Here is a 72,089-nt window from a genome sequence, read left to right as displayed (position 1 = left end):
TAGAAATTCAGGTCATCCAGTGCCTAAGTACAGTGAGTTGCTTGCAAGTCACCGTGACAGTCTCAGGTCTAAGGGGTACTTATGCCCATACGCTTTGCGAGCTAACTCCCGACAGTAGAGTGCTACGCAGGTGAGTCACTGTTCAGTGATGATGTACTCCTACATCTCACCTGTATGCCATACAGTGTCTCCACACTTCTTGGTTTAAGAGGACAACCAACTAAATGACACACAACGACCTATACTTGACATAGCTATTGTCCAATTGACAGCTCATCATTTGGTCGCGAACTGGTTTAAGGACTAAATGATAAAACCTCTTTTATCCACTAAATTAGTCCTAAGGACTTCATCACAATACACAGGAGTTCAATTTGAAGATGTAACACTTGTGATGAATAGAAAATTGCCAGAATAAATTTTTATTCATTTTAATAAAATATATACATAATCCAATTTCTTACAATTAAAAATTGGCTTTGGGACACAATTCCCAACAATGAATGGGTTCGATAGGATCCGTGACTCGTTGCTTTTTAGAGACTTTCTCTTCAAGCTCAATTTTCCTCCCACTGCCCCTATCAAGGATAAACTGGTTTTCCAAGAAGATGGCATGACGGCTCACAAACACATTGTGATCCTCTGAGACGTAAAAATTGTATCCTAATGACTCTTTAGGATATCCTATAAAATGAGCACTTATGGTCCTAGCCTCTAGCTTGTCCGCCTGTAGTCTTTTGACGTGGGCCGGACATCCCCAAATCTTGAGATGACCAAGACTTGGTTTCTTACCATGCCATATCTCATACGGTGTGGTAGGAACGGATTTAGAGGGAACTCTATTCAGTAAATATACTGCGGTAAGTAAGGCATCCCCCAAAGAAACATAGGTAAATCAGTGAAGCTCATCATGGACCGGACCATATCCAATAGAGTCCGATTTCTTCTCTCTGACACCCCGTTGAGTTGAGGTGTACCCGAAGGAGTCCATTGTGAGACTATGCCATTGTCCTTGAGATAGTCCCGGAATTCTCCACTAAGGTATTCTCCTCCTCGATCTGATCGAAGAGCCTTAAGAGGTTTTCCAGTTTGTTTTTCTACTTCATTTCTGAACTCTTTAAACTTTTCAAAAGATTCAGACTTGTGTCTCATAAGATACACATACCCATATCGTGAATAATCATCGGTAAAGGTAATGAAGTATGAATAACATCCCCTGGCTAGCACATCGAATGGGCTACATACATCTGTATGTACTAGGGTAAGTATTTCAGTGGTCCTCTCCCCATGTCCTACAAAGGGCAATCTAGCTATTTTTTCTTGAAGACAGGACTCGCAAACTGGATATGACTCGGAAGTCAATGAGCCGAGAAGCCCATCTTTATCCATTTTGTTCATTCTGTCCTCTCCAATATGGCCAAGCCTGAGGTGCCACAAATATTTTTGGTTTATCTCATCCCTGGATCTTTTGGATCCTTTGGCACTCACTTCTTGCTCAGACACATTTACAGATACATCCATATGTAAATGATAGAGACTGTCAATCATAAAACCACGTGCGACTATTTTATTTCTGAAATAAATAGAACAGCAGTCTTTGTCAAAAGTAAAAATATGACCTTTCTATGCTAGACATGAAACAGAAATCAAATTTCTGCTAGCAGCAGGTACATAATAGCAGTCTCTAAGTAATAAACTAAAACCAGATGGTAGTCGCAGATAGTAGGTGCCCACAGCCACAGCAGCAACTTTTGCCCCGTTGCCAACCCGAAGGATTACCGCACCTTCCGCCAGCCTTCTACTTTCCTTTAGACCCTGCATGGTAGTGCACAAATGAGCACTAGAACCAGAATCTATAACCCAACTAGAAGTAAAAGAAACCGTTAGATTAGTTTCAATTATGAGCAAGTCTATACCTTCTGAAGGTGTGTCACCTTTCTTGTTCTTCAGGCTCTCGAGGTATGAAGGACAGTTTCTCTTACAGTGGCCGTCGACATTGCAGTGGAAACATTTTTCTTTGTCATTAGCCTTTTTCTTTTGAACTTTCTTCTTTGGCTTCTTGTCTTTCTTCTGCTTCTTAGCAGGCTTCTTTTTCTTCCAAGTAGACTTTCTCTTGTAACCAGAAGTCAACTCAGCAGCAAGGACATTGTCCCTTGAACCTTTCAAGGCTCCCTCAGCAGTTACCAACATATTTATCGGTTCAGTCTTAGTGCATTCAATCTTATTCATGTGGTAGTTTACTATAAACTGACCAAATGAATCAGAAAGGGATTGAAGGATCAGATCTACTTGCAATTCCTTGTGCATGTTCATACCGAGCTTCTCAAGCTCCTCTAGGTCCTTGATCATAGTCAGACCGTGATCATGGATAACTGCCCCTCGCGCATCTTTGCTTTTGAAGAGCCTCTTGGATACTTCAAAACGAGCTGTGCGACTCTGCTCACCATACAACTCTTGCAGGTGTGCCAGTATGTCCCTAGCAGTCTTTATATTCTCATGCTGGCATTGGGGTTCATAGAACATGGATGCCATCATATAGCACTTGACTCTAATGTCATCATCCATCCACTTTTGATGCATCTCACGCTGAACATCAGTAGCACGTGTTGGTAGTGTGGGAATATCTGAATCGAGTATGTAGCCTATTTTCTCACAGTTCAAAACAATTTTGAGGTTTCTAAGCCAGTCCTTGTAATTGGTTCCGGTCAGTCGGTTGGTCTCAAGAATACGGGTCAAAGGGTTTGAGGCTGACATTATGATCTGCAGAGAGTAAAGATTCTAGTTAGACTTTTGTACTTGATCCTTAATCTGTTTTAAGGTCTTTTAGAACAAATGTACCTCCCACTATTTTCTCGAATCCCTTACACTCCTCTGGTAAGAAAACGGAAATCCTACGCGACTAGAATTTCTAGTAGGTACTGCGGTCTCACCAATCTACATGGCACCTCACCTAACAGTTATTGGTGACACATAGATGGATGAGTGTGCAACTCTTGTACAATGCTTCTCAAGCATGTTGCAGTGCAACTTGGTCTCTAAGCCATGAAGACCTCACCTAACAGTTATTGGTCCCATTTCTTAGTTAAGTCAGACCCACCATATAACCGTAGAAATAAAGTCGTCATTGGGTCCTCACCTAACAATTATTGGTGCCCAACCCCACCTTTACCCTACAACATCTCATGTCTATAGAGAGGTCCAGCCCCCCGATGCAACTTGCCCACTGTATCCAGCCGAGACAAATCAACATCAGAAAGACCTTAGCAGCTCTACTACAGTGGAAGACCTATTGACTTAATATTGGTTAATCAGGTCTTAGTGTTTGCAACTTGAGCTCTTCATAAGAGGTAATCGAACAATTGGCCAGGTAAGTAGGTGGGAGGCTTTCCTTACTCAGAGAGTAAGGTCCTAATTAAGTAACCACCTTTCATGCTTTCCTAGACACCAATTAGATCAATTAATCTAATATGACTTGCTCATGTTGGTTTACTCTCGACTTGATTGAGGAGGTTTTAATTTAGGTCTCAATTGGGTTTGTTACATCACATGTAAACCTATCTACCCTCCTCTCATTCACATCACATTCAAACGGCACATCACAGGCAGTTATAATCGCAGCATCAAGTAAAACCAAATTTTAAATAGGTGATGATTATGGATTCTAATTAGATCGTATTACAAGCACATGCACGTCAATCGATCAATTGGTCTTCAACTCTTGAATTGGTTCCAAGCCTCCTTGATTCGATCCTTGATCAACTCTTGATCCCATCACCATCAACCGCTTAGATCGCCGTTCATCTCATGCCTTGTCTTCAACTTGATCGTTGACGTACATCACATCACAGAAATACAACCAGATGTAAAATAAAAATAATAATAAATTACATCCCCTTTTAGGAGGCATGCAGGCCTCTCAAAACATCAAATAAGATGCATGCAAGCATCTGAAAAATTACATGACATTACAGATCACATCGCAGGTCATTACATTTGATACCAAAAGGATTTGAATCCTATGATCATCACCACATGCAGCAATTATAATTTTCAGATCTGAAATCTAATTGATTATCTCATGACATAGGTTGCTGATCATGCTAATCATAATTCTAAACTTTGTAATCCCATTAACAATGCGATTAGAATCATCTTTTTATTACATAAAAATCAGCATGCAAAAATCAGCACCCTAGAAAAAATCTGCATGCAGAAAATTTTCAGCATGCATAACCATTTAAATTTCAGATCTAATAAGCCTATTAATAATTAATCTTTACCTTAATCTACGATGCCCAGGCTCTGATACCACTATTAGAAACCCGTCCATGCCGCAGAAAAATTTCAAAAATTTCAGATGCAGCGGAAGAGGCATGCGCGGGATCGACCGTTCATCGCATGAACGTTGTTTAAAACCGTTCGTAGATTGATAAGAATTAAAAACTTTTAAATTATTAGGAAGATCAGATCTTCACCTTGTGCGGGTAGATGATCACCGCAAACTGATGATCGTGGTTTAGGATGAAGGTTCGCTTGAAGCCGTTCAGTGTCCAGCCTCTATGGGTATCCACACGAAGCAAAAACCGATCCAAGCTTCTTTGTCTCCCCGGGGTGCTAGCTCCCTTGCAGAGACTTTTTTTAATGGCTGATGTCCTCCCTTTGAATCAACCTTTGATTGTGCTTGGGAGGATGAAGAAGAAGGATGAAGAGAGGAAGAGGAACAAAGCCCCTGCAGCCTTCTTTCTTTTCCCTGCGTTGGAAGAAGGAAGGGAAGAGGATGAGGCCGCCAACACCTTGGACTCTTTTTCCCTTACTTGCAGCTGAAGACCAAGAGGAGGAAGGGGCCACGGCACAAGGAGGAGGAAAGGAGGAATTAGCTCTAGGGTTTGGCCTTTTGGTCCTTATAAGGTCATATGAAGTTCCTACCTTTTACGAGCTTCATTATATTCCTTTTAAGAACTAAGAGGAGGGGCGCACACCCCTCTTCTTTTCTCTTGGATTTCGGCCAAGCCCTCTTCCTAACCCCTCATCACGCACGCCCCCACTTGATCTAATCAAGTGGGGCATGGGTCCTAACTCTAGGTGATTCAATCCTCTTCCAAAGAGGATTGGGTGCATTTGTTTCCCTTCAAATCCTAATCCAATTAGGATTCGTTTGAATCATGACTTAATTGAACCATTCAATCCCAATCAAATAAGGAGTCATCATAATTCATTAGATTAATAATTAATTAGGACTTAAGAAATCCTAATCCAATTAGGACTTATTTAATTTTAGTCCTAATCCAATTAGGACTCTAATTTGAATTCGAAGTCCTAATCCGATTAGGACTCTAGGAATCCTATTCCAAGTAGAAATCCAAATTTAATTCAAAACTCCTAATCCAATTAGGATTGTAGGAATCCTACTCCAAGTAGGAATCCTAGTCCTACTCCAAATAGGATTCCCAGTCCAAGTAGGAATCCCAGTTCAAGTAGGATTCTTAGTCCTAATCTAATTAGGACTCTAGAAATCCTACTCCAAGTAGGACTCTTATGTTAAGTCCAATTAATTAATTCCCTTTGTTCCTTCTTCAACTTATTATCAATCGAATTGATTACTTATGATTCCTAATCACGATTCAACCATCGGATTGGTCAATGCCTCTAGTGTGTGTGACCCCATAGGTTCTATTCTGACTGGTAGATAGATATATTGTGATCTCTATCACAATATCATTGAAAACTCCTTTCAATGGTTCGGAACGATTTCAACTCTACTCATTAGGATTTATCGATCATCGAGATAATCCCTGTGAGTCCCACCATCCACCATTGACACCTAGCAGTATGTAGTAACTACCTAGCAGAATAGAATGATGAACCTTTAGGTGCAGTTATCATGTGATACAGTCCTTCTATCGTGGATCCCTATAAGACGGAGGTCATGGATAACTCGTCAAACCCCTTCGTCTGTCATATGTCAAGATTTATTCAACTTAAGTTCGAGAGCGGAGAACTCTTTCTCCACTATGCAATCTGCCCCGGCCGAGGTCTTACAAACTCAGTCTTATAAATCACATAGGATCTCTCCTTATCTATCAAGGTCGATAGATTCCTTATAGGTGCATACCCTACTCCTACAGTGAATCTACTGCAGCCAATCTACACTGCATGGACCCATATGGCTAGAGACCATGTATATGTGCAGTCAAACTACAATAACCTCACTGTGAGTAGCCGAAGCATCGCAGGTCGAAGGACCAGTCACACTACTGCAATATCAAGCAAGTCACTGACGAGTGGATAGACATCCAAGTGACTTCTTGTCTTGGTCACGCTCAGTACCCTTGTTCTTAACAAGCACCTGCACTATTACTTTAGTGTCGCCACACTGTGGACTCGAGTCTCGTCCATCCATTTGGAAAGCAATGTGTGCACTGATCGGATCGATCACCGTCCTTGTGATGATCCATTGATCAGAAGCATTCAGAAATTAATCACCAATGATGCATGGCTCAAATTGTTAACTCTTAAGAATACGCATCATCATCTTATTAATTCTTGGACGATTCATAGACACATAAACAATATGAATAAAAAGATGTCTTTTATTTATTCAATAATAAATATTCAAGTACAAAATTATGTCCCTAGAATTAAAAATGTGTCAGCCAGATTGGCTTCTAGGGCATACATCTAACACCTCAGTGTAAAGGAGTTTGACCATCATTACTTGAAGATGGGTATACGATACTGTACTGATTGGCTTTAGGTCAAGTGGAAGTTGTTGGGAATTATGTCCTAAATCCAATCAATTGTTGATTGTAATTGTATTTGAATCAAAAAATATGGTATTTATTCATCACCAGAACATCTTTACAAACTCCGATGTGATGAAGTCCTTAGGACTACTTTGTGTAATGAAATATGATTTTGTCACATAGGTCCTTAAATGTTCATAACCGTATGATATATTATTAATAGAACGATAGTATTATCGGGCGTAGGTCATTGTGTATCATATTTGTTGGTTGTCTTCCAAACCAAAGAGTATAGAAATACTAGTATGGTATACAGGTGAATGGTGTACATTCACTGAACGTGACCAATTGACGGACTCTCTCATGTCAAGAGTTGTTCCGAGTAGATATGGGTATATGTATCCTTTAAACTTGAGATTGCAACCGGTGGCTTACAAGCAACTCACTGTACTTTGGTGCCGGACTACCTGGATTTCTAATCCAGCGACGAAAGGTTTCTGAGTCCAGTCAAGTACTTGTGGTAGTCAGTTGCAGATCAATATGGGATTGACCTCCCTTAGAAATAAGGATGAATGCCTTGTGTTTTCAATTAAGTAATACCCTGGCCAGAGAAAGTCAAATCTCTATCACTTGACTTATTGAATTGAAACATATTTTCGGATGGATCGTTTTAGGGTAGACAGACTCTGAACCCACCCTGGGCATTTTGTGGTCAAGAGGATGAATTATGCGGTAACCATAGTCCATAGGTTCTAGAATGTTGCTTTGCATCTATTCGGCCTATCCGGTCGTCGGGTCCCATTGTTAGATGGTTACTTCGATTAATGTAGAAAGTGTTCTTGTACTACCGGCTTAGGTTCGAACCTGTGAGGTCACACGCTTAGAAGTTTCTGAATTGATCAAATGGCTGATTGACGATTGAGAATCGTCTAGAGGTAAAATAGTCGATGTGATTGACTGATTGTCCTAAGCAATTGTTGCTTGAAGAAGTTAATTGGTGATTGGATCATTGATTAAACTCAATATGATTGAGTAATAGAGATTGGGCTTGACCAAATTCAAATATGATTTGAAATAGGTAAAACCGTAATTGACACCAAAATTGGTTTGATCAAAATATCTAATTTGCCCCCAACTAAATCAGATTTTGTTTGAGTCAAATTGGATTAAAATTAATTATGATCCTAATATGACTAGGACTTCCTTCCCTATGTGGGACCCACATACTGTATGTGGGACCCACGTCCTGCCTAGGTGGGACCCACATACTGTATGTGGGACCCACGTCCTGCTTAGGTGGGACCCACATCCCGATTGCCCTCCAGGCCACCTCACCCCTTTGCATGCGTGACACGTGGCGGAGCAGGACACCTCTTTTGCTTGCATGCGTGACACGTGGTGGAGCAGGATACCTCTTTTGCTTGCATGCGTGACATGTGGCGGGCCTGGACACCTCACACTCCTCCTGATATCATCCATGACCTCATCTGCCTCATGAGATCATCCATGACATCATCCTCCAGGCTACCTCACCCCTTTGCATGCGTGACACGTGGCGGAGCAGATCACCTTTTTTTCTTGCATGTGTGACATGTGTCCTGGCAGGACACCTCATAGGGACACCTCACCTTCTTCTTGGCCTATAAATAGGCTACCCCTCTTTCTTCTTCTTGACATCAAGAGCACCAGAGAAAGAGAGTGAGAGGAGAGAGTAGCTCTGAAGGTGAAAGCCCAAGAAGAAGTTCTTGAGCTGTGAAGGTCCATCTTCTTCCTTCTTCTCCCTTTCAGCCAACCTTCTGCCTCCCTGCAAGCTAGCACTCCCCGGAAAGCTGATCATTCCGAAACTTAGCGTGGACGAGTCATCGACGCCGGATGCTTGTGCGGCTGCAAAGCATCCTTGAAGGAACCTCCTTCTAAAGGTAAGAGATCTGATCTCTTTTATGGTTGAGATATGACCTCAATCTTCAACTTCTTGTGATTTATGCATATTTATTTGAATCACACAATCCTCGGGATCTGAGGGCTTTGTGATATTTGGTGTCAAAGCAAAGGATTAGTGGAGACTATTCGATTTCCAGGAACTCTCACGCGTGATCGTGTGACGAAGCGTGGCTCTCCACCCGGGGGCTCATATGATGAGTGCTTTGATAGGCACGCGCGGGTGTCACCCTATGTATTGGGACTGAGCCTGCTCCTCATGTGATGTGCAGTTGAAGACTGTCTTCGACTGGTACCAGAGTCAAAATATCTAAAAATATCGAGCATGTTTTGGGTTAAAATGTTTAACCCGTTCTTTCCGCATAAATTTTTTGAAATTCATGCTTAGCCCTCTACACGCACACCATCAGTAATCACATATCTAAGTGGATTATTCCATATAGTCGGCCACGTAATCACCGGTTAATGCCAACAGAGATTTTTGATGAGAAAGTAGCTGAAATCAACGAGGAAGGATGATATTAAAATAGTGGTGAAATAATATGGATCAAATTTGAGATTGTTTATTAGAAACCTGATCTAAACTTGGAGTACTAAAAGCATAATTTATCCAAAAAATAATTGACATGCTTGAATCGAAAATATTCTAGGCATTTCCACAAAAGCAAGATTGCCCTCTTGTGAAGTTGATTGGCCAAGATGCTCCCAGGATACAATAGATCCTAGCATTGTTGAAATAGCCTTCGAGTACAACATGAGCACATGAAGGTAGAAGCTTGATGAAGGGCTTGACCATCTTCATATAAAAAAAGATACAATAAAGGGCTATCTATGGTGGAGAAGGGAGTCGAAGAAATGATTTTAATTCTACACAGAGAAGTGAAAGAGAGGGTCGAAAGAGATTAAAAAATTTCTTAAAGGAGGTAGAGATATTAGTTCTCAGTGAGACCTATTAACCTGTTACCCGCTTTAGGAATAAAAAAATACTTTCATAATTTTAATTAATTTTTAATTTAAATAAATATAATTTTGGATAATTATGTTAGCTAGATCGCTATATCAAAAATATTCATACAAAAATAGTGTTTTGTGAGGGCATGCATGTAAATATCAATTTGGAGGGCATTCGTACAAATTTCAATATTTAGAAGGATATTTATGCAAAAATCTGAAGATTTTTTTACGTGTATACTCTCCTAAATATATGAAATTACATGAATATCTTTCAAAATTGCTATTTACATATATACCCTTATAAATATTTTTTTTTGCATGTTTACCCATTAATGGTATTTTCGTCATTTCAATTTACCGCTAACTTTTTAACGGCGTTAGATGGCATGGGTACATACACAAAAAAAAACAGAAGAATATACATATAAAATAAGTATTTGATGAGGCTATACATGCAAATATTAATTTTTGGAGGATATTCACGCAAATTCCAATATTTAGGTGGGTATGTGTTCAAAAAAGCCTACTCAAATATTAATGATGGGAGATTTACATATAGGGTCGGTTTATGGAGAGTTTTCTACATGATGGAAGTTTTTCTCAGCAATTATTAAAAATTATTGCTTAATATATAATAAAAATTTGGCTGTTATTGATTATAATTTATTATATTAATTTATTATTTGCTGCAAAAAGAAGAAAAATAATTGCACCCATTGCAAATACACCGGCAATGTGCTAGTACTATTTAAAATATGAGTAAACTATTAAAACATGTATAAGTTGTTCAACATAATATTTATATAATATATAATGTTCAAGTTGGAATGGTCAAGGATACTTACCTCCTAGTATTAAGACCAAAAATAACTAAGCGATATTGATTTGCGAATTGGAAGTGCAAGTGTATTGTATGTGCTGAATTTTTCTTTTTTCTCAAGCATATTATTGTATCGAAAAATATTAAGGGTTTATTATATTCAAAAATGAGGTAAGGGAGCGGGTAGCATCGATGGCAGACTGGTCCGACGCAGGGCCGGCCCGAGCCCTAGGCGACCGAGGAGGTCATCTAAGATTTTGGGCTAATGGAAGGCCTCCAGGAGGCTGACCAAAAGAAAGCAAAGGCCCCATATAAAATGGGAGCTGGCTACGAGTCTTCCCCCTTGATGGAAGGGAGGTGAAGAGTTTCCTAGCCTGCAGAGGGGCAATTTGGGAAGTTGGGGACAGTAGTTTTGTCTCCGGTGGAGAGAAAGAGAGAGGAGGGATTTGGTTGGCTTGATACACGCGCCTGAAGCCACTCTTATCCTTCATCCCTTCTCTTGGTTTTGGTCTTGGTTTTCCTTCCCTCACATTACTCCTGATCCAGCTGGGCCATCAGGAAGAAAGATAGGGGGATTGGAGATGGACTTTTTGGAGGATAGAGAAAGAGGGGAGGGGGGGGGGGGGGGGGGGGGGGGGTTGAATGGCTGCCGTGCTGTGATGCTGCAGTGGGCTTGGGTACTCACTTGAAGGGGAGATGGTGGGATGGGACTTTTATTAATTAAATGAAGTGAATTTTCCATAATGCCCCTATTTTAGGGGTGGCAATCGAGTCGGATTGGGCCATAAAAGGGTCGGATCACATGCAGGTCGGACCAGAAAATCATAAACCTGAACCTGTTTATTAAACAGGTCAGAAATTACAATCTGAACCTAACCTGTTTATTAAACAGGTAACCCGACCCGACTCGTTTAACCTATTTAATAAACAGGTAACCTGTTTACCCAACCCGACCCGACCTGTTTAACCTATTTGCCCAACCTGACCCGTTTAACCTGTTTAAACCTATTTAACCTGCCCAACCCAACCTGTTTAACCTGCCCAACCCGACCTGTTTAGACCTGTTTAGATCCGTTTAACCTGTATAGATCTGTTTAACCCGTATAGATCTGTTTAACCTGTTTAACCCATTTAACCTGTTTAGACCTGTTTAACCTGCCTAATAGTTAAACGGGTTAAACGGTTTAAAAGAATCAGACATTTAAAACCCGTATCCGACCCAATTAATAAACATGTTAAACAGGTCGACCTGTTTACGACCCGAACCTGTTTAGGCCAAACCCAAACCTCTTTATGGCGGATCGAACACGGGTCGGGTTGGCGGGTCGGGTCATATTTGCCACCCCTACCCTACTTTCTCTCACAGAGAGGTTCCTCCTTGGACAAATTCTTTTCTTTACCTTGACCATGAAGTGCCATGGGATAACCTTTTCCTACTTTGCTTTTGCTTGACATGGTAAACAGTAGTGCGAAGTATTATCTCAGTTATTTAATCAGTTTTGTAGGCTATTTTCTAAGCATAATTACTTTTCTGTACTTTCATTCAAAAATTATATTAAATTGAAAAAAAATTTACCTGCTTTTGTTGCATACATATATTTTTGTTAAAATAATGTACTTGATAACTATCTGTTTTCATTTTTTTTTAAATATTTTATATTTATTAAAAAAATTTATTATTAAAAAAGGGTCTTATTTATTGAATTTATCTTAGCTTCTAAATGTATTGGGCCGCCTTGATCCGACGGCTACCCGCGTGATGCGGGATTAATTATTTCCTATATTATATGTACTATATAATTATGTACGTTATCAATGACAATCAATCGTTTTTTGCATGAGACGCATCGATATGCATGTTTGATAAATAGAATTCATAGAAATTATTGTCTGTACCATGTTTTCCTATATTCTTTGCATCAGCGGAGATCATGCGTGATCAACGGGCCCACAGGAACCAGCGGGACAGCGTGCACACGTGGTGGTCGCACTGTAGGCAATAATTTCTCATCCCCGTCCGTCCTCGAAAATGTTTATATTTTATTCTCCTCATTCCATACGTTGAACTCGGAAGAGCTCTTCTCTATAAATCAGATAAATTATCGTGTCCTCTTGAACTTATCTTCTTCCAATACCTTTTTCGTCCCTAAAACCCTTTTCCTATCTCCCTCGACGCCTTCATCCATTGCTCCGGATCCACCCAAAGCTGCCTCGTTATGATACATTTTTATCCAATTCCTTTGACTAATTGAAAAATTATCATTGTTGGTGGCACTCAGTTGGAGATTTCTCTGGAATTTTGGTTGGTTTTCGCGGAGGTCTTGTAGGAGTCTCGGAATCAATTTTTTGAGCTGCAAATTTCTGTTGTTTTCCATTACAGTTGCTCTCCAATCGTTCAAAGGTGACGCCATTTTCTGTGATTCCCTTTTTTAATATATGAATTTAGTTTCGGTTTTACCTTTGAGGGATTTTTTTTCTCTTTATTTATATTGTGTTTCTGGAATTAGATCGTACAGTTGTCCAAATAGGCTTTCTCGGAGAATGGCCTCCTTCCAGTCATGGAAGTGCTCGTGGTCTTCGGTAGCGGCCGTGGCTTCTCTGGTGCTATTGGTGTCACTGGTGCACATGTTCTTGACGCCTCTGTTTCCTTCTTCGCTCGATTACTTTGGTGCTCCACGGAATTCCTGTTTGCCAGTCAACAGGTCGGTCGGTGGGAGCAGTGAGCGTCTGGCCGATAATTCACAGTTGAATCCTGTCTTTGATCCTCAGCTTCTCCCTGACTCTCATGGAGCAGTTACATACCGGGCCGCACCATGGAAGCCTGAGATTGGAAGGTGGCTTTCTAGTTGTGATTCAATTACTACAGCAATTGATGTCGTTGAGGTATGTGTAATTGGTAGAATATTCTACAGTTAATATGCCAATACCTATGTCCTTAGCTTTCAGTTATATTACAGATTCTATATTCTCTACAATCCGAATGTTGTCAAAGTTTCTTTTTCTTATTTAAAGGTTTGAAATTTAGGCAAGAGCTAGGACTCTTCTTTATTGCTCGTCTTATTGTAACAGCTTAATGTGCTTAAGGCTTTATTGGTTTGGACAGAGCATAGGAGGCAAGAGTTGCGAATATGACTGTAATGGTCAAGGAATATGTAATCGAGAACTGGGGCAATGCAGGTGCTTTCATGGATTTGATGGTCAGTAAAGTTTCTGCAATTTTAATTTTATGTCTCATTTATATCTATGGAATATAAGGTCTCTGATGATGTTGTCATTAGATTGAATTGAAACAATAGCTACCACTTGGACGAGTTTAGCAGGTGTTCCCCATCTGCTACACTGTTTACTTTCTTCTGATTTGGCAGGATGTACTCAAAATTGAGATATTTGAAATAAAATGCCGTTTTGACCAAAAAAAAAAAAAGAAAAGAAAAAAGCTACCACTTTGCAGAAATTATTATTACTCTTGCTTGCTTCATGAATGCCTTTACCTGAATGAATCTTCTCCCCATGGCCCCTTTCTGCAGAATCTCATGTTCAGTTACCATTAGTTATAACCTTTATGTAGACATATGATTTATTGTGATAGTCTTAAAAGTGGGTTTAATTGAACTGGAAGAAGAAGGGATACCAGGATACTAGTTTAGTGTGGATTAGTCCACTTAACTTTTCCAGGATATACTGTCATTGATGAAAATATGCAGAAGAAAGCTAGTGTCATATCAGTAGTGGTAGCTATATGGACGGAACCTGAACAGATGCATGAAACCACCACACCCGAGTCTGTGTGCTGTATAAATTCTTCTTTCCATAGGAAATGTTCTTGATACAAAAAAATAAATGTAGTGAAGCTTGCTTTTATGGATCTTGATGAAGTTCAAAATTAAGGTGAAAGGCCATGGCTATTCTATAATATTCTTCATGTACAACATCTTGCAAAACCAAGGAAACAATTTAACATCTGGCATTGGAGTTATGTCTTAGGTCTCTAGGTCATCAACTAATAATAACAGTTTAAGCTTGGCACGTGTTCTACCGCAAGTGTTGTCCTGCAGATATTGGCTATAATGAAACTTTTCAAGGGAAAATTATATGGTGAATTATCAAAAAAAAAAAGTTGTGCATTAGAGGGATAACAAGAGCAGAAGCTGAAAAATTGGTTCAGTAAAAGAACAGTAAGAGGATAAAGAATAATTAAGGGGGTGCATCGACCTAGATATGTCATCATGTACTCTTGTTTTCAGGTCAGGAACCATTTATTTCCAACAACAAGACAAGTATCACTATTAAGTTCTAGATGGCCAATTAGTTACATGCTATATATGAGTCCTATTTGCGTGTCTTAAAATTCAATATCAGCTTTCAAAACCTAAGGAGCAGCTAATATCAATCCGTGCATTGAATTCATTACTAAATCTATTTTTTACTCATTCTCCAGCTTGAGCATGGATAATGAAGCACTAAAACTTGGACAAACACTTGTTAAGATGTTTCCTCAAAGGCTTTAGTGAAGATATTAGCCAACTGACTTTTGACAGAAATTTTCATATTATAACATGACTGCCTTCACATATGGGTTCAAGTGGCTATGGATGTTGCCTCTATTGAGAACACAACTTTTGCTTTCTTTTTTGTAGGGCCAAACCTTTGCTCTTTCAGGCAGATGAGGACTTTTTGTGCTTCTCTCAGAAGTAAACCCTAAAATCCAAGTCTTTGCTTCTCTCAAAACATTAACCATGTCTATTTTCTGGTTATTTTAGGCGATCTTTTTTTCATTTTCTTCTTTGTTTAGTAGTGTTGTTTTCTATCAAATACAGGTCAGCTTGTATTTATCAATTCAGGGTTTTAGTTAGTTGTTTATGATTATTTTATTTTCTTTCATAAGAATGATAATAGAGTCAGGAAAGGTGGCTAGGGCTATTAAAAGGCTATGTAGGCTGCTGGAGGGGGAAAAAAAAGAGTACATAGAATCTCTTTGAGTTAAATTACAGTGGCTGTAGGCCTTTTTTCCTCCCTTCATCTTCTTCTGTTCTACTATTTCCTCGTCTATTTTATTTCCTTCTACCCTATGATCACACTCTCTGTGCTACAGATCTGTTAAACCAGCAGTTCATCAATGATAATCAGATATGAGTTTAGATCTGTTACAGTTTATAACAGCTGTCACAAGTAGCTTCAAAAGTCACAGAATTTATGTAAAAATCCAGTTATGAGTCAATTTTATTTATTATTATCTTTATGTCACCCCAAATTTTGAATGGAATTACAGCACTTCTTCAGTATCATAACACAAAAGCAGTGATGTGTTGTTGCGTGGCAATGCATGGCCAATGATGTCAGAGGAAATATAGGAGACTAGGCATATTGTTCATCTCCTTATGCCCATGGACTTTTCTCTGACTTAAGTACTGGAAGTGTTAGTGGTTACAAAGTTGAGGAACTCTCAAAATAGAAAAGTAGAGTAAGTAATGCACAAGAAGTTGGTGAAAGGGCGAGCTTCAAAAGAGGGCGTGACACCGCGACTAAAAGATTCTTGCTATTAAGGTCTAAAATGTGTAAGAGATCTAGGAGATGAAGTGACTTGCTCCTCTTTGCAAACTCGTGTTGCCAAATTCCCTAGGTGAAGCCAAGCAGTGGACCCTTTGTATGGCCTAGGCGGGTGTCCTGGCACCTAGGTGGCCAAGTAGGGGGAAAAGCCTGCTAAGCTTTTGTCATGCATGCTTTTAATCATATATATAGATAAGCATGTACATATATCATACATGCACTCTTCTTTCACCATTTATGACATTACAAAACCTATTTTTTATGCCAAAAAGTTTCAAAGATCAATATCCCCAGGCAGCACGCAACAACATTACTGCCACTAAAGTAGCTAGCAAGCTAGAGGCCATGGATAGGCAGCCAGTACCTAGTAAGAAATGGAAGGAAGAGGAGGGCAAGGAAGTAGCATTCTACAAGCAAGGCCAACACCTATCAAGTAGAAGGAAGAAAAGGAGGAGATAAGTATAACAAAAGCTAACACGTACAACAAAAGGGAAAACATGGAAGACCAGGGATGAATAGTCAGATGAATAAATAGTTCTAGAGGAAAAGAGGGGTGGGGGGTGGGGGGTGGGGGAAGAAGTCGAAGATTGGTCTAAAGAAGAAAAGAGAGAGAGAGAGAGAGAGAGAGAGAGAGGCATATATGGCACTAGAGGAGAGGGGGCTCATGTGGCCGGAGTAGAGGGCACTAAAGGAGAGTACACGTATTCCACCCTTGTTATCGTGTAGCTGAAGGAGAGGGGGCTCGAAAGCCCCCTCTCTCTCCCTCCCTCCCTCCCTCCCTCTCTTCCTCCCTCTCCCTCACCCTCCTTCCCTTTATCTCTCTTTTCAACGACATTGGGGCTCCACTCATGTTTTCTTGTAGCTGGAGAAGAGGGGGTTTTCGAGCTCCGTCTCTCCCTCACTCGGCCTCTCTCCCTCCCTCTCTCTTTTTCCCTCTTTCATTCTCCCTCTCCCTCTTCCTTGTTGGTTTTGACAATGCAAATACGGGCCTGGAATGGAATGGTATGGTACAATATTGTGCTGTACTGCCGGGCAACCAATATGGGTCTGGATACCGGCATAGCATACTTTGCATGTATGTATATATTATATATAATGTTATATACACAGACTTATATATCTATATTCCTATATATATTATATACATACACACACAAACATATATATATGCATATAGGGGTGGCCCAATAGATGTGGGGGCCTAAGGCGAACTTACTAAGAGAGGCCTTTTTTTAAAAAATAATAATAAAAAAAAAATTTAATAAGTGCAAAATACACGACTGGGCCTATCTTGCCGACCTGAATAGTAACTATTGATCTTCCACAACTATCTAGCTTAGTCAGCACCGAGATTGGGCTCAATTTCAGCGGCAACAGTATCCAACTAGAAATTTTAAACATGTCTCAAGGATTTCGGACGACGACTCACCCTCACTCCCTCAATTGTCTTGTCGAGCAGTCGAGGTAGCCGTTGGCTCTGCCTCAAGCCCTCTACACTCTACCTCTACGGAGTACGGACTACTGTAGCTAGGTTGTCGGGCGTGGGCCTTTTTTTGGGCCGGGGCCTTAGGCGACCGCCTATCTCGCCTAACGGTCGGGCCGGTTCTGTATATATATATATATACACACTATATGTATGTACGTATGTATACATACATGTGTATATGTACATATATATATATGTATATACACACACACATATGTATGTATGTATGTGTGGATATAATGTATATATAATACTTATATAAGTTAGTGTATAATCAACTATTGAATTTAATTAACAGCTTGTCTTTCAGCATTGGTCAACTAAAGAATGATGAAAGGAACAGCCAAGTGCAGAACTGAGCTTCAAAGCTTGATACAGGATCTAATCAGTTTCAGCTCGATTTAAGGTTATCAAGCTGGTTGAAGTATGCTCATGTCTAGCTTTGTTCAAAACTAAGTTATGCTTCATCACACCACAAATGACCTGAGCAAAATTATACAGCTGAGGCTCAAAAACAATTTCCAGCCAAGCTAGATGAGACCTAGCCTCAACCATGCTTGGCTTGATCACACCCCTATGCTCTTGTTTATTTTTGTCTTGGGTATTGAACTCTAGGGCTACCCATCATGTTACGCGGATAGCTTCCATCTTTGCTACTTGTTCTGTGATGTGTTCTCGCTCGGTCCACTTTCCTACAGATTCTTAAGTACCTATCTGTGGACATGGACAGATGGACCCATTGCACTTTCAGATTATAGTAACTGACAAGCACTCTCCCATGCTTCACATATCTTGTCTATTTTTGAGTGTACAGTTAGTCAGCTTGCTGATTCTAGTAACTATTTCCTAGCATTATTTCAAGTTCTTATAATCCAGGATCTAAACAAATATGGCCTCCAGCAATACAGATTGAATGTGTAGACTAGCTATCTTAAAGGTTTCCATTTACATTTGCTTACTATGACCTAGAGTGATTTTTTTTTCATAAGCTATTCTTAAAAATTTGATTCCTTTCTTCGACAATCTTTCTACCTCAAAGGAGAATTGTATTGATGCACCTGGAGGGGCAAGACATGCTTTTTTTAATTATATTCAAATTAAGATTTAATTTGTTTTTAAATGTGAAAAAACTCATTATCAAAATGCTCCATAAGGTTCAACTAGTGGATGTGGAAGAAGATCTTTTTCAACAGAAGGCAAAAGAAAAGGATGTTATTGTATATCAATTTGATAATGATGAAGGTAATGATGATGATGATCATGTTTCTTTCGTTGTTCTATAGTCCCTTATGTACTTTTCTTTTTCTTTGGTTAAATGAAGGTACTTTATTGATTTATATGTAGCATTTAACCATATTAAATAATTAAAAGTGGTGTTTATTTCTTGTACATGAATATATGAGCTCATGGCTGTTGGAAGTGAGCTTCTTATGCTCTTATATAATGATTTTCTACTCATTATTCATTCAAAGTACAACTCTATTATGGTTATTACTTTTCATATTGTTTTGCCTTTTCTTTAATGTTTAAAACAGATCATAAAGAATCTTACAAGATTTGATCCAATCCCCTTTATGATTTATGATATGATCCCAATCTTGATGATATTGCTCCTTAATGTTTGACTAATTTCCCTTTTTGAGAAAATTTATATAACTTCCTATTTCTTAATCAGCCTCAATTCTCAAGCAAAAAGGGGTGTGATTGCCAAGGACTGCGGAACCATCCCGAACCGTCCGGTTCGGGGCATACCAAGCCGTGCTAGTGACGAAGCAAGATGGTTCTGGGTTCGACATTCAAAATGAGAAACTGGCGGGAGAAGGGGAGGGACAAGGAAAGAGAGGAAAAGAGAGAGGGGGAGGAAGGGGCAGAGAGAGGGAGGGAGGGCCGGAGCAGGGGCTCCACCTTCTATTTTTTTCGAAACAGGAGTACGTCGGGGGCCCTTTTTTATTTTGAAAATTTTAAGTGAAGTTGGAGGGCCAGAGCAGGGGCTCCGCCCTCTATTTTTTTTTGAAATAGGGGTCCATTGACGTACTCCTGTTTCGAACGAAATAGAGGTTCAAATGGCGGAGCCCCTACTCCGAGCCTCTGCAGCCCTCCGGAGCCCGTTCTCTCTCCCTCCCTTCTTCCCTCTCCCTCCGCCCCCTCCTGTCTCTCTCTCTCTCTTTTACTTTCTCTCTCATTCTCCCTCTTCCTCTCCCTCTCTATTGTGTCGGTACGGCCCCGTCACGGGGGCATACCAAACCATGTTGCCAACCGACTGGTACGGCTTCGATACTGGCACGATGGACCTTGATTGCTGCCAATTTAAATACTATTTATTTTCAGATTTCCTTGGGTAAGTTCAATTTGTACTTACGATTTTGTTATTTTACTAGTGATCAGTATATTTTAAATTAATTGTAACATTGCAGTGAAATAAGACTTTCTATAGTCACCTGTATTGAGATAATCAACCGTTGATGAAGTGCTAATGTAATGGCTTTATAGGGGAAGGATGTACCAAGAAGTTGCAGCTGGACTGCAATCATCCAGGAACTCCAGAAAAACCATTTGGATGGTGGATTGTTTCCATATGTTCAGCATATTGTGACACAACTAGAGCAATGTGCTTTTGTGGAGCAGGAACTAAGTATCCAAATCGTCCTGTGGCAGAGTCATGTGGCTTTAAAATAAAGTAAGAAAGTTGATATTTATATCATGTCCAGTATTTTCTGATGTAGTTATCATGATATTTAGTATTTACTATGATATTTCTCTATAAAAGTTTTTATCTGAAACGTTCATATATTTCAGCTTACCATCTGAACCTGGGGGTCCTAGGATCACAGATTGGACAAAGGCTGATTTTGAGAATATATTTACTACTAACAGTAGCAGACAGGGATGGTGTAATGTTGACCCAAAGGATGCCTATGCTTCCAAAGTGAACTTTAAAGAGGAATGTGACTGTAAATATGATGGTCTTGGGGGACGATTCTGTGAGATACCAACAATGTGCAGTTGTCCCAACCAGTGCTCTGGGCATGGACATTGCCGTGGTGGATTTTGTCAGGTATATGACTGGAATTTCTGTTGGATTTTGAGCAGTTTGCACTTTACAATCATGAAAATTGAGAACAGATGATAGTTGCATCTTTCCTATATTCTTTTGTATCCAATCTTTCATTTAGTGGTGTACTCTTTGTTTTATTCTTTACATGATTCTCAATCATGGCATGCAAAAACTAATTCATAACATTGCTATTTTAGTGATGTATAAATTGGTCATTGCTCTCATCATAATACTTTTGACTTTAAAAACATGCTTTTGCAGTGTGACAATGGGTATTATGGGATAGATTGCAGTATCCCATCTGCCTTATCACCCATACAAGAGTGGCCTACATGGCTTCGACCATCTAAAGTTGATGTACCTGACAAGGCACCAATAGGTAGTGACCTTATAAATGTTAGCGCTGTTGTTAAAAAGAAAAGGCCACTTATTTATGTTTATGATCTGCCACCAGAGTTCAACAGTCACCTTCTGGAGGTAATCCTCGGCATTCATATTATATCTCTTGTTTGTGACATGAAGTTCCAGATAATTTATATTACACCTTTGTTTTTGGCAGGGGCGGCATTGGAAGTTTGAATGTGTAAACAGAATATACACTGATGAGAACAGAACATTGTGGACTGAGCAATTGTATGGCTCACAGGTACTAGTTAACAATATTTAATTATTATTAGATCAAAAGAGTCTTTGCTAAATTGCTATTTCCATTGTGTAGATGGCACTTTATGAGAGCATACTGGCTAGTCCATACCGAACAATGAATGGTGAAGAAGCAGACTATTTCTATGTTCCTGTTCTTGATTCCTGTATAATAGCTCGAGCGGATGATGCACCACATTTGAGTGTGCAGGTATAAAAGTTATAGCCATTATTTCTGCAATGCTCCTTGACAATTTTTTATTGTGAACCACCATGTTTAACTGCTGTCGTTGGAAGAATCTAAAGAAGCTGATATTAAAACATGGAAACTTACTAAATAATTCTGATTTCAGAAACATTCACGTCTGAGGAGCTCCCTAACTTTGGAATTCTATAAGAAGGCTTATGATCATATAGTTGAGCAGTATCCATATTGGAACCGCTCCTCTGGAAAGGACCATATATGGGTATGTTTTGGAGATGCTACATGATTGCCATCAGAGAAGCTTGGCTTGTGCACATTACTTTTACTAGGAATCTAATGGAATTGCTTCTATCTGAAGGCAGTTATTTTCATGGGATGAAGGTGCTTGCTATGCTCCGAAAGAAATTTGGAATAGCATGATGTTAGTACACTGGGGGAACACGAATTCCAAACATAATCACTCAACAACAGCTTATTGGGCTGACAACTGGGACCCTATCCCTTCCCATAGAAGAGGTGACCACCCCTGCTTTGACCCAGAGAAGGATCTTGTACTTCCAGCATGGAAAAGGCCTGAACCAATTGCAATATGGTTAAAACTGTGGGCCAGGTATTTAATAAGAGGGTTGCCTAACTTGTATGCTTCTAATGGTAATTTCCATCTGAGATTCGAATCAACTGTATGTGCAGGCCACGCAAGGAGCGTAAAACCCTCTTCTATTTCAATGGAAATTTAGGATCTGCCTATGAACATGGGCGACCTGAAAGCACGTGTGTGTCTATATTTGCTCCGAACACAACTGTCACATTTCACATAATTAATTAGTGATGTATCTTGTTCCTTTGTCCAAAATGATTGCAGGTATAGTATGGGTATCAGGCAAAAATTGGCAGAAGAATTTGGTTCTACACCTAACAAGGAGGGCAAGCTTGGGAGACAGCATGCAGCTAATGTAACAGTAACTCCATTACCCTCACCTAAGTATTCTGAGGAATTGGCAAGCTCTTTGTTCTGTGGGGTGCTGCCTGGGGATGGCTGGAGCGGACGCATGGAAGACAGCATTCTGCAAGGGTGCATTCCAGTGATAATCCAGGTACAGATACTCATGTCGCTTCTGCAGTGTCCACTGTGGTTGGTTAGGAAGATGAAGCTTATTTTAGTAGGTCATCTGTTTTACATATTCGCTGACCCATGAAATGTAGGTTTGTGATTATGATGTTAACATTTGGCTCCATTCATACTTACTGTTTTCTTTATCAGAATACGGTTTACGGAACTCATATATAATTAGTCATCTTGATCATTTATATTTCAAATATATAGAACCCTTTGCCTGATTATATTGATATGCTTATTTAATGTTTATATATGTGGTGTGATTGAGAATATTCAGTTAAGCTTTTTTCAAGAAGTATGATTTGTTTGATGTTACATTGATAGCTTGATTGCAGGATGGAATCTTTCTTCCTTATGAAAATGTTCTCAACTATAAAAGCTTTGCAGTGCGAATTCAAGAAGATGATATCCCAAGCTTGATAAAAATTCTTCAGGTAAATATCTCATCTTATTACCAAGTATTGTGGATGCTAATTGTATAGGCCGTCTATATTCTTATGTTATTTCTTGATTTGCACAGGGGATTAATGAAACAGAGATAGAGTTTATGTTGGCCAATGTACGCCAGATCTGGCAGAGGTTCTTATATCGTGATTCTGTTTTGCTTGAGGCTCAGAGACAGAAGAAATTGTTCTCTAAGGAGGATGGCTGGGCGGTTGAGTTCTCAAAACTCAGACAAGATGATGTCTTTTCCACATTCATACAGGTATGACAATTATCTCTTCTGTTTTGCAATATATTATATTGTTGAAGACCCAAATTAGAGTTCCATGTTTACGAACAAGTTAATATCTTAAACCTTTAAATTGTTCAATTTTTTCCAAATGAATGTCATAGAATTTAGTTGAATTTAGATGTTTTCATGCCTGATGTACCAGGCAGTTCGTCATTCTTCTGTGCATTTTACATTGGGATTTTCTAGAACTTTAGGCCCAAATGTAGGCCTTTTAGAGCCAATTAGCTCTTGCCATGAGTGAACTTGCTTTCTTCAAGCAGTAATGATATATTAACATCCTTTGTCATTCTATAATAAAGATAACTGAGTGACATACGATGAAAGTGACTTGATAAAACGTGAATTCGTCATTTGTTTTATCACTTTTTTCTTGCCCACTGCACAATTTGTATATGGGAGAGAGCCACAAAGGGTGGATGGTGCGTTAGGCTGGATGAGAACTACATCACTGACATTCATTAACCTAGGCATGCCTTAAAATTATATATTAGGTATCTCGACAGATGTATATCTATATTCTGCAAAGAAGGCTTTCCTGTCCAGCCAGACTAGTCATGTTTGGCAGTGTCTAGTAAATAGAACCATCCTAGAGACAGTCTCTATAGGTACGGAACTTCAAATTTTTTCTTTGATATGTTCTTTGAACCAAGTTGTACTTATCCTCATACAATATGTGGCTGATGCCTGCATTTGTACCACACGTATGAAATGCTCCTCAAATGTTGCCTTGGCAGCTACTTGGCCACCAGCTTTAATATTTTGCTTCATGTTTAAGTCTTGAAGATGTGGTCAATTTATAAAGTAATACTGAATGTTGGCAACTGACAAGTTAGTACCCTTAACTTACTAATCTTATTTGATATTAATTATAACTATTTTTTAGATATCTATTTTTTTGAATGCGTTGTTTTTGTGCTGCTTTGACCTTTGGGTGCCTAGCATCTAGGCTCTAGACAGCCTTCTGGCAGTTCATCTACTGCCTAAAATCTCATCAACCTTCCTATGACTGCTGATGTTAGAACTCTTCTAAAATGGTGGTCGTTAGTAGTAACCACTCTTTATGTCAATCCTGGACCCAAAGCCAACCCCATACATGACTTGTAGCCCTGAAGTTCATAGACACAACAATTTGTTGTCCAACTGTCTCACCCCAAACCCTACACTTGGATCAGCCATTTGATATGGCCAAACACCTTCTTAGGGCATAAACCTAGAGAATATGCAAGTCCTGATAATTTGAACCAGAACACTTAATAACAAGAGATAAGAGATTAGGATAAACAAAGTATGTCCTTAATTACTGATAATTAGAGTTATCGAAAGTATAGGGTTGATATCAAGGTATGCTGAATCTGCTGAGTTACGCACCGTTCGATGCGACGTTCGCAGTGGAATTCGAACGGGACGTCGTTCATCGCATGAACGCGTCTCGGATCGTAGAATTTAAAAATTTTTCTGGATCCAAATCCAGAAGATTTTTGAATTCATTAGGGAGGGGAGATTAGGATCTGAGGAAGGTTGATTAAGATTCATAAAACTGAAACTAAAATCAGAAGAAATTAATTTGAAGATCTCATCTTCAAAAATTCTGCAGGTGAAGAACACTGCAGCCTTATGATCTATCTAGCTTCCTGTTTGAGCCACACAATTGTCCGGCCTCTACAGGTATCCACACGAGGATCTAATCATCTGAGATAGGGTCTTACCGGAGTGCTAGCTCCTTGCAAAGACCTCTCATGACTATCATATAGATTAAAAAATAAAAATCTGCAACATACCTTCTTAAAGAAGAACCCTTTCTTCTTCAACCTTGCTCGCGATGGAGGAAGAGGAAGGAGGAACCTTGCACGTGGATCTTCCTTGCCTTACTACCATGGAAGAAGAGGAGGATGAAGACCCCTTGCTGCCGTGGAGGAGGAAGAAAGAAGAGGAGGCGTGGAGAGGAAGAGGAGAGAATTAATTCATAACTTCTCCCTTACTATTCTTTCATAGATTGGGTTTAGGGCTCCTTCTAATCTTATTAGGAGTATGGGACTATAACCCACCCTTGGATTAATGCCAAGTGTCCAATCCTTGTGCTCATAGATGCATGACATGTGTCTATTTAATCAATTGATTAATTTTCTAATCACATTAGGATTCCTAATCTCATTAGGAGAATTAATTGATTTGGGAGAATGCATCCTACGACGCCATGTGGACTTTAAAGTCCGCATAGTGTGAACATGATTTAAGTCATATTCATCTTACGACGACATGTGGTCTTTAAAATCTGCACAAACCTTGATTTAATCAAATTGACCCAATCATGAACCCAAATCAATTTGGGTCGAACCCAATTCATTTTGGCTCATTAAATCAGCCCAATTACAATCCAATTGCAATACAATTGCAATCAATTTCACTTAATTCTTCTTCCATTAACTTACGAACACTTAGTGGGTTAATTCAATCACCAAACATATTGATGATTGATTTTTATTATGATTCCAAATCACAATTATGATAGTCTGACTAATTAAATCCTCTATGTGTGTGACCCCGTAGGTTTTATTCTGACTGGTAGTGAGAAATATTGAGATCTCCATCTCAATATCACTGAAACTCCTTTCAGTGGACTGAAACGATTTTAGTTCTACTCTTAGGGTTCACTGATCACCAAGTGAATGCCTTCGAGTTTCACAATCCACTAGTGACACCTAGCAGTATGTGGTGGCAATCCAGTAGAATGGAATATCTGAACCTCTTGGTGCAGTTAGCGTATGATACAGTCCCTCTATCATGGATTCCGACGTGACGGAGGTTATGGATATTTTGTCAAACCCCATCGTCTGTCATATGTCAAATTTATACGACTTCCATTTCGAGATATGGAAAATTCTTTTTCCAAAATACCTGGCCAGGAATTTATCGAACTCAGTCTCATAAATCACATAGGATCACTCCTAATCTATCAAGGTCGATAGATCCCATCTAGATGCAACCCTATTCCAAAATGAACCTACTGCAGCCAATTCGCACTACAAGGATCCGAATGACTAGGGCCCAAGTGCACATGCTTGTCAAACTACAGCAACCTCACAGTGAATAGCTGAGGCATTGCAGATCAAATGACCAGTCATACAACTGCAGCATAAGTAGTCACTGACGAGTGGATAGACATCCATGTGACTACTATCTTTGGTCACGCTCAGTACCTTGTTCTCTAACAAGTATTTACATAATCACTCCAGTGTCTCTACACCGTGGACTCGAGACTCGTCCATCTGACTAAGTGATCTATGCACTAATCTTAGCGGATCGATCACCGTCCCTCGTGATGGATCTATCGATCAGGAGCATTTAGAAATTAATCCCTAATGACACATGCCTCAAATCAGACATATAGGGTATACTTCTAACAATCTTCCACTTGCACTAAAGCCAATCAGACATATTTAAGTCCCATTTTTTCAAGATGGACTTTTAATTTTTTCTGACTCAGCTGCTTAGTGAATGGGTCCGCCACGTTATCAGTGGAGTCTACTCTCTGCACCTCTACATATTTCTTTTCGAGGTAGTCGCGAATTAGATGAAATCGTCGCTCTATGTGCTTGGACTTCTGGTGAGACCTCGGCTCCTTAGCCAGTGCTATGGCGTCGTTATTGTCGCAGAAAAGGGTTATGGCATCTGATGACATGACTCCTAGCTCTTCGACAAACTTCTTGTACCAGAACGTTTCCTTCGCAGTATCCGATGCAGCAATGTACTCTGCTTCCATGGTAGAATCTACAACAATCGGTTGCTTGGAACTCTTCCAATTTACTGATCCTCCATTGCATAAAAATACATATTCTGATGTAGACTTTCTATCATCGGGGTCAGTCATGAAGTCTGAATCAGTATATCCTTCTACCTTTAACTCTATGCCTCCCCTAAAGACCAAAAACAGATCCTTAGTCCTTCTCAAGTACTTAAGGATATTTTTCACAGCTATCCAGTGCTCCTCGCCTGGATTTGACTGATATCTGCTCGTGACACTCACAGCATGTGCTATATCAGGTCGAGTACATAGCATGGCATATATGAGGCTTCCTATTGCCGATGCATAAGGGATCCTACTCATGTGCTGAATCTCTTCAGATGTTTTGGGGCACATCTTTTTGGAGAGATTTATGCCATGCTTTAGGGGTAACAATCCCCTCTTAGAGTTTTCCATGCTGAACCTCTTCAACATTTTCTCTATGTACATTTTCTGTGATAGGCCAAGCATCCTCTTAGATCTATCTCTATATACCTTAATCCCCAAAATATAAGATGCTTCACCTAGATCTTTAATGGAGAACTTCTTAGACAGCCATAACTTGACCGATGTGAGCATGGGAATATCATTCCTAATTAGGAGTATATCATCCACGTACAATACGAGGAATACTGTAGCCCTCCCACTGACCTTTTTGTACACACATGGTTCCTCTTCGTTCTTGATGAAATTAAACGATTTGATCACATCATCGAAATGAGTGTTCCAACTCCGAGATGCTTGCTTTAATCCATAAATGGATCTTTGCAGCTTGCAGACCTTGTGATCACCATCACTGAAAGTGAAACCCTGAGGCTGTTCCATATAGATATCTTCCTCAAGATATCCATTAAGAAAAGCAGTTTTCACATCCATCTGCCATATCTCATAATCATGATAAGCTGCAATGGCAAGCAACGTTCGAATGGACTTCAGCATGGCTACCGGTGAAAAGGTATCTTGATAGTCAATGCCTTCGCGCTGACTATAACCTTTTACCACCAATCTTGCCTTATAGGTCTCTACCTTGCCATCCGAACCTATTTTCCTTTTGTAGATCCATTTACACCCAATAGGTACTATACCTTCAGGCGGGTCTACTAAGGTCCATACTTGGTTGGAATGCATGGAGTCTATTTCTGACTTCATCGCATTCATCCATTTTTCGGAGTCGATGTCTAACATTGCTTCGTTGTAGGTCTTGGGATCATTACTATGATCTCTTTCTTCCATGAGGAACTCTTCCTCTATTTCCTCTGTAAGCATACCTAAGTATCTTTCAGGAGGATGGGAGATCCTACTGGATCTACGAAGTGGACGAGGTTCTTCATGTATTGGCTCAATGTGAATAGGTTCACTAGGCTCAATTGCTCGTTGCTCTTCAGAGACTTTCTCTTCGAGCTCAATTTTTCTCCCACTGCCTCTATCAAGGATAAATTGTTTTTTCAAAAAGATGGCATGTCGGCTCACAAACACTTTGTGATCTTCTGGGATGTAAAAATTGTATCCTAACGACTCTTTAGGATATCTAATGAAACGAGCACCAATTGTCCTAGACTCCAACTTGTCCGCCTGTTATCGCTTGACTTGGGCTGGACATCCCCAAATCTTGAGATAACCAAGACTTAGTTTCTTACCATGCCATATCTCATACGGTGTGGTAGGAACGGACTTAGAGGGAACTCTATTCAATATATAGATAGCTGTAAGTAGGGCATCTCCCCACAAAAATAAGGGTAAGTCAGTGAAGCTCATCATGGACCTGACCATATCCAATAGGGTCCGATTCCTCCTTTCTGACACTCCGTTGAGTTGAGGTGTTCTAGGAGGTGGCCATTGTGAAACTATATCATTTTGTTTGAGATAATCGCAAAACTCTCCACTAAGGTATTCTCCTCCTCGATCTGATCGAAGAACCTTAATGAGTTTTCCTGTCTGTTTTTCTACTTCAAATATGAATTCTTTGAACCTTTCAAATGCTTCAGATTTATGTCTCATAAGATAGACATAACCATATCGTGAGAAATCATCGGTAAAAGTAATAAAGTAGAAAAATTGACCCCTAACCTGCACATCGAATGGGCCACACACATCAGTGTGTGCTAGGGCAAGTATTTCAGTGGACCTCTCCCCATGTCCTACAAAGGGTAATTTGGCCATTTTTTCTTGAAGGCAGGATTCACAAATCGGATATGACTCAGAAGTCAATGAACTCAAAAGCTCATGTTTCTCCAATTTGTTAATTCTGTCTTCTCCTATATGACCAAGTCTGAGGTGCCATAAATACTTTTGATTTATCTCATCTCTAGATCTTTTTGATCCTATGGTACTCACTGTATGCTCAGATACGTTCACAGATACATTCATATGTAAGTGATAGAGACCGTCAATCATAAAACCACGTCCAAACAGTTTATTTCGTAAATAAATAGAAACGTAGTCTTTATTGAAATTGAATTCATAATGTTCCTATGCTAGACAAGATACAGAAATCAGATTTCTGCTAGCACTAGGTACAAAATAACAATCTCTAAGTATCAAACTAAATTCTGACGGTAAATGCAAAGGGAATGTGCCCACAGCAACAGCAGCAACTCTTGCTTCATTGCCAACCCTTAGGGTTACCGCACATTCCGTAAGCCTTCTACTTTCCTTTAGACCATGCATGGTAGTGCACAAGTGAACACTAGAACCAGAGTCTATAACCCAACTGAAAATAGAAGAAACCGTTAGATTAGTTTCAATAATGAGCATATTAGACATACCTTCAGAAGGCGTGTCATCCTTCTTGCTCTTTATGTTTCCCATGTAGATAGGACAGTTCCTCTTTCAATGGCCGTCTTCATTGCAACGGAAACATTTTCCTTTGGGTTCGGCTTTCTTCTTAGGAACTTCCTTCTTCGGCTTTTTCTCGGTCTTCTGCTTCTTCGCAGGCTTCTTCTTCCCAATAGACTTTCTCTTGGAAGTAGAAGCTAGCTCAGCAGCGAGAACTGTGCTCCTTGAACCTTTCAAGGCTCCCTCAGTTGTCACCAATATATTCAACAATTCAAGTTTGGTGCATTCAATTTTATTCATATGGTAGTTTACAATAAACTGCCTATATGAAGATGGCAACGATTGTAGGATCAAATCCGTTTGCAAATCCTTGTGCATGGTCATGCCAAGCTTCTCTAGCTCCTCAAGATCCTTGATCATGGTCAAACCATGTTCATGGACGGACTGCCCATCATGCATCTTGGCTTTGAAGAGCCGCTTGGACACTTCAAATCTTGCTGCACGACTCTATTCACTATACAACTCTTATAGGTGATCAAGTATGTCCTTAGCAGTCTTCATGCTCTCATGCTGGCATTGCAATTCGTTGGACATGGATGCCAAAATGTAGCACCTAACCTTATTGTCGTCATCCAACCATTTTGCATACGTCTCACGCTGCTCATTGGTTGCACGGGTTGGTAACACCGGAGTTCATGGTCAAGAATATATGCTATTTTTTCGCAACTCAAGACAATCTTCAAGTTGCGGAGCCAATTTTTATAGTTTGGTCCGGTCAACCTATTGTTATCTAGAATTCGAACTATCGGGTTGGAAGCCATTGACATCTGCAGAGAGTAAAAATTCTAATTAGAAATTTGTATTTGACATTAATTTGTTTTAGGAACTTTTAAAACAAAATTGGATCAAATCCTCCACTATTTCTCGGATCTCTCACACCCCCTGGTAAAGATACGGAAACCTGCGACTTAGGGTTTCGAGTGGGGTGCTGCGGTCCCACCAATCTATATGTCACCTCACCTAACAGTTATTGGAGACACATAGACGATGAGTGTACAACTCTTGTACAATGCTTCGTAAGCATATTGAGCTAACCTGGTCTCCAAGTCATAAGGACCTCACCTAACAGTTATTGGATCCGTTCCTTGGTTAAGTCAGACCCATCGTATATCCCACGAAAATAAAGCTGTGATTGGGTCCTCACCTAATAGTTATTGGAGCTCAACCCCACCTTTACCCCACAACATCTCATGTTAATAGAGAGGTCCAATCCTCCGATTCAACTAGCCCACTGTATCCAGCCGAGACTAATCAACACCGGAAAGATCTTAGCAACTCTACTACGGTGGAAGACCAATCGACTTAATATTGGGTAATCAGATCTTAGTGATTCCAACTTTGAGCTTTCCATAGGAGGTAATCGATCAATTGGCCAGGTAAGCAGGTGGGAGGCTCCCCTTACTTAGAGAGTAAGGTCCTAATTAAGTAACCACCTTTGAGCTTGCCTAGACACCAATTAGATCAATTAATCAAATATGGCTAGCTCAATGTATCGTTCACTCTCGATTGATTTAGGGAGGTTTTAAGTCTCTTGGGATTTACATCTAATGTAATCATCTACCCCATACCATATGTCATTCGATTTACATCTTATGTAAATGTCACATTGGTTCAGGTTTACATCCTATGTAATTATGAAACCCTTTCATATATTATGTGATTACATCTTGTGTAAATGACATAATTGTTTCAGTTTACATCTTATATAAATGTCCTATTGTTTAAGGATTTTATTTACATCTCATGCAAATAAATTTTTGTTTAACTAATACATACATCTCATGCATACAATATTTTAAACATAACCTTAAACAAGTATGAACATTATGATTACCATATGCATCTCATGTATATTTTCAGATCTGAAATTTTAAACCTATTATGCTATTCTCTGAATTTCAGATCATGCATTACTTGATTTAAAACATTGTAATCTAATTGCAATTCTAAAATAATTTGCAAGATCATAGCAAATAAAAATCTGCATGCTGAAAATTTCAGCAACCTGAAATTTCAGCACGCAGAAAATCCAGCAAACATAATTTCTTTAAAAATCAGATTAAAAATGTGGTAATCAATCCTTAGGTCCTAATCATGCTCCCTAGAACTATGGCTTTGATACCACTGCTGAGTTACGCCCCCGATGTGACGTTTGCAGCGGAATTCGAACGGGACGTTGTTCATCGCATTAACGCGTCTCGGATCGTAGAATTCAAAAATTTTTCTAGATCCAAATCCAGAAGATCTTTGAATTCATTAGGGAGGGGAGATTAGGATCTGAGGAAGGTTGATTAAGATTCATAAAACTGAAACTAAAATCAGAAGAAATTAATTTGAAGATCTCATCTTCAAAAATTCTGCAGGTGAAGAACACCGCAGCCTGATGATCTATCTAGTTTCCTGTTTGAGCCACACAATTGTCCGGCCTCTACAGGTATCCACACGAGGATCTAATCATCTGAGATAGGATTTTACCGGAGTGCTAGCTCCTTGCAAAGACCTCTCATGACTATCATATAGATTAGAAGATAAAAATCTACAACATACCTCCTTAAAGAAGAACCCTTTCTTCTTCAACCTTGCTCGCGATGGAGGAAGAGGAAGGAGGAACCTTGCACGTGGATCTTCCTTGCCTTGCTACCGTGGAAGAAGAGGAGGATGAAGACCCCTTGCTGCCGTGGAGGAGGAAAAAAGAAGAGGAGGCGTGGAGAGGAAGAGGAGAGAATTAATTCATAACTTCTCCCTTGCTATCCTTTTATAGATTGGGTTTAGTGTTGCTCCTAATCTTATTAGGAGTATGGGACTATAACCCACCCTTGGATTAATGCCAAGTGTCCAATCCTTGTGCTCATAGATGCATGACATGTGTCTATTTAATCAATTGATTAATTTCCTAATCACATTAGGATTCCTAATCTCATTAGGAGAATTAATTGATTTGGGAGCATGCATCCTACGACGCCATGTGGACTTTGAAGTCCGCATAGTGTGAACATGACTTAAGTCATATTCATGCTACGACGACATGTGGTCTTTAAAATCCGCACAAATCTTGTTTTAATCAAATTGACCAAATCATGAACCTAAATCAATTTGGGTCGAACCCAATTTGATTTGGCTCATTAAATCAGCCCAATTGCAATCCAATTGCAATCAATTCCACTTAATTCTTCTTCCATTAACTTACGAACACTTAGTGGGTTAATTCAATCACCAATCATATTGATGATTGATTTCTATTATGATTCCAAATCACAATTATGATAGTCTGACTAATTAAATCCTCTATGTGTGTGACCCCGTAGGTTCTATTCTGACTGGTAGTGAGAAATATTGAGATCTCCATCTCAATATCACTGAAACTCCTTTCAGTAGACTGAAACGATTTCAGTTCTACTCTTAGGGTTCACTGATCACCAAGTGAATGCCTTCGAGTCTCACAATCCACTAGTGACACGTAGCAGTATGTGGTGGCAACCCAGCAGAATGGAATATCCGAACCTCTTGGTGCAGTTAGCGTATGATACAGTCCCTCTATCATAGATTCCGACGTGACGGAGGTTATGGATATCTCGTCAAACTCCATCGTCTGTCATATGTCAAATTTATACGACTTCCAGTTCGAGATATGGAAAACTCTTTTTTCAAAATACCTGGCCAGGAATTTATCGAACTCAGTCTCATAAATCACATAGGATCACTTCTAATCTATCAAGGTCGATAGATCCCATCTAGATGCAACCCTATTCTAAAATGAACCTACTGCAGCCAATTCACACTATAAGGACCCGAATGACTAGGGCCCAAGTTCACATGCTCGTCAAACTACAGCAACCTCACAGTGAATAGCTGAGGCATCGCAGGTCAAAGGACCAGTCATACAACTGCAGCATAAATAGTCACTGACGAGTGGATAGACATTCATGTGACTACTATCTTTGGTCATGCTCAGTACCTTGTTCTCTAACAAGTACTTGCATAATTCCTCCAGTGTCTCTACACCGTGGACTCGAGACTCGTCCATCTGACTAAGTGATCTGTGCACTAATCTCAGCGGATCGATCATCGTCCCTCGTGATGGATCCATCGATCAGGAGCATTTAGAAATTAATCCCTAATGAAATATGCCTCAAATTCTTAACTCCTTGAAAATATGTGTCATCATCTGTTAATTTCTTAGACGATTCATGGACACATACAAACATGAATGAAAAATAAATTGCCCAATCTTATTTATTAATAAGTGTCAGATTACAAATTTATGCCCCAGATTACAAATATGCGTTAGCCACGTTGGCTAACGCATATTTATTAATAAGTGTCAGATTACAAATTTATGCCCCAGATTACAAATATGCGTTAGCCACGTTGGCTTCTAGGGCATACTTATAACAGAATCAGCCCGTATCGGCCGGTTCAGCACGTACCGAACTGGTCTGGTTTCTGACCGATCCGATTCGGCCTTAAAAAATGGTTCCGGCCCCTATCCCATAGGGGCCGAAACCAAGTGGTACCACGTTGGAACCGGTCTGAACTGGTTGATACTAAATGCGTACGGCTAGGAACCAGTGCGAATCGGTTTGCTACAGCGCGTCGGGCAACGTGCGCGAGCTATATTATGCATACCAGTTTGATATCGGTTTGAACTGGTCCGGTAGGCGACCGATACCGGTTCGGCACCAGTTCGAACTGGTCCAGTAGGTGACCGATACAGGTTCGGCATATCTCGGTTGATATACATCCAGTATTTGACATTCACATATATCTGGTATTGGACACTCATATATATCTGGTATTGGACACAAAAATCTAACTAATAATCTGTTGCCAAGAGTTCTGGATCAACCCCATGAAGTAAGGTGTTCCGCCCTTCTAACAAAAAGATGTAATAATAATGTGAGCTAACAACTTAGTAAGGAATCCCACACAGCATCAGCATGAATAAGATAACATCTTTTAGTAAATATGAAACTGCCAAGAAAATAGTAAGACTCATATATCAACTATTTGGTATTTGAACAATTTTTGAACAGATCCAGCATGCATATCCTTCATATATAATAATCCCAGCATGCATATTGAGCTTTATTAGTATAACAACTCAAAAGTATGCAACATATCATCAAAATGACAGTTTTCAATATGCACATGATATATCATCAGATAAGCAGTTCTATTTAGCTACAATTTAGTTAAATTGTTAAACTTTTATTATTATTTTTATTGTTTAATTATTATTATCACTATTATTCTTATTATCTGGTTAGTGTAGGTCACATCCGACTTTTTTGGTATTTGGACTAATTACGGTCATGCTCTAGCCCGTGATTGACAAACCATACTATTACATTCCCGTGGCAAGGCCATACTTAATATCATGACTAATCCAAATATCCTAATTTTAGATTATCCCATTTTTATAAGTTATTTATTTATGGTACATTTATCATAATTAAGCATAATTAATATTATAATGAGTCAAAATAAATAATACTACAATATAGATAAATATGAAATATCCACAATTATATCGGTGATTATGCAATCCTTATAATTGTTTATTTTAATCATTAGTATATGATACATGAACATACAGAATATCCTTAATCATGCAAATAGTCGTGCTCACGGATCTTTACCTCTGACGATAGTAAAATCCAACCCAATGTGTCAATTCGGCCTGCAAAACACCTAATGCACCCGCTAAGCTTAAAGTCAATATTTGGCATAATAAAATCTGGAAACCAACCTCCTCACTAATTAAATAATTATATCCAAACTTTTGAATATTATAAATTCCAAAAATCTAATTCATCAACCTTGTCCTTATTACCATAAATAAATTAAGATATTAATGGACTAGAATTTACTTTAATTAATGGGTCGGGAAAAGTTTCTATGCTGGTCCTCTCTGAATTTGAACTAATGTCCAACTACATAGTTAAATCAACTTCGGATTAGAAAAATAAGGGATAGAATAAAGTTGGGAATGACCCTTAGCTGGGGTCAACTCTAGGGCGAGTATGAGCCGGATTTGGCCCGACCTAAGGGAAGAGATTGAAAGGAAAAGAGAGAGGGGGGGGGGGGGATGATTACGAAAGAGAGATAGAGAGCGGGGAGAGCGAGGGCATGAGAAAGGGGCTCGAGCTTGTTTGTTGGTGAAAGAGGGAGAGGGAGAGAGAAATAGACCGAGAGAGGAAGAGGGAGAGAGAAAGCCAAGGTGGTGGGGCTCTTGGCCATTAGACCGCACATTGTTGGCAGCTATGAAAGAGATAAAAGGGAAGGAGAGAGAGAGGAAAAGAGGAAAAGAGAGAGACAAAGGGCAAGGGTGATGGTGGTTCGGGCTCATCGGCTTTCGAAGCAAGGGGTTCTCTCCACTGCAAGCAAGAAATAGGGGATGGAGAGAAGCAGGGAAGCAGGGAAATCAGATAGCTCGACCATCAATGGGTGGTGATGCTTAACAATCGCAATGGCGGTCATTGCAGAGAGGGAGAGAGGAAGAGGAGAGGAGGGGTGGAGAGAGAGAGATGAGCAATGGGGGTAGCGAAGAGATTAAATAGGGGGGAGGTAGTAGCCTCTCCTTCCTCCAGTCAACCGGCAACAAGTCCCAAGGATGGCGGTAGGCACCCCAAGGTTCGGCAGGCACCGCCCTACCACCATCGATGTTCATACGGGGCAGGGCGATGCCCCTATTCACACGCCCTTCCCTTCCTCTATTTTGACCAGATCTGGTCTGGCTGGATCAGTCGCCCACATTGCTGGCTAGATCGAGCTCTCACACTAATTATTTGTTTTAAAGGAACTTGAAATTTAGAACTAGAACCAAAACTTTGATGACAAGATTCTTTGATCAGTGTTATTCTAGTTAGGACAAGCATAGACCGGACAAAGCTGATCAAATCATTGCACCAATGTTGCACTAATTATTAAAGCATAGCTCTTGTGAGACCAGTTATACAGTGCGCATCAAGTGAACAGATTCGATGCAGGAAGATCTAGAAAATGCCGAAGTTGTAATTCATTAATTTATAATGAATATATGCCTCCATCTACACCATTATCTTTCAGTTTTCATTAGTAAGCATTAGTTTAACAAAATAAGCAACAAACACTGTTCGTTTGATGGATGCTAGGACTTCTTTGTACTTGGTTTACATATGCTAACATGTGTCCAATCTTTAAACAACACTGTTGCAACTGTGCTTCTAAATATGGATCATCAAAGAAATATGATGGTTATGATCTTAAAAGAGTATTCTTGGAACAGGTATTGCACTATAAATTGCATAATGATCCCTGGAGGAAACATCTCTCTCAGCAAAAGGAGTCTGGGCTGCCAAAGGTTTGCTCGAGAACTCACTAGGTGCTTTAAAGAAAAGATGCTCATTGCAAAAAGGTCATACATTTGTTATCCCAACCAAAAGGCAGGGAAGTGAAGATAATCTTTTTTTTTCATATCACCATGACGCGGAACAATGCTGACTTGGAATATCTCACTCTTACATACAAGATTTTGATGAGTAGCAATGACCAATCTGCTAATGGCTGAAGTCAAAAATCAGCGCTGGTTTTTGCATGTATAAAAATGCTCAACAGAGTAAAAGATATAAAAAGATGAGGAACAGAATAAAAATCTTTCATGTTCAAGTGAAACAGAATGACATGTTTTCGGTACCGTAAACTCAAGTGTCGCATGCTTGATTATTGTGGAAGGAACTCGTTGAAGTTCTTTCGTGGAAGGTTGTCCTCTATTTATTTATTTATTGCTTTTTATTTGATGAAGATGATAACCATTTGTCAGAAACCTGGTTGGGACATCTGGATCTCATCTGCTGGAAAATAGTGCAGATTGACATACGCTCGTTGCTGGAAAATGTACCAAATGAGATCTCATCTGGAAGCAAAGCCCTGAGACAACCTCTCCAATAAGCCTTCTCTTACATGTCCATAAGGAAGCAGGTTACCATATAAAAACAAAAATTGCGCCTTTTTAGGATTCCAAAATTCTTGCTTGTGAACTCATGAGGGTTGAGGCCCTACTCAGCAAGTGGAAATGAATGCCTAACAGTCCATTTACCCCTAATAGAAGATATAAAAAAAAATCAAAATTATAAGTTTCTAGTCTAATGGTGTGTCATATATGAGACAAATGTAAGAAAATATAAAATATATAAATAAATCTATCTTATTCTATAAACTTAAGTTTTTTACGATAAATGGTGATTTCAACATGGTATCAAAGTAAAGGTTCTGAGTTCGAATCCTATCTTCGCACTCTTGAACCTCATTACTAAAAATTTTACATATCGGGCTCACCTATTTAAAAAAAATCCGATCCACATGTGAGCGGGAGTGTAAGAAAATATAAAATATATAAATAAATCTATTTAAGTTTTTACGATAAATGGTGATTTCAACATGGTATCAAAGTAGAGGTTCTGAGTTCGAACCTTATCTTCGCACTCTTGAACCTTATTACTAAAAATTTTATATATTGGGCTCACCTATTTAAAAAAAGTCCGATCCACATGTGAGCAAGAGTATAAAAAAATATAAAATATATAAATAAATCTATTTCATTCTATAATCTTAAGCTTTTGGGATAAGTAGTGATTTCAACAACTACTACTTCTCGAAAAACATATTTCAAAAACTTTCATATTTTTTAGGAATTGAAATTTCTTAACTTTAATTGCTTTTTAATAAAGTATGATGATTTTACTAAAAAATTAGCCATAAGGTATTATTAGATTTTTTATTTTTGTACAAATATATATGATTTTGTCAACATATAATCCATCTAGGATTAAGTACATGCCTTGCATGGGTTCTCATACATATTCAGCTTTTAAACTTTGGCATTCTCATTAAGTTACGAGCTAAATCCAATCAATTACAGTCATAAGCATTATGAATGATCCTTGGTCAATCCAAAAAGATTTGTATTGCAATGTCTCTTAGTCATACAAAGGCTATTAATCGAGTCTACTTTGATAGCATTTATGACAATTTGAGGGCCTTACCTAAGAAGACTAGCTTTAAGGTGTTATTTTAGTTCCTTTGTCCTTTATAAGGATCCAATCTCTCCAATGTACAATGGATGTAAGAGTAAACATGTGCCAACATGGAAACTCACAACTACCTTCTATAAATATATATATACACCCAAGGGCAAATTTGATGTCTCTCGAAACCCAATCAAGTGTCTAGAGGAAAACAAGAATTCTATTTTTCGTGAAAATCCAGCAGATTGGCTTCATTGAGCATGTGGGTGAGTAGATACTACGTGCATCAACTGGGAATGGCACGGCAATTAGCAAAAAGTTGCAACAGTTTCTAGCAAGTAGGATTTTACAAATCCAGGTAAACAATGTGCCATCAATGTCACCTCAATCCAGCACTGATCTGATGTGAACTCCATCTTTCGGCCATGCCTGCAGCAAAGAATATGAGAACTGATTTGTTTTAGTTCACTAAACGCTTCCTTTTTCTTTTTCATTTTGAGGGGGGGGGGGGGGGGGGGGGGGGGGGGGGGAGGGAGGGAGAGTAAATGCTCTTGCTTGCATAAAATCATTTTGCCACTGGAATCAGTATCAGTAACGAACAAAGTCTCAAGCCTCCTATATTAACATTATATACCAAGTAAAACAGAGCAACATTAACTCGCCATGAGATCACCCCAACCTTGTGAATGTTCTGAAAATGTAAAAGGAGTTCAAGAATGCAACTTCATTCCACCGTGCTGGCAATTACAGATGCTTAAACAACCATGGGACTTCTGGCCAATTCTTCGATGCAAAAGCAACATCATCACTGCCATATAAAATGGCAACCAAGTAGAATCAGTTTGTGGCAATGTATCGAGACACAGGTGCATTTAAAAATACAACTGTTTCAAATTTGCATATAAGAGATGTTCATCTTGAATAATATTAAACTGAGTAGCTAGATGGAGCTATATGTTTGTTGATCCAAGCACCAATGTAATTTGGCATGAGGACAAAGAATACAGAGGATGTGGAATGCAGTTCTATGGGCGTTTCAGGTTACAGCAACTTAAATATAGGTTCAGAAGTGTCTGGGTAGTCTAAGCTCTCTTGTTTACAATATATAGTCTCCACAAAGTTTACCAGCTTTTTATTGGATACAGAATGACAACATTAATGGAACCTAGCCCCTCATTACATAATATATAAAAATCCTTCATGATTAATATCTGTTATCAATATTCTATATTTTGTTCTATTATGCGCTCAGCCTTTAGTCTTTTTATTAGATTCAGTTGAAATGAGGCAAGCTCAAAACCTTGGATGGAACTAAATAAAGCATCCTTACATTGACACAAGCAATGAAGCCATGCATGTCAGGTCATTTGAACACAATGATGTAATATACAAGAATATTTTGGAGATTACAACTGGACTACAATAAACTCGTGTTAATCAAAGTTGTAGTATTGGCCAAGATTTGTTAGTTGAATTGCCCATACGGTTGTTCTCAAAATTAAGTTTATTAAAAATTAACTAAGGAAGCTGAATATAAATGACATTCTGATGTTTTTTATTTACATAAAGTCCAGGCAGAGAATTAAAGATGAAAATGGAAATGCTGGAAGGGAAAGAAAGACCACTATAGAGGACGTCAATGCAAGACTACAAATTGAGCCATTGAATTGGTCTTTCAGATTTTGGCTACGTAGTAATAGATCAATATCACACAAAATTGATATTAGTGAAGAGTAGAAGAAGTTGAACTAGTGATATGAATATCTGCTGGCACCATACTTCTGAGTTCATGCATTGGGGAGAGCTTGCAGGTTCACATTCAGAAGGTGATATCCTTGCCTTGTTTCTCCAAAAAGGGGAAAAAAAAGAAAAGAGAAAGAAGAAAAAAAATCAGGTAAGAAAGAGGGAAAAAATGGAGTATGTCTTAACATGTACTAGTCAAATCTATACAAGTATCACGATCCTTGTTGCAGTAAAAGGAAGTTAATCCCTTGAGATATTTGTAATGAAGCAAGAAAGTAGTTTAAAGGCAAATAGCAAGAAAATAAAGTAGACGTATTAAGTGATGCTCTCTTATAATCAAACTTTTAATATCTTATAATCTGAGGGGCCAAGTTATTTTCATGATGAACTAATATTATGAAGGACTCAAACCTGATCCTTTCACTTATCTTCTCTATACAATGAGAAAGGCTTTGAAGCCAGCCATCCATCTGAATACTGACACTGTTAATAAAATATGAAGAAAGACCAAAATGCCCTCTATATTCTAGAGGGTAATTTATTCTTCAGCCAGAGCCAAAAGATAGAAAGACGAGAGAAAATAAAATAAAAAGAGAAGGGAAAAGAGAAAGCCAAGTTTTTTTGTATCCGAAGCTATTGTATCCTTTCTTGGGGGCATTTTACCAAACACTTCACGCGCATGCATTGCAAACAACGATGTTAAAGCCAATAATTGCCTTTAAAGTTCTAAATAGGATGCAACAGATTTTTGCTATCATAAGCATTTTCATTATTCTAGTAGAAGATGAATCTAGATGGCATAGATCATAAGCTATTGAAAACATGCGTTCCTTTGGAGTGAATAGAGGAAGGATGTTTCATCAAGTGGGTTTGGTTCTTCACTTATAGAACCTGACAAATATTAAATTATTGATCCTTAGATCAATAAAAACTCCTGTGATGAAAGAGCCTGATGGTATCAAATTGCAGCTCTAGCAGTTTTAGAAACAATGTCATCATAATAAGAGTCATTGTTTTGGAACAATCACCCACTGCAAGCATTCCACAACATCCAAGCACTGGAGCAAATGAACCCCCGATGCATCATATATGTATCCTTCTCCAAAAGAAAAGTCGGTATAGTAGAAACAAGAGGCGAAACTGAGAGGAGTATTGAAATAGAGTATTGGTATGGTAGAAAGTGAGAAGGAAGTTCACCAGAAGATGTCAACTTTGGGGGACATTGATGTCTTCCAAATCCACTTGAAATCGGGCTGTCCTTCACTTCTATGATCCATTAGGAAGCTGTAAATTTCTTTAACAGTTATCTTTGATTTCTTGTTAGCTCCGCAACATAAATGATTAGGCCAGAAGCCTTTAGGAGGGAGTTGCAGGTGTGGTGGACTCGCGAGAACATGGATGAAATGGGAGCTTGGGTGAGGAAAACAGATGAAACTCGAAAGCCCAACAAGAGTCGGCGGTCGACGTCGGGGCCGTGGTCGACGTCGAGTTTACTGAGTTGGGTGTTGGCGTTGAAAAGGCCGTGGGCGGCATCAGTGATGGAGGGCAGGTGAAAGAGAAGGAAAGCTTCCCCATGAGCTTGAGGATGAAATCCCCGTTCTAAATTAGTGAGAAGGACATTTTATAAATAGAAGATATTATAAGATTTTTTTTACATTTCAAATTTTACATAAATACCTCTATAAATATATATATATATATATATATATATCCTTATGAAACACTTGTTTTGTTTTGCTATTCTATCCTATTTTTATTTTTGTTTTTTCATATGGACCCATGCTATCTAACGACGCTAAAATATTAACGATTTTAAATTAAAATGACTAAAATATCCTTAATCAGTAGACATGCAAATAGATTACGATGTAGAAAAAAAAAACAGAAACAATAGCATAATTTTAAAATTTTATTTTATTTTTAATTAATATAAATATATTTGTTTTAGCCCCGTTAGAACAACCGTTATATTAGGGGCATTTGTACAATAACAAAGTTTTACGAGGGTATACATGCAAATATCAATTTTCGAGAGGTATTCATGCAAAATCCGATATTTAGAAGGATATCCATGCAAAAAATCCTATATTATATTATTATATGGCAATCATGTATTCATAATTTTTAATAAAAATAGATCACTGCAGAACGAAAAAATAATTTTTAAAATTTAATTGAAAAATAAAATTTTATAATATAAATATTTTTGGCTAAAAATTAAGAGGGCATTGCTGTAATTTTATTTATCTTTTAATATAGCCTTCAGCCTCACCACCAAAAAAAATTCCATTTTTAAAAATTATTCAAAAAATAATGAAAATATACTCGGGCGCATGCATCACACATACAAGGATCTAGCAAATAATTTGTTAACCGTATCTTTCAAAAAAAATTATTAACATATATTAATGGCACCAACTGCACTTATTGACATGCATGCATATGCATTTTCACTTAGGCATTAGATTATGACATGTAGAGTGTCATAGTTAATGGACCCCACATACTTACAGATTATTGATGGTGTATCTTTTGTCAAATCCGAAAGAGAATGAGATGAATTTGATAAGAAGATGGCTCAATTGAATGCTAAGATCATGAATATTCTATATTATTCATTAGTTGCAAATAAATTTAATTGAATATCTACTTACTTTTCTAGTAAAAAAATCTGAGATAGGCTGGAAGTAACTCACGAAGACACTAACCAAATTAAAGAATCTAAAATCAATATGCTCATACATAAATATTAGCTAACTAAAATGAAGTCTAGTAAATCTATTTCTGATATTTTTACTCGCTGTATGAATATTATTAATGGCCTTAAAAGTCTTAAAAAGTCATATACTAATAATGATTTAGTAAGAAAGATTCTCAGATTATTACCAAGAGCCTGAGAGTCCAAGGTCAAGAAGTAAAAAACCTCATCGCTCTTCCTCTAGAAGAGTTGCTAGGTTCTCTGATGACTTACGACTTATCCATAAAGCAAAACTTTGAAGAAGATGAGTCAAAGAAGAAGAGAACCATTGCCCTCAAGTCAATTGCTCAAAAAGAAGAAGAAAAAGAGAGTGAAGAATCTGACACTACAGAAGGCAATGAGAAAATGACCCTCATAAAGAGAAAATTCAAAAGATTTATAACAAGAAAATGGCATGGAATAAGAAGAAGGCCTTTGGCTAAGGGGGAGCCAAGCAAAGAAAAGGAGAAAGAGCAGCAACTGATATGCTATGAATGCAAAAAATCTAGCCACTTTAGAATGGACAGCTCACTACTAAAGAGAGCTCCTAGGAAGCCATAGAAGAAAGCAATAGTTGGTGCATAGAGTGATAGCGATGACTCATCTTCAGAGAAGATTCAAGAAGCAGCAAACCTATGCCTCATAGTTCATAAGGATGAGGTAAACTCTGAACCATTAAATGATTTTAACTTTGATGAACTTCAGGATGCTTTTTATGATTTATTAGAGAAATTTAAAAAGCTTGGCCAAAAGAATAGAGAATTAAAACTGAAAAATCAAACTTTTAACTAAAAATAAAAATATTTTAAAAGCAAAACAAATATTACTATAAGAAAATTAGAGCTTAAGTAAAGAGGTAAATAAATTGAAACCAATTATTGAAAGATTTATGTTGTCCTGGTCCTGTTTACCTAAAAATATGCTAGACAGATTGTTGTTAGAACTGACAAACAAAGTTTAAATTAATTTTACTCTTACCTGTTCTACTCGAAGAATAGTGGTCGTAAGAGGTCGATCCACAGGAAGACGATTGGAGTTGCATAAAAATTAAAACGTTCACTCGGATTTGAAATCGATTTTTGAATGATAAAAGAAAAATATTACGTCGGAGGATGTTGACTGATTTTCTGGTCTACCAGAGAATCTTCTTTATTTAAAAATAATGAAAAGACAAGTACTTAGAAATCGAAGAGCATTTATAAATTTCATAAAATATTTAACTATTCAATGGAAAACTTTGGTATGGATGAAAACAGTGCTTAAGAAGATTGAAGCCTGGAACCTAGATTGCATGCGAGAGAATTTCATATATTGCATGAAAAGAAAAATTACAGAATGTGAAAAATATAAATTAAAATTGCAAATCTAAAGCTCTTAAAATAAAACTCTTACTAAAAAAAAACATTGCTCTCAATTAAAATATAAAAATAAGAACAACATGATACTCAAAACAGAACCACTAAACACAAATAAAAACATAACCTCTTAAAAAAAACTAAAACAACAAAAAAAAACAAAAGAACGTAATGCTCTGTTTTCAGATTGAAAACAGAGCACTGCTCGTCCGCCTCCTTCCCTTTTGCCGATGGCTCCTTCCTCTCTTTTGAACCCGCCCAGAACCCCAACCGAGAACTTTCTTCTTCCTCCAACCGAGCCGAGAACCCCTGTTTCTTGGCCTCCACCGAGCACACCCCCCTCTGCTTCTCCTTCCCTCTTCTTATAGGCCCTTGGAGACACGTTGAAATCGCTGGGAGGCACGGTGATCTCGGAGATTGGGCGACAACGGAGATTTTCTCCGCTTGAAGGATGCGGACGCTGAGATTCCGGGTGGTGGATATGTGGATGATGAACGCGGATAGGAGAAGAGCTTTGCTGGATCGCGGCTTGCATCACGGAAGGAGTGGATCACGGATGCTGATTCGGGAAGGAGCTGGGATTTCTATGCGGCTCGAACGCGATGCTGAACGGCCGATCGTGGACGGATGCTGAAATCGAGCGCGGGAGGTTGGTGATGCTGCGGGATCGACGGGAGGACGCCGTTCACGGACGCGGTGCTTGGGGGTTGCTGAAAATCCCCTGCTAATCCGCTGCTGTGGCCGGAAGAAGAGGAGATGGGGATGCTGTTTGGATCACGGAGATGAATCGGGAAGCTGGAATCCTTGGACGCAGACGTTGCTGGCACGGTGGCTCGCACGGGCTGTTGATGGCTAGGATTCGGATCGCGGAAGGAAGGAGACGCGGAAGAGGCAGATGTGGACTTCCTTCTTCGGGCAATCCTGGGATCATGAACTCAGGATGCTTGGATCACGGAGATGAATGAAGGAACAAGAGGTGTGGGCTGCTGGGAATGGAAGATTGGCTAGCTTGACTTGAGCTCGGGCTGCCGGGCATTGGGCTCAAACCCAATGTTAATTGGTTTCCTGGATTATTGCACTCAAACACAAATACAACGTTAATTAGTTAATTTTATTATTAATGATTAGCTATAATACTAATTAAGATGGTATGACGATTGCACTTTTGTGCTCTCATCACACCCCCCAACTAGCTTATTGCTAGTCTCTAGCAATTTAGTGCGAAAATGAGAGTGAAAAAGTTTTATTTATTTTTTAGTATTAATTATTATTATTATATATATATTAACTAAAATAAATGCTCACTTTCGTAGAGCACCACGATTGCACTTAGCACGTGCAACAAGCCGTTAAACTCCTAGGTTACCCTAGTGGACGAGTGTTGTCTCGTGAGGATTTATTGTGAAGTTACCCACAAACTTCATCAGTCATGGATTTCCAATGTTTAACTTGAAATTTGAACAAGTATTATTATATAAACCTAGAATTGCAAGGACAATAAAGACTTATTGCTATCATATTTAAGCAGACTCTAACTCAAGTTCCATTACACCCTATCTATCTGCTAACAAGTCAAGAATGGAGTGAGGTGCAAGATAGTATCATATAAATGAGTGGCTTCCACTTACTTCCAACGTGATCACTCTAATTTTCAAGATTTTCTAGAGTTAAATGGTAATGAACACCCAAGATTTAACTTTTAATTAGACTGAATGCTAAGAAGAATGACTTGTGCAATATCTAGCCTTATTAAGCTTTCTAGTTGATCCGTGTAGCGAGTGTTAGGCCAATGACTCCCGATCCAGATGGCTCAGGGCACTAGGTGTAAAGACACCTTAACAGGCTTAATAACTCAAGTCAACTAGGCTCCAAGGCCAAATTAGTCACTCAGAGTTTAATCTCAGCCATCCTCACCTTTTTACGCGAACACTCGCTGCTTGCCAAGCAAGAGGCCTGGTTACTCAATGAGAAAACTTAAAATAAACTCATTTTATTTTCTTCTTTTTTTTTAATTTTTTTTAATACGGTGTTCGTCACACATATAACTTTAGATTATTCAGAAGATTAAAAGTATTCATATTAGTTGTAAGTTTACATACCCCACTTTTCATGTGCTTACGTGTAGGTGCTAAATCGTCTTCTATCATGTTAGCAGAAGATAGGTGGGATGAAAACTCAAGCTAGAACTGCTATTATATTTCTTAACTCAAAGCTATTGTCAAAGCAATTCCTAGTTTGTACAGCCCAAAAGATTAGAATTTTGAGTTAAAAATTTGAAATCCCTTTTTTTTATATTTTTTTAGGCAGAAAAATCAAAAATATTCTCACCCCCATACCTAAATCTAACATTGTTCTCAATGTTAAAGAGAATTTAAAGTAGTAATAGGACAGAGGAGAAGTTACCTGATATGGGTAGGTAAATTGACAATTGGGGCAAAAACCCCCAAACTACATGTTAGTAATTTATTATTATTATTTTTGAATGGAAGATATTTACATGTTGGGTTGCCTCCCAAGAGCGCTAAGTTTTATGTCTTCAGCCAGACTATTCTAACTTAATTAGTATAAACAGGATCTACCAGAAGTATTTCTTCAACTTCTGGACTCAGATAATCGAGGTATGATTTGAGGCGATGTTCATTAACTTGAAAAGATCTGCCATCCTTGGTACTGCCTATAATTATCGCACCATGCGGATGCACTTTCTCCACAATGTATGGGCCAGTCCAGCGGGATTTAAGTTTCCCAGGAAACAGATGTAATCGAGAGTCGTATAAAAGAACTTTCTATCTTGGGTGAAATTCCTTATGAATGATCATTTTATCATGCATGATCTTCATGCGATCTTTATACTTCTTGGCACACTCGTAAGCATCGTTTCTAATTTCTTCAAGCTCATTGAGCTGAAGCTTCCTATGTTCTCCCGCTTTGTCAAGATCGAAATTTAAATGTTTAATAGCTCAATAGGCCTTGTGCTCTAACTTGACAGGTAAATGGCATGCCTTGCCATAGACAGTTCTATATGGAGACATTCCAATTGGTGTTTTGTAAGCCATCCGATATACCCACAGTGCATCTGTTAGCCTAAGAGACCAATCCTTCTGAGATATATTAACAGTTTTTTCAAGGATGGTCTGGATTTTCCGATTGGAAATTTCGACTTATCCACTCGTTTGTGGATGATGTGGTGTACTGACCTTGTGATTAATGTTGTATTTTCTCATAAGGGCTTTAAATATTTTATTACAAAAATGTTTTCCTCCATCACTAATGATAACACGAGGGGTGCCGAAACGAGCAAAGATAGATTCTTTAAGGAACTTGATTACCACTTTGTGATCATTGGTCTTACACGCGATAGCCTCAATCCATTTTGATACATAGTCAACTGCCACAAGAATGTATTGGTGCCCAAACGACATAGGAAAAGGACCCATAAAATCAATACCCCAAACATCGAAGATTTCTATAATTAAGATAGGGTTCAGGGGCATCTCATTCTTTTTTGAAAGTTTTCCTAATCGTTGACATCGATCGCAAGATTTACAATAGTCATGCGCAACTCGAAAAAGTATGGGCCAATAAAATCCGCACTGCAAAACTTTTGCAGCAGTTTTCTTCCCACTAAAATGACCACCACAAGCATGACAAAAGAAAAGGACATTCCTTTGATCGTGTTCAAGGATGCATCGTCCATGAACTGGGCATTCGTTCAGTAACTAGATACTTGACTACATCAGCATACCATGGAATATTGGTATAGAAAATCATCATTAATTGTTCATCAGGGAAGGTCTCGGACACAAGCATGGATTCTCCAGATGATTCAACAATTAATCTGGACAAGTGGTCAACTACAACATTTTCAGATCCCTTTTTATCTCATATTTCAAGATCAAATTCCTGAAGCAATAGGATCCAACGAATGAGTCTTGCCTTGGCATCCTTCTTTGTGAGAAGGTACTTAAGGGCGGCATGATCAGAATAAATAAGGACTTTGGATCCTATCAGATAGGGACGAAATTTGTTAAGAGCAAAGATAACAGCCAACAACTCTTTTTCAGTGGTAGAATAGTTGAGTTGGGCGTTATTCAGAGTTTTGCTCGCATAATGAATCACATGGGGAAGCTTCCCCACTCGCTGACCTAGGACGGCACCTATTGCATAATCAGATGCATCACACATGATTTCAAATGGCAGATTCCAATCAGGGGACCTTATGATGGGTGCTGAGGTTAGTTCAGACTTCAGTCTTTCGAAAGCAGTTATACAAATTGGCGAAAAATTAAAAGTAGCATCGTTCGCCAACAGATCGCATAAGGGTTTCGACAATTTACTGAAATCCTTGATAAAGCGGCGGTAAAAATCCGCATGCCCTAAAAAGGATCTGACTTCCTTAACAGTTTTGGGAGGTGGTAACTTTGCAATTAATTCTACTTGGGCTTTATCCGCCTCAATCCCCTTTTGTAACACAATGTGTCCCAAAACAATACCTGATTGAACCATAAAATGACATTTTTCCCAGTTGAGAACTAAATTTTTCTCTTTACATCGTTCTACAACGAGGGTCAAGTGATGCAGACATTCATTAAAATTAAATCTGAATACAGAAAAGTCATCCATAAAAACTTCTAAAAAATTCTCCACCATGTCGGAGAAAATGCTCATCATACACCACTGGAATGTAGCTGGTGCATTGCATAACCCAAAAGGCATACGACAATAGGCAAAAGTGTCATAAGAACAGGTGAATGTGGTTTTCTCTTGATCCTCACGTGCAATTGAAACTTGGTTATATCCAGAATAACCATCAAGAAAATAGTAATGAGAGTGGCCAGCTAGACATTCTAACATTTGGTCAATGAAGGGTAGTAGAAAGTGGTCTTTCCTAGTCATGGCGTTCAGCTTTCTGTAGTCGATGCATACTCACCATCCAGTTTGGATTCGAGTTGGAACTAACTCATTGTGGTCATTCTTAAATACAGTGATTCTAGATTTCTTTGGTACGACTTGAATTGGGCTCACCCACTGGCTGTCAGAAATAGGATATATAATCCCTGCATCTAAGACTTTAATGATTTCAGCTCAAACCACATCCTTCATGACTGGGTTAAGTCGCATTTGTGGTTCTCTGGAGGTTTTTGCATCTTCTTCTAGATGAATTTTATGTTGGACCACAGAAGGGCTAATCCCCTTGATATCAGCTATAGACCAGCCGATCGCTTCTTGATTTTTCTGAAGGATATTTAACAACTTTTCTTCCTATTCTTCAGTTAAATTTGATGCAATAATAACAGGTAAGGTGTTGTTGTCCCCGAGAAATGCATATTTTAAGTTTTCAGGCAGATCTTTAAGTTCAAACTGGGGAGGTTTGACACTTGAAGGTACTAGCTGGGATACAAGTATCGATAATGATTCAAATTTAGTAGCCCATCTGCTAGTATCCATTACAGGAATGGAATCTAATAATGCATTAACCTTTTGATTCGACTCTCCTTCCTCACAATCTTGACTGAATTGGGCCAAACATCTTTCTAGTGGATCAGAATAACTTGATTCCTCGAAGGACTTGCTGATTATATTCTCAATCATGTGAATTTCTTCTAAATCGTCCATCTCAGATGGTTGATTACTATTGTGAAAGACATTGAGCTGGACAGTTAAGTTTCCAAATGCTAAGGTCATTATCCCATTTTGGCAACTTATCACAGCATTTGACGTGGCCAAAAATGGTCTGCCTAGGATTGCCGGGATGTGACTACCTGAATTTTTCACTGGTTCAGTTTCTAAGACTACAAAATTCACAGGGTAGTAAAACTCATTTACCATTACAATTACATCATCTACAATTTCCTTAGAATACTTCACAGTCCTATCTACTAATGACAAAGTAATGTTTGTGGGCTTTAATTCCCCCAAACCTTGTTCGGTGTAGACAGAATAGGGTAACAGGTTTACACTTGCTCCTAAGTCTAATAGGGCTCTCTGGATGATCGTTTCTCCCATTTTTATTTCAATGGTAGGGCAACCAAGATCTTTTTATTTTGGGGCAATCTGTTGTTGAATGAGAGATGAAGCCTGTGCAGCCATAACAGCTTGTCTAGGAATGTTGGTTTTTTTTTTGACCGTGGTGAGGTCTTTCAAGAATTTTGTATAGGAGGAAATTTGTTGTATGACATCGAGGAAAGGTATATTTATTTGAACATTTTTACAAACTTCTATTATTTCATCAAAGTTAGATTGTTTCTTTGAGTCTTGAAGTCTACTGGAAAAGGGAACCTTAGGTTTGTATGTTTCTATGGGTTCTTTCTTTTTTTCTGGTTTGTCCTGTTCTTGACCTCTCTTTTGAATATGGTTCTTATTGGGTTCATGTTTATTTTTTTTTACATGTTCAGAAAATTGGACTTTATTGTCCACTTGCTTGCCAGACCTTAAAGTGGTAATTGTCTGGACTTCATGGGTCGGATTTTCATTAGAATCTATTTGATACTGACCTCTCTGACCTTATTGTCTACTAGAGTTAGGCACTGGTTGACTAGGTAGTTCACCTTTCTTCCTATCCCCTAGAGAGTTTGCTATCTGGCTCAGACTGACTTCAAGTTTTGCAATTGCTTGCGCATGAAATTGGTTAGTCTGGGTTTGGGTCATGTTGGTTTGTTGTTGTTGTTGGATAAAATCTTGTTGTTGTTTCATCATATTAGCCATCATGGTTTCTAATGGTGAAGATTGTTGTAGGATAGGGGTATTGTAAGAAGGTACAGATGGAACCAAGGTTGGTTCATTTGTGATGGACCTATCCTGAAAAAGTTCCTCTGAAACCTGATGGACCACCTTGATACTGAATAGGTTCATTTTGCTTGTATGAGAAATTTGGGTGGAACCTATTATCAGGGTGGTAGATTGGGCTAAATGAATTGGGAGTGGGCTTCTTGAAGGCACTATATTAATTTAGAGCATTTGCTTGCTCGGCCTTTATGGTGGGCAGATTAGGGCAGCACTCCACTAGATGTTCCGAACTGTTACACAAGACACATAAACTATGTGACTCGTGATCCACTTTCATGATGGGATTTAACTCTTTATATGAACTCGAGCTAGTGGAAATAGTGAAAGCATCAAACTTTTTACTTATGTTGTTCATTCCAGTCACCAGATTGGATATGACATTTTTGAGATCTGGGTTTGCTTTCATTTCATAATTATCTGGTTTTTTAAATCCGAACTCATCTCTATCTACTTCCTCACCGTAGCTACTCCAATTTTGGGCATTCTCGGCTAAATCAACAAAAAATTCATAGGCTTGATCCGGGGTTTGGTTTATGAACCTACCTTTGTGCATGGACTCGATCATATTTCTATGTGCCGGAAGTAGTCCTTTATAAAAGAAGTGGACCAGATCAGCCTTATCAAGCCCATGGTGTGGGCATATTGACCAACAAGTCATAGAATCGTTCCCAAGTTTGGAAGAATTCCTCTTCATATTTTCCTATGAAAGTTCTTATGGCATCCTTAATTTTTTCTGTTTTAATCATAGGATAAAATTTTGCCATGAACTTCCTATATAGTTGTTCTCATGTTGTGATGGAATTTGGGGCCAGAGAATATAGCCATGCCGCGGCTCAATCCTCTAAGGTCATTGGGAACAATCTCAATTTTACACTTTCCTCATCTAAATTTTGATTTTTGAAAGTTTGACAAATTGTCATGAATTTATTTAGATGGATGTAAGGTTGTTCACTTTCAAACCCATGGAATTTGGGTAGCATATTTATTGTCGCAGCCCGAATTTCAAATGGGGCTGCGTTATTTATTGGCAACACTATATATGTAGGTGGACTAGCGGATGCAGGAGCGAATAATTCATTCAGGGTTCTAATATGATTGCCCATTGTAGAGATTGGTGGTTGATCAATAATTCGTCGGATGTGACGATAATTTTTTCCAACCTTTGGGTTAAATGGTGTTAATTTACCCCTTAATGATCTTCTACCATGCATACATTATCCACAACTAATTAGACTCGACTCCTAAACGAAATCCTAAAAGAGAAGAAGAAGGGCTAGACCAAGATGACCATAATCAACACCACACAATGGATTGGCTCTTTAATCTTGAGGTTAAAGAAGGTTTAGTAGCTTTTAATCTAGTTGCACAGAGATTTATCAGGTTAAAAAGTTTCTGAAATTCTCTTCTAGATTAGACAGCTCCTAATCTCCCTTTCAGATTAAGCTTGAGCTTACCAGTTAAGCGATCCAGTAACCAGTAACTAGAAAAGTCCCGAGGTGTGTGGTGGTGCCAGAAGGGATACACCAGTACCACAATACCCGTAACAGTTCTCACTATTGTAAAACTTTTCTAGACATCACCAATTACTAAATTCTCACCGGAGTGGCTTTCAGCCGCTTCTTTTCAAGAGCCTAATTGAGCTTGAAAATCCTAAGGCCAACGTCTAATTGATTTTAATTTAATTTGGCTTAGGATATGTATGCAGGGTGGTGATTTTTGGGCTAAGGACAGGTAATGACTTTCCGACCTTATCTTTTTAATGGGTTTTGCCCTTAAATTATTTTATACAAATGCTTAATACTAAATGCAGCAAATATTCAATGATTTTTTTTAAAAGTTTATGGAATATCATTTGGTTGTACTGATTAAATGAGCAAGCAAAATATTTTTTTTCTTTTTATTTTTAATTTTATATTTTTTTTAAAAAAATTTATATAGGAATAACTTGAATGTAAACTCAAAACTAATCCTTATGCATCAGTCAATCTCCGAATGCCTGTTGAATAAGCTCTGGAGATTACTCCTTGAGGAGCCCCAATAGAGGTATGATAACCTTGGAGAATTGCACCCTATCAATTACTAGCAAAAAAAATTTTATTTTTATTTATTTATTTATTTATTTTAAATTTGAAATTTCAAATTTCAGAATTCAAATTTTGAATTTAAAATTTTAATTTTAGAATTTTGAAAAAATTATTTTTTTTAAAATTTTTTTTAAAAAAAATCAAAATTTTAAATTCCGAATTTCAAATTTCAGAATTTAATAACTACAAAATTATTAACTAAAAATAATCAAAACAAAAAAAATTAATAGAAATAAAAAAAACTTACTACCGGAGTGCGTTCACTTCGGGCATCCAAAATTCGATTTGATCTTCGCGATCGTTCTTGCTTTTCGATTTGCCTCACCGACAACGGCGCCAAAATTTTGTTGTCCTCGTCCTGTCTACCTAAAAATATGCTAGACAGATCGTTGTTAGAACCGACAAACAAAGTTTAAATTAATTTTATTCTTACCTATTCTACTCGAAGAATAGTGGTTGTAAGAGGTCGATCCACAGGGAGACGATTAGAGTTGCATAAAAATTAAAACGTTCACTCAGATTTGAAATCGATTTTTGAATGACAAAAGAAAAATATTATGTCGGTGGATGTTGACTGATTTTCTGGTCTACCAGAGAATCTTCTTTATTTAAAAATAATGAAAAGACAAGTACTTAGAAATCAAAGAGCATTTATAAATTTCATGAAATATTTAACTATTCAAAGGAAAACTTTGGCATGGATGAAAACAGTGCTTAAAAAGATTGAAGCCTGGAACCTAGATTGCATGAGAGAGAATTTCATATATTGCATGAAAAGAAAAATTACAGAATGTGAAAAACATAAATTAAAATTGCAAATCTAAAGCTCTTAAAATAAAACTCTTACTAAAAAAAAACATCGCTCTCAATTAAAATAAAAAAATAAGAACAACATGATACTCAAAACAGAACCACTAAACACAAATTAAAAACATAACCTCTTAAAAAAAACTAAAACAACAAAAAAAACAAAAGAACGTAATGCTCTATTTTCAGATTGAAAACAGAGCACTGCTCGTCTCTGAAAATAGAGCACTGCTCGTCCGCCTCCTTCCCTTTTGCCGATGGCTCCTTCCTCTCTTTTGAACCCGCCCAGAACCCCAACCGAGAACTTTCTTCTTCCTCCAACCGAGCCGAGAACCCCTGTTTCTTGGCCTCCACCGAGCACACCCCCCTCTGCTTCTCCTCCCCTCTTCTTATAGGCCCTTGGAGACACGTTGAAATCGCTGGGAGGCATGGTGATCTCGGAGATTGGGCGACAGCGGAGATTTTCTCCGCTTGAAGGACACGGACGCTGAGATTCCGGGAGGTGGATATGTGGATGATGAACGCGGACAGGAGAAGAGCTTTGCTGGATCGCGGCTTGCATCACGGAAGGAGTGGATCACAGATGTTGATTCGGGAAGGAGCTGGGATTTCGATGCGGCTCGGACATGATGCTGAACGGCCGATCGTGGACGGATGCTGAAATCGGGCGCGGGAGGTTGGTGATGCTGCGGGATCGACGGGAGGACGCCGTTCACGGACGCGGTGCTTGGGGGTTGCTGAAAATCCCCTGCTAATCCGCTGCTGTGGCCGGAAGAAGAGGAGATGGGGATGCTGCTTGGATCACGGAGATGAATCGGGAAGCTGGAATCCTTGGACGTAGACGTTGCTGGCACGGTGGCTGGCACGGGCTGTTGATGGCTGGGATTAGGATCGCGGAAGGAAGGAGACGCGGAAGAGGCGGATGTGGACTTCCTTCTTCGGGCTATCCTGGGATCATGAACTCAGGATGCTTGGATCACGGAGATGAATGAAGGAACAAGAGGTGTGGGCTGCTGGGAATGGAAGATTGGCTGGCTTGACTTGAGCTCGGGCTGCCGGGCATTGGGCTCAAACCCAATGTTAATTGGTTTCTTGGATTATTGCACTCAAACACAAATACAACGTTAATTAGTTAATTTTATTATTAATGATTAGCTATAATACTAATTAAGATGGTATGACGATTGCACTTTTGTGCTCTCATCAATTTACTTTAAGCTCTGAAAACTTAAACATGATTTTAGATAGCCAATAAGTTGTTTTTGATAAGGCTGGACTTAGCTATAATCCTCTATTAAAATAGAAATTTTTGAAGAAAATATTTATCAAATCATCAGGCAACTCATCAAGAAAGATAACTTGTTATTGCTATGATAAAACTGGCCATAAATTCTTTACTTGTAATTACAAATCAAATAACATAAATGATAAAGTAGCCATTAAGAAAATTTAGGTTTCAATAACCTACAAGGACTTAAGAGAGCTTGGGTACCTAAGACAAAAATTTGAATTTTATGATATAGGTGTGTCTAGCAGCCTATGGATCAAATAGAAGATGGCACTTGGGCAGTGGTCACTTTTGGCGACAACAATAAAGAAAAGATCATTAGAATTGGTAATGTAAGTATTACTCCTTCTCAATTTATTAAAAATATTTTGTTATTAGATAATCTTTAGCATAATTTTTTAAGTATTAGTCGATTATGCGATAAAGATTTTAAAGTTACTCTTGACTTCTCTATGTGTATTATTTCTAGTCCCTATAATAATGGCATTAAGTTTACAGGGTATAGGCATGGTAATGTGTACTTGGTCAATCTTGACTATCTATTCATGAAAAACATGCAATGCTTGGTCGCCATGAATGCCAAACTTAGTGAGATTAGTCGGTTGTGGCATTGTAGATTAGCACATGGAACATAGATTCATTACAAAATTAGCTAGAAAAGATCTAGTTTTAGGTCTGTTAAAATTAAGTTTTGAAAAAAATAAAATGTCTGATGCATGCCTACTAGAAAAACAAACTAGAGTTTTATTTATATCTAAAAACATAGTTTCAACTTTTAATCCATTAGAACTTTTGTATATGGATTTATTTGGGCTAACAAGAACTTCATATCTTTATGGCAAGCATTTTTGTTTTGTTATCAACGATGATTTTTTTAGATTTACATGGATCTTATTTCTTTTACAAAAAAATGAAGCACTTTCTGCATTTTTAAAACTATACAAAAGAATTTCAAATAAAAAAGGTTTACAAATTCTTAAGATAAGATATGATCATGGAACTGAATTTGACATCATGATTTCAATAAGTTTTGCAATGAAAATGGAATATATCATAATTTTTGTACACCTAGGATACCTCAACAAAATCCTTGAAGAAATGGCTAAGACTATGTTGTGTGAAAGTCATTTTCCAAAATACTTTTGGGCTGAGGCAACCAACACAGCTTGTTATATTTTAAATATAATTTCTTTTGGACCTTTGTTAAAGAAAACACCCTATAAGCTTTGAAAAAGTAGAAAATCTAAAATTGGATATTTTCACATTTTCAGATGCAAATGTTTTATTCTTAATAATGGAAAAGATAAGCTAAAAAAATTTAATGCTAAATCTGATGAAGCTATCTTTATTGGATGCTCTTCATCTAGCAAAGCATATAGAATATTCAATAAAAGAACTTTAGTAGTAGAAGAGTCTATTCATATTGTATTTGATGAGGCTAATGATCTTTTTTTAAGAAATTTTTTTTTTGATGACGATGCAGGTACATTGAGCAAAAAAATGAAGGACCTTACCTTGAAGGACATATCTAGACAAGATGCAATGGACCATGATGAAAAAGATAATGATAATCAAGAAGAAGAGGACCAGCCACAACAGTAATCTTAAGATATACATGACTTTTCTGAAGAATGAAAGTATGTTCATAGTCATCTTAAAGAACTTATTATTGGTGACCCTTCATATGGGGTAAAAACTAGATCATCTGTTAGAGATGCATGCAATCATTTATCTTTTATTTCTCAAATTAAACCTAAATCCATAAAAGAAGATGAACCAGATCATAAGTGATTAATTGTCATGTGAGAAGAACTGAACCAATTTGAAATAAATAAGGTTTGGATAATGAGGAGTCGACCCTTAGGAGTTAGAGAGAGTTTTGAGTTGACTCGGGAGTTAACTCAAAATTCTGCTAGCAGTGGAGGAGTTGACTCTCAACAATTAAGGGGACAACCCCACCACTCAAGAGCCGACTCGAGTGAGTTCAAGCCGACCCCTGTGTCGGAAGATGGATGTTATATTTGAATGATTCCAATTCTGTTTTATTTCATCTCTCCTTCATTTCATTCGAAACTCCGCTCTATCCTCTTCTCCTCCAAAATCAATTCATCCTTGACCTAAGTTTCTTTTCTTTTGGGTGGATTGTCTTTTAATGGCTCCCAAGAAGTAGATTGCTCAACGGTTAAAGAGGACAGAGACCTTAGTTCCGTCGGAGAGAAGAACCAAAGCCAGAATGGATAGAGTGCCTAAGCAAATTGAAGAGGTAGTATCTTCTCTACCTCAAGCCACTCTAACTCAGGTACCCTGCTCCACAAGAATAGTAACTATCGATCAGAAGATAGATTTTAAATTTTTGGAGCGAGATGGTTTCTCGATTGGAAGCAAGCTAAAGCAAATTGGTTGGGAGTTCTTATGCTTTCTAGACATTTATATGTACCCAAACCTAGTAAGAGAGTTCTATGGAAACGTGAAGTTTGGGGTTGGAAGCTCGGTGTCCACAGTCAAAGGGACTCGCATTCAGTTTCATATTTCAAGTTTGGAAAGGATTCTGTACATGCCAACCTCTGGACCATCAGATGACTACTATGAAGAGCATCGGATAGGATTGCAACTTATTTTGGAAAGAGAAGAAATAAATGATATGGAAGAAGTCAGTGTAAGCCAACTCCTAGTGGACATGAGACTTCTTCATCACTTGATCAACGATCTTCTTTTCTAAGATGGGAAGATTTCACTATCTCGGAGAGAGACATTTTGGTGATATTTCATGTGCTCGATGTGAGTTCCTTGAACCTACCCTTACTTATGTTCCACCACATACACGAGGCAACAAGCAGGTCAAAGGCATCTCTACCTTACAGCATGATTCTGACCTTAGTGTTCATGGAATAGGGTGTGGTGCTTGAAGAAAAAAATTCGAGAGCACTATTGCACACTGACACCTATAATGATTGGTTCCTACATCGAATGGGCTATTCCAAGATTGACTATCATTGGGTGCGATGAGGTAGTGCTGGCAGATATGATGAGCATAGAGGAGATGAGGCTACAGAGGCAGGGTCTAGTAAGCCTACAACCCCTACAAATGAGCATACTAAGCCACCTGCCCATATGAAGATGTGAGGATGATAGTGTTATTTCGATGATTAACACAACCATTGAGGGAATATCAAATTAATAATATAGTTTAACGTGATACATCACTAATGAATACGACACCCTTGATACATTCATGATATATTAAGAGAATGAGATCAAGATGTCTTCCAATGATTAACAACGAGATAAAATTTGTAGTAGAAAAGGGATAGAGAACTCTTAATTCTAATTCAGCAAAGTTTCAAGTGAAATATTCTCTTAAGGGCAAAACAGTGATTTTCATTGTTAAGGGTATGTAGCTCTATCGTGGCATACACTCAAAATTGCTTGAAATATGTTTCATTGATTATATGAATTAGTCTAACCTTAAGATGTAGGAAAGTGTGGATCGAGTCGACCCCAAGCTAAGTGGAGTCGACCCTGGCACACCATGGAACCATCTGGCACACCCCAGCAAAAATGGCATAGATAAACAGTAAGTAGAGTCGACCCCATATATCTTTGAGTTGACCTCAGGAGAGGAGTCGACCCCAAAAAATCTTGAGTCGACCCCAGTTTCAAGCCTCAAGAAAACAACTCTTTGGAATTTACTGAGAGGGTCGACCCCAAATTTTCTTGAGCCGACCCCATCTGGAGCCGACCCCAGGAATACTTGAGCCAACCCTAACTGAACATGAGCCGACCCCAAGGATATGTGCTCAAAAATCACGTCTCTGGAATCCCTAAGAGGATCGACCCCAACGGAGCTTGAGTCGACCCCACTGTAGCATGGGTCGACCTCAAGAAAGGTTGAGTCGACCCCAGTGAAAACAGCTGAAAATGCAAGGTTTTGTGATTCCTGAGAAGGCCGACCCCACTATAGTAGGGGTCGACCCCAGTGAAGTTTGAGTCGACCCCAGAGTAAGTTAGATCGACCCCAAGTCTGATGAACAGTAAGTTGAGTCGATCCCAGAAAAGTTTGGGTCGACCCCAGCACGGGCAAGGGCATAACGGCTAGCTCTGCAGAATTGCTTTTTGACCTCCCAACGGCTAGTAACGGATAGTTTTTCAAATCTAACCAATGGAGAGTGACCAATAGAGATGGGCAAGTATTTAAAGTGACACTATTCATCAGATGAAGTATCATTTACCAAGAAATCAAAGTTCATTCGAGAAAAAGCAAGCCCTAGCATCCTTCATCAAGGTTCTCCATTTAAGTCTCAAATAGGAGGTGGTTGAGCAATCTGAGTGTACATTCAACAGCTCCACCAAACCATTGTGAAGTGAAGGAACCTTGGCAAAGAAGAGAAGAGCATCCTCAAAGCGATAACTATTTTCTCATCTCTTCTATTAGTGTAAAATTATTATATTTGCTCTTCTAGGAGTTTCAAACTCTTTCTTCTTTGATACTTTGTAAGGTTTGTTGGTGAGCCCGTAAAACCAATGGTGAAAGTTTGTTGGTGAGCCCGCAAAACCAACATAGATTTTTTGTGATCCCGAAAAACTAAAGTGTAAAGGTTTTTGGATTGTGAACCCGAAAAACAATCTAACTGTAATCCACGGGATTATAGTGAATTTTCAAGGGGACGCTTGGTGAGTGGATGTAGGTGCTTAGAAGAGCACCGAACCACTATACTTCTTGTATGTTTGTATTGTGTATTGTTCTAACTTCACTACACGCACTCAATTAATATTAACTAAATCACTCACTCATCAATTGATTTAATTAAAGAATTGAAAAATTTAGAAAAACCAATTCATTCCCCCTCTTGGCTTGTCACCTTGGGCAACAAGTGGTATCAGAGCAAGATGCTCTCATAGTATTTATTGATCACACGATCAAGAGTCAAAGATCATGACAACCCAAGTAGGATGTTCTATGAACGAGGGGCAATCCACAAATAGACCTCCTCTATTTAATGGTACTAATTACACATATTGAAAATTTAGGATGAGGATATTCATTCAAGCTCTAGATTATGACTTGTGGAATATCATAACTAGAGGACCACACACACCCATAATTAGTATAGAGGACACAATCATTCCTAAACCAGAAATGGATTGGAACGATAGTGATAGAAGACTAGCACAATTAAATGCTAAAACAATTAATGTATTTTACTGCTCACTAGATGTAAATGAATTTAATAGAATATCTACATGTATCTCAGCGAAATAAATTTGGGATAAACTAGAGGTCACACATGAAGGAACTAATCAGGATAATAAGTTAAAAATAAATATATTAGTACATAGGTACGAATTGTTTAAAATGAAATCCACAGAGTCTATAACTGAAATATTCACTCGATTCACGAAAATCATAAATGGACTAAAGAGCTTAGGAAAGTCTTATACTAACTTTGAACTAGTGCGAAAAATTCTCAGGTCACTACCAAGAGTTTGGGAGGCCAAGATAACTGCAATCCAAGAAGCAAAGGACCTCAATACACTACAATTGGAAGAACTTCTAGGATCACTCATGATCCATGAGTTGACCATGAAGCAAAACTCAGAAGAGGAGGTCAAGAAAAAGAGGACCAGTGCCTTGAAGTCTATGACTCCAAAACAAGAAATTGAATCAGAAGAGTCTGATGATGAGGAGGAATATGATGAAGAAGGAATGGCTATGCTCGCAAGAAAATGCAGAAAATTTATAAGAGGGAAGAAGAAATTTCATAAAAGGAAGCCCTTCCTCAAAGGTAGCTCGAGCAAGGAAAAGAGAAAGGACAAAGAAAAAGAAAAAAAAATGCCAATTTGCTATGAGTGTAACAAGCCCGGACATTTCAAGATAGATTGCCCGGAATTGAAATGGATGGCAAGAAAGCTTAAAAAGAGGAACCTCATGGCTGAATGGAGTGAAAGTGAGGAGTCAAGTTCGGAAGAGGAAGATCAACAAGAGACGGCCCAAATCTGCTACATGGCTAATGATGATGAGGTAGATTCTGAACTTGAATGTAATTTTACAGTAAAAGAGTTACATGATGCATTTTTAGAACTCATGGAAGAACACAAGAAGCTAATTAATAAAAATAAAGTTCTAAAAGATGAAAATCAATCTCTTATCAAAGAAAAGCTGAAACTATCTAATGACTATGAAACATTAAGTAGGAAGTTCACTAATGAAACTAAAAGTCAAATTACTGAAAATTTCAAGCTAAAAGAAGATGCAGAAAAATACAAATTTTTAGTTGACAAGTTATATTTAGCTCAACTAAATTAAATATAATTCTTGATAGTCAAAAAGCTGTATATAATAAAGCTGGGTTAGGATATAAAACAAATAGAAAGCAAAAATACTTAAAGAACATATTCGTGAAAGCCAAAACTGAAAATAAAACTTGTCATTGCTGCAATAAAGTAGGACACAAAGCATATGAATGCAATTTTAGAAAGTCCAACTATAACAAATTGAGTGATAAGAGTAAGCTAAAATCCAAAAAAATTTGGGTTCCAAAAGGAACATCAAGTACTAACCCTAAAGGACCCAACATAGTTTGGGTACCTAAAATACATTCTTGATTTTGATTGCAGGAGTGTCTTACAGCTAATAAGAGGGATAGACGATGGTATCTAGATAGCGGCTGTTCAAGACACATGACAGGTGACATAAAATAATTTGTCACTTTGGAATCTAAGGAGGGTGGAGTGGTAACCTATGGAGACAATGAAAAAGGACTTATCATTGGAAAGGGTAAAATTTATATTACTCCATGCACTTTTATAGAAAATATTTTATTAGTTAATGGTATGAAACATAACTTACTTAGTATAAGTCAATTTTGTGATAAAGGTCTTAAAGTCACATTTGATGCCTCAGTATGCATAATCACAAATCCTAAAGATAATAGCATTGTACTTATGGGACATAGGCATGGAAATATTTATAAGTAGATCTTCATGATTTAGGCAAGAAAAATGGTTATGCTTAATCACTAATGAAGAAAGAAAAAGTGAAACAAGTTGGCTTTGGCACCGTGGACTTAGGACATGCTAGTATGGACTTAATATCAAAACTAGTCAAAAAGAATTTGATAAAAGATGTGCCAAAATTAATTTTTGAAAAAGACAAAATCTGTGGACCATGCTCATTAGGAAAGCAAACTAAATCATCTTTCACATCAAAGAATGTAGTATCAACCACTAGGCCCTTTGAACTCATACATATGGATCTATTTGGGCCTACTAGAACTGCAAGTCTAGGAGGAAAAAAAGTATGGACTAGTTATAGTAGATGATTTTTCAAGATATACATGGGTTTCATTTCTTGCACATAAGAATGAAGCATTTTCAGTATTCTTGAAATATTATAAAAATATCATAACTGAAAAGAAGCTCACCTTAATTACAATTCGAAGTGATTATGGAACTGAATTTGAAAATCAACACTTTGAAAAAATTTTGTAATAAAAATGGTATTTCTCATCATTTTTCAGCACTTAAAACGCCTCAACAAAATGGAGTTGTTGAAAGAAAAAATAGGACATTGGCAGAAATGGCACGCACGATGTTATGTGAGTCAAATCTTCCAAAGTACTTTTGGGCTGAAGCCATAAATACTACTTGCCATATTTTAAATCGTGTTTTAATACATTCTATAACAAAGAAAACTCTTTATAAACTTTGGAAGAATAAGAAACCAACTGCTAAATATTTTAGAGTATTTGGGTGTAGATGTTTTATTTTAAACAATGGCAAGGAGGATCTAAGTAAATTTGATGCCAAGTCAGATGAATATATTTTCTTAGGATACTCTACTTCTAGTAGGGCATACAAAGTATTCAACAAAAGAACTCTTGTAGTTGAAGAGTCAATTAATATTATTTTTTATGAGTCAATAGTGAGTCTCCTAGGAGAGAAAGTACTTTTGATAATGATGCAGGAATTATTGAGTTTGAAAAATTGAATCTTAATGACGTGCCAAATCAAGAAAAGAAAAATGATCATGTGCCACCACAATCTCAAGACTTGCCAAAGGAATGGAGGTACGCACATGGACACCCCAAAAACTTAATCATTGGTGATCCATCTCAAGGGGTAAGAACTCATTCCTCTCTTAGAAATTTAAATGACTATCTTGCTTTTGTTTCACAAATAGAACCTAAGACTTATGAAGAAGCTGAGAATGATAGAAATTGGATTAATGCTATGCAAGAAGAATTAAATCAATTTAAAAGAAGCAATGTATGGACATTAACTGAGAGACCAAAGCATAATTCTGTAATTGGAACGAAATGGATTTTTAGAAATAAATTAGACGAAAATAGGGTAGTTATAAGAAATAAAGCTAGACTTGTAGCTAAGGGATACAATCAAGAAGAATGGATAGATTTTGAAGAAACATTTATTCCCGTGGCTAGATTAGAAGCTATTAGATTACTTCTAGCTTTTGCATACTTCATGGATTTTAAATTATATCAAATGGATATAAAAAGTGCCTTCTTAAATGGTTATATAGAAGAAGAAGTATATGTAGAGCAACCTCCTGGTTTTGAGAATCATGAATTTTCTGATCATGTATTTAGATTACATAAGGCACTATATGGATTGAAACAAGCACCTAGGGCATGGTATGATCGACTCAGCAAATTTCTGTTAAATAATGATTTCAGTAGAGAAAATATAGATAAAACACTTTTTCTCAAGAGAAAAGATAAAAATTTGCTAGTAGTACAAATATATGTAGATGACATAATTTTCGGTGCCACTAATGATAGTCTTTGCAAAGAATTTGCTGAATTAATGCAAGAAAAATTCGAGATGAGTATGATGGGCGAACTAAATTTCTTTCTTGGATTGCAAATCAAGCAAACTAAGGAAGGCATCTTTATTCATCAAACTAAGTACACAAAGAAAATACTAAAGAAGTTTGGAAATGAAAATCACAAGAAAATAGGCACCCCAATGAACCCCATTAGTAAACTAGACAAAGATGAAAAAGAAAAAAGTGTAGATATGAAGTTCTATAGAGGCTTAATTGGATCTTTGCTTTACCTCACTGCTAGTAGGCCAGACATAGTATTTAGTGTGGGAATATGTGCTAGATACCAATCAGATCCTAAGGAGTCACATCTAAGTGCTGTCAAAAGAATCCTTAGATATCTAAGAGGAACCACAAACATAGGATTATGGTACTCTAGAGACTCTTGTCTAGACTTGCTCGCATATTCTGATGTAGATTTTGCTTGATGCAAATTAGATAGGAAGAGCATTAGTGGAACATGTCAATTCTTAGGGAATAACTTAGTATCATGGTTTAGCAAAAAGCAGAATTCAGTAGCATTGTCAACGGCTGAGGCCGAATGTATAGCTGCCGAAAGTTGTTGTGCTCAAATACTATGGCTCAAGCAACAACTAGAGGACTATGGAATCAAACTCGACAACATTCTTATAAAGTGTGATAACACTAGTACCATTAACCTTACCAAAAATCCGGTTCAACACTCTAAGGCCAAGCATATTAAAATAAGGTATCATTTCATTAGAGATCATGTGCAAAATGGGAATGTATGTATTGAGCATGTATGTACCGAGAAACAATTAGCTGACATATTCACAAAACCTTTAAGTGAAGATAGATTCTACATACTTAGAAGGGGACTAGGCATATGTGATCCCTTTGATTAAAAAAATTGAAAGGAACAAGCTGTCTCATGATACTCTCCTCCCATTTTGAAAATTCTATGAAACATTAGTAAAATCATTTATTTATAGATTCCTTACTCATATATCAATGTCCCATAAAGATTTGGTAAGGATCAGAAAGAAGGAGGAATTTAAAAAAAAAAAAATTGGCCTAAATGGGGCCGATCCGAGCCAGAATGGGGTCGACCCCTCCTTGAGTCGATCTAAGAAAAATCTGGGGTCGATCCAATGGCGGGACCCCATTTTTAAAAGGAGACCCATGAACCATTTTAGGGCATTCTTTCCTTTTGTCCTCTTCCTAAAACCCTATTTTCCACTTTCCAATTCCTTCCAATCATCTCCAAACAGTACTAGATTGCTTTCCTAAGCCGTTAGATCAAGACCTAAGGAAGCACTTGGTAAAAATGGGACCAAAGCGAGCCGTTACTAAGAGATTCAGAAGAGTCTCACGGCCAACCATTGTAGAAAGGCATGCTAGAGATTCTTCTACAGTGCCTCCACAAGGTGAGACACGTGTAGAGCCTCCTCCACATGTTTTCCCTTCAGTTCAACTTGCTAAATATACGGGGAGATCGGTAACCATAGGGAGAAGGATCCATTCTGAATTTTTGGATCAAGAAGGGTTCCGGTTGGGTGATTGGATCTGTGGAGTGATTGATTAAAACCCCATTTGATTTTGATGAGCTCAAAGCATTTGAGTATACCTTGTGATTACTAATGAATTCAATTGAGTGTTTCAGTGAAAATCCTGTCCAAGTGTTTCTAGACTTGGTTCATAGTATTTTGGATAAGTTAAGAAGTCTGCATGAACCAATGTCTGAGACTCGAGTCGACTCCCGAGTATCACGAGTCGACTCCAAGCGTATCAAGTTCACTGGCACGAGCTCGAGTCGACTCCAGATCAGTACGAGTCGACTCCGACTGAGAACAGACAGAAGGACAGAAAGCTTCAACTCAGAAACTGTCAACGAGTCGACTCCCGAAGTGCGCGAGTCGACTCCAATGTTCAACGAGTCGACTCCAGGGTAGTAAGAGTCGACTCCAAGAGAAACACAAAGAAAAGTCAGAGAGCAGTTTTCGGGTCTGAGATTCGAGTCGACTCCAGTGGAACGCGAGTCGACTCCAATGGTTGGCAGATCGACTCCAAAGAAGGTAAGAGTCGACTCTCAGAGGAACACAAAGAAAAAGTCAGAGAACGATTTTCGGACTCTGAGATTCGAGTCGACTCCCGCAGTACGCGAGTCGACTCCGAGACTGAGCGACCATCAACAGACAGAAGACCATGTTACTGCCTCTGAGATTCGAGTCGACTCACAGACAGCTCGAGTCGACTCCGAGACAAGCTTCACGTCAAAAGGCAGAAGACCAACTTTCGGAAACTGAGAGCCGAGTCGACTCCAAGGAAGTTCGAGTCGACTCCAAGACTGGATGAGCCAAAAGACAGAGAATCGGGAGTTCGGGCTCTGAGATTCGAGTCGACTCCCAGGACAGTCGAGTCGACTCGAGTGGACAAAATTCAAATTTGGATCCACGGACTTCAGTGGATGAGCCGACTCCAAAATTGCCACGTCAGCTCCAGAAGTTGGCGAGTCGACTCCAGGTCAAGACGAGTCGACTCCCAGTCAAGACGGCAACTTTAATTCAAATTTGGAACAGTTGCCGAGTCGACTCCGGAAAAGCGTGAGTCGACTCCTGCTACAGCCGAGTCGACTCCTGATCGCGCGAGTCGACTCCAACCCACCAACGGTCATATTGTCAGGCTGCGCAGAGTGTGCAGAACGGCCAGAAAAAGCAGAGTAACGGCTAGTTTCCGTGGGGGTTGGCTTAAATAGCCACAGAGGACTGTAGCAAGGCAGAGAATAGACATTCCACTCCAAGCATTCAAGTTTTCAAGCTCTCCAAGTGCTCTTAAACGAAAAAGGGGAGATCTGCATTTACTGCTCCAGCAACTTCTTCCCAACAATCAAAGCTTCCTCCTCCTGCATTCAAGTCGACCACTCTTTCAAGAGGAGACCGGAGTTCCAGAAGCCATACCTCTTCACCAGCTTAAAAGCGTTTGAGGGCTTCTAACTCCTTTACGATTATATTGTTTTAAATCTGCTTTTTGAGAAGCTATTTTCTGTTTTCTTCTATCTCTTGTATTTACTTGATTCAATCGGGGGATTGAATCAAGGGGTTTAAGGTTGGTTGGTGAGCCAAGTTAAAACCAACGGGTGTAAGGGTTTGATTGTGAGCCCGGAAAAACAATCGGGGTTGGTTCTAGTCGGTGAGCCTGGGAAAACCGACCGAGTTCGTTGTGAGCTCGTAAAACAACAAGTTTGGTTGTGAGCTTGCAAAACAACTGGCTGTAATCCAAGGGGGTTATAGTGAAATTCCCAAGTGAGACTTGGGGAGTGGACGTAGGAGCAAGGGTTAGCTCCAAACCACTATAAAACTTTGTGTTTGTAGTGCATTGTCTCTCATCTTCTTCCCCGGACACTACTCACAGCACTTAGCTTTAATTAAACAACTTGCTATAGTTTTAAATTAATCATCCACAAAGTTTTAAATATTCAAGTTAATTTAAAAACCCAATTCACCCCCCCCTCTTGGGTTGTCTATCTGGGCAACAAGTGGTATCGAGCCAAAAACTCTTCCACTCAAGAGTTAAAAGATCAAAATGACAACCCCATTTGGATCTTCTCACATTGAGGGTCAGTCCACCCAAAGACCCCCTTTCTTCAATGGATCTGACTACTCATACTGGAAGGCTAGGATGAGAATATTCATCCAAGCCCAAGACTATGAGATGTGGTCCATTGTAGTAAATGGGCCATACATCCCATCCATATACGTAGATGGTGTTAAGGTACCTAAACTAGAAATGGACTGGGATGAACATGACATGAGGAAGGCACAATTAAACTCTAAAGCAATGAATGTCTTCTATTGTGCCTTAGACCGTAATGAATTCAATAGGATTTCAACTTGTAATTCAGCAAAAGAAATTTGGGACAGACTTGAGGTGACCCATGAGGGCACGAATCAAGTCAAGGAATCCAAAATAAACATCTTGGTTCATAAATATGAATTATTTAAAATGGATTCAAATGAAACAATCACATCCATGTTCACTAGGTTTACTGATATTGTCAATGGCCTAAAAAGCCTTGGCAAGAACTATACTAACAGTGAGCTTGTCAGGAAAATCCTTCGGTGTCTACCGAGGTCGTGGGAAGCTAAAGTGACAGCAATTGAAGAAGCCAAGGACTTGAACAAGCTACCACTTGAAGAGCTCCTTGGATCCCTTATGACGCATGAGCTTACCATGAAACAACACAACGAGGAAGAGTCCTCCCATAAGAAAAAGGTAATAGCTTTAAAATCTACTTCTTCTAACAAGGACTTGTCTTGCAGCAGCAGCAGTGAAGAAGAAGAAGATGAGGAAGATGGTGGTGAGGCTCTTCTTGTGCGCAAGTTCAAGAAATTCATCAACCACAAGAAGTCCTATCATCAAAGGAGAGGCCCCTCAAATTCCTACCGCAAGGACAAAGGTAAGGAAAGGGAAAGTGAGGGGATCGGGTGCTATGAGTGCAAAAAGCCGGGACACATCCGAGCCGAGTGTCCCTTACTAAAGAAGAGCAGCAAGTACAAGAAGAAGAAGAAAGCCCTTGTCACCACCCTATCGGACTCCGACGCATCATCCTCATCATCGGATGAAGAACAAGAAGAGAAGGCCAATTTTTGTTTCATGGCCAACGAAAATGAGGTAACTTCTGATACCCACTATGATTTTTCATTTGATGAACTTTATGATGCGTTTAACGAACTAATGATTGAATATAAGGATGTTAATGTTAAAAACAGGGAACTAAAAGTAACTAACCAAACTTATATCCGTAAGTATGATTCTTTAATTAAGGATAAAGATGCTATTACCAAAGAAAATCTAGAACTTAAGACAAGCAACCTACTTTTAACTCAAAAGACTAACACCTTAATTAAAGAAAATGAAAAACTAACTAAGAAATTTTCAGAACTTAAAAAATATAAACAAACCTTAGATAAGGATCTTACTAAAGAACTTAATGATCTAAAAGCCGAAAAACAAACAATAACTAAAGAACTTAACAAATATAAACCCATAGTTGAAAAATTCACATATAGCTCTGAAAAATTAAACATGATACTAAATAGTCAACGTGCAGTGTTTAATAAAGCCGGTTTAGGATATAAACCAAGGAATAAGCAAAAACTTCTTAGTAACTTCTTTGTTAAAGCTGGGAAAACAAAAACTAAGAAAATAACCTGCTTTTGTTGTGGTACAGTAGGCCATAAAGCAAATGTATGTAATTTTAGGAAAAGTAAAACTAAAAGAAAGATTAAAAGGGTATGGGTTTCAAAAGGAACCAACTTGACTAACCATGAAGGACCCAAGAAAACTTGGGTACCTAAGATGACATGATTTGCTTGTGTAGGAGTGTCTTGCAGCCAAGGTCAACAAAAATTGCTGGTATTTGGATAGTGGCTGCTCAAGGCACATGACGGGTGATAAAGACCAATTTTTCACCCTTGAAGCTAAGAAGGGAGGTGCTGTGACGTTTGGAGACAACAACCAAGGTCACATCATTGGTATTGGTAAAGTTCAAATCACCCCTTCTACTTTTATAGATAATGTTAGATATGTTGATGGTCTTAAGCATAACTTGTTAAGCATCAGTCAATTATGTGATAAAGGATATGATGTTATGTTTAAACCATCACTATGTATTATAACAAATCCTAATGATAATAGCTTAGTTTTTAAAGGGATTAGACGTGGAAATGTATATGTTGTAGACCTAGAAGATCTTGCAAAACATAACCAATGTCTAGTTGTAAATGAAACTAAAGATAATGATGCTAGTTGGTTATGGCACCGTAAGTTAGGTCATGCAAGCATGGACACAATAACTAAATTAGTTAAAAGAGACTCCGTGATAGGTTTGCCAAAATTAAAATTTGAAAAGAACAAAATATGTGAAGCATGTCAATTTGGCAAACAATCTAGGAACTCTTTTAAATCCATAAAATGTGTCTCTACCTCTAGGCCTCTAGAATTATTACACATGGACCTATTTGGTCCAACTAGAACAACAAGTCTAGGTGGAAATAAATATGGTCTTGTTATAGTAGATGATTACTCTAGGTACACATGGGTCATGCTCCTAGCACATAAGGATCAAGCACTTTCTATGTTTAAAAAATTCCATAAGGAAGTAACAAATGCTAGAGAGTCTTCAGTCATAGCCATTAGAAGTGACCATGGTACCGAATTCGAAAATCAATTATTTGACGAATTTTGTAGTAAAAAGGGGATAATCCATAATTTTTCTGCACCTAGGACACCACAACAAAATGGAGTTGTGGAAAGGAAGAATAGAACTCTAGAGGAAATGGCTAGAACGATGTTATGTGAAAGTAACCTCCCTAAGTACTTTTGGGGAGAAGCCATTAATACTTCTTGCCATATATTAAATAGAGTTTTATTAAGACCCATTATAAAGAAAACACCTTATGAACTGTGGAAAAACAGAAAACCAAAAGTTAACTATTTTCATGTTTTTGGATGTAGGTGTTTTGTACATAATAATGGGAAAGATAATCTAGGGAAATTTGATCCTAAATCTGATGAAGGAATATTCCTAGGTTATTCTACAACTAGTAAAGCCTATAGAATCTTTAATAAAAGAACCCTAGTTATAGAAGAATCTATACATGTTGTTTTTGATGACTCTAGTGACATCTCATCTAGTAAGAAGGTTAATTTTGATGATGATATTGAAATACTTGAAGAAAAGATAGATGAGATGGGATTACAAGATGATAATCAAAAGTTGATTGAAGGAGAATCGTCAAACCAAGAGCCTATAGTGGATCATGGGCTAGCTAAAGCTTGGAGGTATGCTCACGGGCATCCTAAGGAACTAATTCTAGATGATCCATCACAACCGGTTAGGACTAGAGCATCCCTTAGGAATTTGAATAATCATCTAGCTTTTGTTTCACACTTTGAGCCCAAACATATAGAAGAAGCCGAAAATGATGTAAATTGGATAAATGCAATGCAAGAAGAACTAAATCAATTTACTAGAAACAAGGTTTGGGATCTAGTGGAGAGACCTTCTGAATATCCAATTATAGGTACTAAATGGATATATAAAAATAAGCTAGATGAAAATGGAATTGTTATAAGGAATAAGGCTAGATTAGTAGCAAAGGGTTATAATCAAGAAGAAGGCATAGATTTTGATGAAACCTTTGCTCCCGTAGCTAGACTTGAGGCAATTAGACTTCTATTAGCATATGCATGCTCTAAAGACTTCAAACTATATCAAATGGATGTAAAGAGTGCTTTTCTAAATGGGTTTATTAATGAGGAGGTGTATGTAGAACAACCTCCTGGTTTTGAAAATCATCAATACCCTAATCATGTGTATAAACTGAACAAAGCACTTTATGGACTAAAACAAGCACCTAGAGCATGGTATGAGAGACTTAGTAAATTCCTATTAGAACATGAATTCTCTAGGGAAAATGTAGATACAACATTATTTCTGAAAAAGAAAAATAAGGATATGTTATTAGTACAGATTTATGTTGATGATATCATTTTCGGTGCTACTAACAATCGCCTCTGCGAGGAATTTGCTGATTTGATGCAGAGTGAGTTTGAGATGA

At 38.3% G+C, this 72,089-nt stretch overlaps 1 protein-coding gene and 1 long non-coding RNA gene across 6 annotated transcripts; one reads left to right on the top strand and one right to left on the bottom strand.

The window, feature by feature from the left end:
• The first annotated feature begins 12,386 nt into the window (after nt 1–12,386).
• On the top strand, nt 12,387–37,641 carry LOC103698530. 4 transcript variants are annotated; one of them, XM_039118846.1, is made up of 16 exons: nt 12,388–12,856; nt 12,963–13,338; nt 13,559–13,652; nt 15,093–15,146; nt 19,979–20,165; nt 20,285–20,543; nt 20,805–21,020; nt 21,103–21,189; nt 21,262–21,396; nt 21,539–21,652; nt 21,753–22,000; nt 22,081–22,161; nt 22,253–22,484; nt 22,843–22,941; nt 23,028–23,213; nt 37,127–37,641. In XM_039118846.1, exons 2-16 carry the CDS (start codon nt 12,997–12,999, stop codon nt 37,220–37,222), a joined length of 2,430 nt encoding a protein of 809 aa, XP_038974774.1. In that variant the 5' UTR covers nt 12,388–12,856; nt 12,963–12,996; the 3' UTR covers nt 37,223–37,641. The 4 variants fall into 4 exon arrangements, with proteins under 4 accessions (XP_008778785.1, XP_038974774.1, XP_038974776.1 ...); XM_039118847.1 differs by having other exon boundaries at nt 12,515–12,856; nt 12,972–13,338; XM_008780563.3 differs by lacking the exon at nt 37,127–37,641 and having other exon boundaries at nt 12,387–12,856; nt 22,832–22,941; nt 23,028–23,177.
• An 875-nt stretch (nt 37,642–38,516) lies between these two features.
• On the bottom strand, nt 38,517–42,191 carry LOC113461462. Of its 2 annotated transcripts, XR_003383732.2 has the most exons (3): nt 41,805–42,191; nt 39,544–39,672; nt 38,517–39,293 (listed from the first exon to the last, which is right to left on the bottom strand). It is a non-coding gene; the product is annotated as an uncharacterized LOC113461462 (long non-coding RNA). The 2 variants fall into 2 exon arrangements; XR_005508257.1 differs by lacking the exon at nt 38,517–39,293 and having other exon boundaries at nt 39,404–39,672.
• Between the last annotated feature and the right edge of the window lie 29,898 nt (nt 42,192–72,089).

The sequence above is a fragment of the Phoenix dactylifera genome, unplaced genomic scaffold (assembly GCF_009389715.1).
Source record: "Phoenix dactylifera cultivar Barhee BC4 unplaced genomic scaffold, palm_55x_up_171113_PBpolish2nd_filt_p 000430F, whole genome shotgun sequence".
Lineage (NCBI taxonomy): Eukaryota > Viridiplantae > Streptophyta > Magnoliopsida > Arecales > Arecaceae > Phoenix > Phoenix dactylifera.
Note: the sequence above shows the minus strand (reverse complement) of the source record. Positions and strands in the feature narration are given on the sequence as shown.

Coding starts and splice junctions, on each gene's coding strand:
- LOC103698530 (XM_039118846.1), top strand. CDS start 12,997: ATGGCCTCCTTCCAGTCATGGAAGTGCTCGTGGTCTTCGGTAGCGGCC. Junction 22,942..23,027: donor GCTTGATAAAAATTCTTCAG/GTAAATATCTCA, acceptor TGATTTGCACAG/GGGATTAATGAAACAGAGAT. Junction 23,214..37,126: donor TCTTTTCCACATTCATACAG/GTATGACAATTA, acceptor TTCTTGGAACAG/GTATTGCACTATAAATTGCA.